This window comes from Cygnus olor, chromosome 2 (genome assembly GCF_009769625.2).
Source record: "Cygnus olor isolate bCygOlo1 chromosome 2, bCygOlo1.pri.v2, whole genome shotgun sequence".
Taxonomy (NCBI): domain Eukaryota; kingdom Metazoa; phylum Chordata; class Aves; order Anseriformes; family Anatidae; genus Cygnus; species Cygnus olor.
The window spans coordinates 135968790-136040878 of record NC_049170.1 but is presented as its reverse complement, the minus strand read 5'-3'; the positions used below and the strand labels follow the sequence as shown (position 1 = coordinate 136040878).

The window sequence follows — 72089 nt, the reverse complement described above, 5'->3', positions numbered from 1 at the left end:
AAATGTCATTTTCCTTAATATATTAATGCCAATACATACGTGATCAATAAAAGAACTGAGAAATTTGTTCATGGCATTGTAGGCCCTTGTGCTTTGTTCGAAAGTATTTGCAGATGAGTCCAAAAACCTAGCAGGACCACGTCTCTGAAAAATAATATGACCACGATTTCAGTGGAAAAAAAATACATATTTTAAATAACATTTAGAGAATAAAAATGTCTCACTTACTCTTGTTAGGGTTTCATGAATCCTGTCATACTGCAGTCTCATTTTTCTTGAGATGGAAATCTGAAATGTCTGGCCATCTGTGTTTGGTAACAAACCTCTCTGACTACACAGGTTTTCCTACACAATTAAAACAATAATTAATGTCATACATAGACCAAAAAAAGTCAAAGGCTTTTCTTTTCCTCTCTTTCATGTATATAAAGTACTTGATATCTCTAAATATTTGAATCCATTGCATCTTGGCTCTATTATAGCAAGATTTTCTTAGGACATGAAATCCTGACCCCTGCTGTCACGAAGTCATTCCTCTTTTTACTGATGTTCTTTTCATTACCTTCTAAAACACCTTTTAATGTTCATTCTGAAGCCTTTTGTTTCATGTTTATCATTTATTCTGTATTTTTCTGCTTTTTCTTGTGCTTTGGATTCCTGACTTTTCCATATCTTTACCAGGTAATTCTTAATAGATCTCAGAAATACGAAGAACATAGAAAATTCAACATCTCCATAGGGGAAAAAAAAACCCACCTTTTTCCAAAATTATAATAAACTAAACAATTTAAAAAAATAGGAACACATTCAAGTCAAAAATTATATTTAAAAGATTCCTCGACATTTGAATGTTAATTTTCACACGGTTAGCTTTTTTTTTTTCAGTTATCAGTAATAATCACATCCTTTGCCTAAAGTAATTTCTTCCTACTTGTCCATACAAAAATGCAAGATGTCACGAAATTTAGTGCAAAGTGCTCCCATTATGCACCAATCATATTAGACATTTGCCTGATCTTGCTAAAAAGATGCAACATACAACAACAGAGAAAAAATATTCAAATTAATTTCTGTAAAGGTCAGGTTATGTCATCAGAAGAGGACAGATAGAACAAAATAATTCACTGGAAGAACAGATGATTCTTTACTAGGAGTTTTTTAGATTTGTCTCTTTATGAAATCTTCTTAGTACACATCTTTTTGCATGCAGCCATGAGCTTATGAAAGGCTTCAAGACTAAAAAGCTCATGTATAAATATATGAAAAAAAAAGTTAGAAAAACAGGAATTTTATGTCTAAGAATAGTGAAGGAGAGAGAGAGAGTAGTGAAGAAAGGTGAAGAGCGAGTTATAAAAGAACTATTGAGTCACTTATTTGCTGGCCAACAGCTGATATCTTTTAAGTATAACTTGGTATAATGTAATGCAAGAAGAGTTGACCCATAATGGAAACCTTTTTTTAAATTATTTTTTAATTATAGTTAAAATTAATTTAATTATAGTTAAAATTAATTAAAATTAAAATTAATTATAGTTAAAATTAAATTAGAAAAACAAGTGTAAAATTTTACTGCTTTTACTTACTGCTTCTCTCTTTAGGTTCATATTCATTTCCTCCATATTGGTATCTGCATGTCCATGCACAGAGCGACCATGGATGTAATAACCAAAGCAGCTGTGTGACAAGAGAAACACTGAAATCTAAAAGAGGTGGTGGAAGAGAAGAATACTGTCATTAAATATTATTTTTTCACAGAGATTGGTAATATCAGCCCTTCTAGAATACAAAATAACTAGGTACCAAAATACACATCGCAGAAAAATATTTAGCACCTTGTTTATCTATGTTTAACCAGAGACAGACAACAGCTCCAAACTTAGTTTATCAACAGCAAGGATCAGCATCTAATTCCACAGAACCAAAAACCAAACAAACAAATATATTACCTTTTATTTCGATTCTGTGATACATAATACATATGCATGATCTCAGTTAAGCTCCTAGGAGGTTGTATATAATAGAATTTCATTCAGTGTGATATATTGCTTATATATCACGTAAGATACAAAATTGGCTATTTATACAACCCATGCACTACATAGACTTTCCATGGGAAAAAGTGGCTGAAAATTTTTTTTCATGGCTGAAAAGGCTGATAAAAGGGGTTAAATCCTGTATTTTTAATAAGTTCTGGCCAAATGAACTAATTCAACCTGTTCTAACTGTACTCTTCCTGCAGTACAAAGCTCCAAGACTCATATTGAAACTAATGGAAGTAGTTCAGCTGTAAATGAAAGTGTTTGAGAAAGGTGGTAACTATTCAGGAGGCATAACCATGAAGTTCAGCATTTGAGGGACAACCAGAAGCTAAGAGCAGAAACCGAACATACACATATTAAACAAAGCCAATGCAGTCGTGCCTAGGAGACAAGTACTAAAATGCATACCAGTAGAAAGAACGACACTAAATGGTTCCATGCCAAATTTCTGTCGCAATTTGTTACTTTTTAATTCTGTATGAGCATATATAACCAATATAATTTGAAATAGCAACCTAAAAATCATGTCTAGAAGTACATATTGATACTTAAGATTCCAGAATCTTTTTTCAACTAAGATTTAAATGAAATTTTCTTGTAGATTGCACCAATATAAAGTGAGCTGAAAGAAATACCACCTTTGGCTGTTAGCTAGTGATCTCTGAATAAATTACACGAATAGATATTATTTAATATTCTTTAAACTATCTTACGCTTTATTGTATTCAAAACATCACTGTACAAATAAAACAAAGAAATACTTACATTGCTCACACAACACAAATCAACAAATTGATTTAACTTGTCTTCAACAAATCTTTCATAAAACACAGCAAAAAATATAATCTGAAATAAACCAATCAGATTTTATTTTATTAGTTCATTGGATTTGACTTTATTTTATGAATTGTAAAGCAATTAACTTCAAAGTTTAATACCCATAATTTAAAGACTTCTGTCGTGGCCATCATTGCATGGGGGTCTATGAAATGGGATTGACATCCTTCCCCTGTGAAATCAAATCGTAGCAATAACCTGATTTTTATTTCAAACGTGGGAGATGTTCTAAAGTTGCTTAAAACCATACAAAGTAGTTGCATAAATTCTCCCCTTTGGGAGATGAAAATTGTGACTAACAAAGCAACCTCTCATAGCTCAGAAGATTCATTTTTGGTTCTAATGTTGTACTACACTAGAGAAGCTCAAAGTCTACATAAAGAAAAAAAGTTAAGAATATACTCAACACTACAGTGAGTAGCATGGATGGCCTAGTGATACATTCTAGTTTCCGAGAAGCAGTCTGAAAAACTGTTACTTCTGTATGTCATACCTGGAGGAAGGCAATGGCTAACCATAGTGCAGCAGACACACCAAATCTTAAAATGCGGCTCCAAGGTGCTATGTAACTATCACTGCTTCTTGTAAGACTGGAGGAAGAATCCATTAAAGCCAGGTTTGAAAATCCCACCACCTGAAGAGATAAGAAGGTCAATACAAGAGCGTGAGGCAATGAATAGCATTAGTTACAACTTAGTTGTTTCTATCATAGCAGGAAATAAAAAGATAAAATATCAAGAAAAACAGAGCTGGGAATAGCAGCATGTTCATTCTGATACAGCCCAGTTGTGGGATCCAGTATTATTACTGAGAAACATAATTAAAAACAAATTATATATACATAAGTTGATGTATAACTATACAAACATACACAGCTAAATCTCATGACAAGTCACCACTGACTTTTGCTGAAACAGTCCAGAAGATTCTATTGATAAGACTGCAAAGGGATCTTATTTCAGCCAAACTTCAGCCTTCTGGTCCTAGATATTCCAGAGTTAATATATTTTTTGTTTTCAGATGGAAGAAATTGAGGTGTTTTTTTTGTTTGTTTGTTTTTGTTTTTCATTGAACAGAAATACATTTCCCTCTACTGTCCTTATAGCTGAATCTATTTTAAATAAACTATCTAGAAGAAGTTCCCCAATCAAAATGATGAGAGAAAAATTAGGCATTGAAACACTTAAGAGGTGAAAATTTGTGAAAATCATTCAGAACTGAAGCTGCAATAGATATTTGTGGTGGGGTGACCCCACCACATCAGGATGAGGCAGATAATAGGATGAACAAAAGCAAGACAACTTGTGGGTCAAAATAAAGATTTAATAAGGAAAGAAATTGGAAGGAGAAAGGAAAAAAAAAACACACACATACAAAAGAAAAAAAAAAAGTGATGCAAAGCCAGTCACTAAGTACCTCCCACAAGTAGACAAATGCCCAGCCAGTCCCCAAGCAATGGCTACGTACCCAAAACACCTACCCTAATCATTTTTATTTTTATTTTTTTTGCTGAGCATGATGTTATATGGTCCCTTTGGTCAGACTGGGTCTGCTATTCTGGTTGTCCCCTCTTCCCTACTTGCTGCGGGGGGCACAGTGAGAGACAGAGGAGTCCTTGATGAGACCTTGATACTGTGCAAGTGGTCTTCAGGAACAGCTAAAACATTCCTGTGCTATCGCTGTCGCAAAAAATCCAAAACACAGCTCCACATGGGTTGCTATGAGGAAATTTAACTCCATTCCAGCCACACACAGTGCAATGTTCAAAACCTTAGTTTTGCTGCTAGTGCTATCTCCTCTATCCATGCAGTCAACACTGCAATGATGACCAGTGCCAGCCAGAGGCTGCTTTGGTGCCAGACATACAGCCTAAGGCAAGGGAGACTCCCTCTACACTTTCCTACTTCCTCCAACTGATAATTTTCCAGGCTTCTTTTCTACTACTGTACAGCCTGTCACCATGATGAATGAGAGCTGAACTGTTACTTTATCAAAACTGGTAACTGGAGTATTTTTAGCCTACTGTTTAGGTTAAAATCTTTCATGACTTCCTCCACTATCAGTGACAAGAAAGGGACTTTTCCAGAGGTAAATTCATAGCAGGAATTACCAAGCAAGATGTAAAAACGAGTCTCTCCCTGCTTGTAATAACAGGAGCCTAAGAAGATTAATGAGGATGCCAGTTAAGTTTTGGGAATACTTGCTCTTTTCTCACATTCTTTCCTTGTATCATGGCACTGAAGTTGGTTCTGGCCTGTATTTACCAAAAATACTGAAGTATTTAAAGAAAAATTTATATTTTTAACTCTTTAATTTAAATGAAAATAGGAAATTCAAAACCAGAAATATTAAAATGAATTAAGGTATTTAAGAATATGTCAGAGAACTTCACATGAACAACTATATGCTTTAAGAGTGCTTGCCAAAATAAAAGTGCTTACCAAACAGTCCAGAAGAAATAAACCAAAATGATTTTGAAAAGCTAAAGCACAATTTCTCACGTATCCTTGAGTTGTAACTAAGGCACACTGCCTTATGTTATGACATCAGAAACAGAACTGGTACATTTCATTTCCTGCTTTATAAAAGGTCACTACAGCAAATTAGCAGGAAGGAAGCTCCTGTCCAGATAAATATGGAAGCAGAAATAAAGCTGCAGACTGTGGCAGGAGGGAGCAAGTAGGCAAATACAGAAGTGAGTGTGTACACAAATTTATCAGCCTCTTAAGCCATTTAGGGTAACTCATTAGCTTAAAAAAAAATAAAACCAACAAAGGTCTATAAGGTAATTAAAGTTGTGGGTTTTTTTAATCTTCCTTAATGAACTAGTGCAATGACACATACATACATACACATAAAAAAGGTATCAAAATAGTTACATATCTTTTCAAGCGAACTTGAAGGTCACCCACTATTACCACAAAAACTGCAAGAATTAAAATACAGACCATTATGTTAAACTTTGGATGTGAATCATAAAAAATAATAAAAATACAATTATAAGTGTAAGTAATACCTCCAGAAAAAAAAGAACTGCAAGCACTTGAAAGAGGGGATTTATCTTCCTCACTGTCTGAATTTCGTTCCATTCGTTGGCTATAAAGTATGTTCTCCATATGCTCACAGGTGCAGCAGCACTTTTTACTACACCTTCACCTAAGAATAATAAACACATAATAAAGCTCTGAAATTTAACACTTGAGAGCAATATGAGAATTTAACCAAAGTTGTTTATACAAACAAGCGTAGCTGGAGTTACCTTCAACTGCTTTAAAAACTTTGCCCTTAGGTCTTTCCCAATCAATAAAGAAAATATCTATAGTAAGTTGTGAAACCAGTAATTGTAAAAATTGCAGAGCCTATGGAAAAAACAGGGATAGAACTCAAAATAGGAACAGCAAAAGCATAAAGGCAAAAATGAAGTAATTGTCATTGCACGTTATTCATTAAATATAACAAGTAATACACTTGACTACACTTGAAATTGCAACTTCATTACTAAGATTTGATAGATAAATATATATACATTTTAATTAAAGGCCTGGAATAATGGTAAATCATGTGACAATGTCTAGAATTATTAACAAAATATATATAAATTCCTATGGAGAAAATGACTTAATTGTCTAACTGTTCCCATTTATGCGCTAATGAAATGTACTGTTCAAGATGCTTAAGAAGCCTACTGAAAATATACAGAAGCATATGCTAACATTTCTTTAATGCCTGAGGAAAAAATACTTACCTTCAGACTAAAAGCACATGCTATGTATGTAACAAAAGCTTTTTCTTGAGAAGGAAGTGGTAAGAGGACAGAGACAAACTGCTGAGCCTGTAATTGAGAAGCTACATTGAAACACTATGGAAAGCATATGTAACAACACAGTACGTGCTTAAAAGTGAATACCTTTTTCAGAAAAAGATCAGTATTTAATGTGCAACTGTTTCAAATTATAAAATATTTTAACTAACTATTAATGTTACTGCAAGCACAATGAAACCTAAGGGAAAGAAACAGGTGATCACAAAAATTTAAGCACACAAAACAGAATATTGTATATAACTTGCCTCAATAGTCTGATCAGAAAGGCAAAGAAAAAAAAAAAAGAGAAAGAAAAAACAGAAATGAATTTTTGTGCAAAAATGAATGCAGTATTAATAGGTATTTGTAACAGCAAAATCTGGTAAAACACTTACTTTGAAGAACACAAGCCAATAAATTCCTGTGCCCACTGTGATGATAAAGAAAACGTTGGCAAGGTCTCCAGCATAAAATAGTAAGAACTTCAAAACTGTCTGCAATTATAAAAGCACACTGTACAAATCAGTTAAGTAACATATATACACACCTCTATAAAATATGATGCAGCTCATACTACAGGAGCCTCTAGTACTGAAAAGTAGTCCCTGACAGCATTTCTCTACTGTGGCCATATATTTATGGTACATTCAGTATCTGAAACTTTTATGTGCTAGTCTTTGTTCAGAGAAGAATGAGTAAGAATGAATATGAAAACTAAAACTCTATTTATAAATACCCTTCCTTGTGAGCTTTTTTTTTCCCTTTTCTTTTAAAGCAAAGCTATTTCCTGAATGACAACATCAGAATCCAAAAAAATGCAAAAAGCCTACTTCCTCAAGTGACCCCAACTCCAAGTCACAGTTCTATGCAGCTAAGCTAGAAACTACTTCAATTACCATAAGAAACAGAACAGTTATATCACAGGGAATGACAGCAAAGGTCTCCTTTAAAGAGAGGAAAACATGACTCTCTTTGGTTTACCAGCTATTTATACCTGCAAGTCAATTACAGAGCTTCCTGTACGCCTCTTCCAGCCCGCAGTCTTGAGAAGGGACCATAACACTGCGAGCCCACCTAACACACCCAATGTGATCTGAAGAGAATGAAAAATTATTTGTAGATATTTTTATAAAGACAAGATACAAGCAAATCTTTGTATCAACAATTAAGGAGCAACGCAACTTACATCAGTCTGAATCTGAGCCTCCGACTGATTCATCTCATAACTGACCGAGAAGGAAACCTGAATATTAAAATACAAAAAGTAAATATTAACAAAAATTCTTAAATGCTACAACCATTATAATTAGTAGTGGTTTTCACAGTTTTCAGTTGGTGGGGATTCCCATTTCGGGCTACTATACAGGTGCAACATACGTTTTTTACTGTATACCTCCTCACCTGGTGTGCTACAGTAAGTGCAGTACTAGCACGTGTTCTGCTACATTTAGTGCTGATTTTACCAATGGCAACCCAGGGGATGGACCCAACCCACCTCCAAATTAAGAGCTGCATCTGATTATAATCTTTTCAACCATGCATACATTTTTTTCCTTCTGAAAGGAGACACCACAGGTTTGATACTTTCCTTTTGTCAGTGTTGATTAAAAGTAAGTTTAATGCAATTGCACCAATATACAAAATCATAAAGTGAGTTCTTACATAGCTCAGACACCATTTTTTTCCAACTTGAATGAAATAAAAATCGTCATATGGGATCTAAATTGTTCTCTCTAGCTATTTACCCTAAGACCTAATTGGTTTTGGTCTAAAGGTTTTGTACAAGGAAGAGAAAATCTTTGTCTTGGTTTTACAGCACTCTGGCTTGAGTCTGTTGCTGCAAGGCTAAAGTTAACACCTGTATGATAATGAATAGTATTTTTATTTATTCTATGTATTTTGATTTAAAGATGACTCAGGACAAATTAAAAATAAAATACTGTGAACTGTTTTGTCCTAAAGGCTTTAAGTTTTAGTGAAAAAATACAACTTCAAAACTGAGCTGAACTATAAACTGCTTAGTTTTTTTTACAGCCTCCAATGTGTTCACTCAAGTGAAATTCCAACAAAACGAAAAGTACGATTAACAAATCAGATCAATTAAGATCGCACAAAGATCTCACCATCACACTCTGGGTGTCAGGGTTTTGGACAAGCACATCTGTGTAAGCAATAGTAATTAGAGGCGGGTAGATAGTTCCTCTCTGAGTATGGGATACCAAACGAATGCTGCAGAAATACAAACAATATTATTTAAAAACAGAAAATGGATGAGCTGCTTGGAAGGTATTGACTGAAACTTGTACTAATAGGAAAATACTAAACAAAGAGAACAATCTGATCAATAAAATGTGCGTTTCAAACTCGGAGACATGGTAATTCACATTTTAAAAGCAACTCAAAAGGCACGTACACAAACGGACAAAACGAAAAGCTCGGGAGAATTGTTCATTTGTAAGAAAATGCCTGAATCAATCTTCACCTACTATTCACATTAAAACAGTTGCAACCGAAGTCAATTCCAAAAGGTGACTTTTTCCAAAACATTACAGAATGACCTTTTCTATATTTATTTTGAATTTCTGTTATTGTTTTTTTCAGGGGGGATGACAGATGATGACACAGAGGATGACACAGCTCTCCTAAGGTATATAAACTAATACTTATTTTTTGAAATAGTGTAATATGTAACTCATGGCAAACGGGAGTTAGTACATTAAATTAACCTTCAAGATGTTTACCTGTATGGATAAGCACGCATTGCTAGACAGCAATCTTTTAAAACTATAACTTCACAATAAATTGTGAAGAAGTGCTGATGGACAAGAGAAATCTCAATTTTGTTTAGACAGTGATCTCAGAGGAAGACGTTATATAGAGAAGGAAAAAAGATGTTCTAAAACATATTCCACTTCAGATTAACAAGTAGTAATGACCCTAAAAAGGTAGTCTCACACTTTCAGCTGAATGACTACAAAACCCTTCTGGATTGTATGACAGCACCTATAGGCAACAGCTATAAAAAATACTGCAAAAAAAGAATATGGAATATGAAGAGCGTCCTTGAACAATCAGCAATATACACATTGAAAAACAATTAGCAGAGGAGTTGTTAGGTCTTCCCAGATGACAACTGCCAATAAGAGTTTACTGAACGCTTGCAAACTTGCATTACGCATGCATTGTCTGATCCATCTGAACTGAGAAGTAACCACAGCAACCTTAACCCTCACAAGTCAGTGTTAGGTGTTCTTACTTATCAGAACAACCTATGGAAACTCTTGCTATTTCCAATTAAACAATGGAAAAAGCAGCATGGGACATACTAGAAACAACATAAAAAAAAACAACTTTCATTTAAGAGACCATAAAATGCCAATTGCACAAGATTGACTTTATTTTCTACGTGCAATATATTTTATATGGATTTACTTACCTTATTGCTATTTTGCTAGCAATTCGAACTACTCTTGGTAGTTTTCCCAAGTCATTCTCTTTTCCACTTAGTGCATCCACCAAAAAAAAATCGACGAGTCAAAAGCCAGTTGTTCATATTGCTGCCTTTGAAAAAACATGACAGAGCCACGTAATATTTTAAAAATTAATTCAATACATAAAAGGAATGAAATCTACTAAAAGCAATATGTATTCATGTATTCAGGATGTAAAATTATTTATTTTCAACTTAAAGAAATATATAATAAAATTAGATAACCTTTTTGTGCATAGTATTGATTGGGCCAGTGTATTCAACCAAAGCTTGCACATAACACTATCAGAACCTGCCCACAAAATGATAAATTCTTAAAGCAGAAACAAGCTATGGTGAACTGAGTTATCTCAAAAAACAACTAGGTGTCTGTAATTAATACAAATTCTTTGTACCTGAAGTTATTCAGATTATTTAAATTCAAAGAAATGTTACTGTGATATTCTTACCTTGATTCACATACATTTCCCTGTACTGAAGATTCAAGTTTAAAACTGGCACAGCCCAAAGATATTGTTGTCCATTGTCACCATTATATTCAAGGAATAGGTCATAAAAGATGGGATTAGCAAAATCCAGTAAAATCTTGGAAACAGAAATCTTGCACTATGTGAAAAAAAAAAAAAAAGTTAGAATAAGACCACTTTCTGCCATTTAATCATTTTATCAACTTGTGGGTTTTATCAACTTGTGGGTTCTTCCCCTTATTTTTTTTAAATTACTGTGAAACTTGTCCTATGCCCTTTGCAAAAGACAAGGCATTCCAGCTATTTGCAAGTGATTGTGAAGTACTAATGATTTTATACAAACCTCTTAAAAATGACTGCAATTGACCAGAATGACTAATGAGGAGAATGAAGCTCTGCTAACATTCCTTCTCTTATTTTTCAACACATTCGGAAAAAATATCCTAGCAGCTTTCACAGACATAAAATTTGAAACAGCATGAACACTTAATTCATGGAGCATTGTGTCTGGTGCTGAGCTCATCAGTGCAAGAGAGATATGGAGCTACTTGATATAGTCCAGTGCAGGGCCACAAAGATGATGAAGGGACACTTACACCTCACCTATGAGGAAAGGCTGAAAGAGCTGGGACTGTACAGCCTGGAGAAAAGAAGGCTGAGGGGGGATCTTATCAATATCTACAAATACCTGATGGGAGGGAGCAAAAAGGACTCTCTTCAGTGGCGCCTGGTGAGGCAACGAGAGGAGGTTCTGTCTGAACACCAGGAAGCAATTCTTTACTGTGCTGGTGACCGAGCACTGGCACAAGTTTCCCAGAGAGGCTGTGCAGGCTCTGTGCTTCAGCTTATGGCTAAACTCCAGAGGTCCTTCAATGTGCACTGACTTACTGGTGACACATAAAACAACTTAATTCAAATACTCAGAAAAGCATTTGATCTCTTACTTACACTTTGTTCGTAAGTTGTTCCAAATGTATAAGCTGCATTCAGTTTAGTCTGGGTATCAGGACAAAGCTGAACAAAACGTAATAATGATTAGGGTAATTCAAAGCTATCATTTTCTCACATGAAATATTCACGGGTACCCCAAGCAGTTGATGTATTCACAGTTCTCATAAAAGATACGCTGAGCTTTATTCTATACTATTTTTTAAGAAGAGAGGGATTAATTTTGAAGAGTAAACTGCATTATTTATAGTAGCAATATAGGTGTTCTTAAAATGCTGTTTTAACTTATTCATGCTTGCATAGTATTTTCCAGTTTCATCACTAGCTTAAGTAACCTGTTTTCTCAGACACTAGTTTCCTCAGAATTTAGGAGGTGAAGCAAAGGAGTTCATTCTGAGACAAAAGAAATAACAAAAGAAATAGCAGTCACTATCTAAACCCTGAATGCCAACTGTTCTTCTGTAAATACTGGAGCATTTGAAGTGACATACTCCAAGGGTGACATGAACAGCCTAGAAAAGTGGATGGACTATTCCCAATTGTTTTTGCCAGTGTTCATATTGTTGCCTGCCTAGGGAATTGCTGAGAGTGCCTAGATTATCACTGGTCTGCTAAACAAATTCTGCCCTGTAGCAGTTCACAGCAACCAGTCTCTGCTAACTGTTAGGCTAATTACTATTGCGCTTTCCACTTGCTTCTTCCTTGCATTTTTCACACCCTCTACAGCATGGTACTGCTGAAGTGGAATGTGTGTGTGCGCTACTGAAATCTGAGGGTAGAGTGGCCAAGGGTACTCTGAATCTTCTAACCAGTGCTCCCTATTTCCTTGTGAAGTCTCCCAGAGACTTGTTACAACTTCATGTTATAAAAAAGGCAGGTAGACAGTGGCCAATATGTATGCTCTATATTTCAAACAAACAAAAGTCAGCCAAAAGAATACCGGGTGCTAGATTTGTTTTCCCACGTCTCTTGGCAACAATGTAACCACTGATTTGCTTTGCATTCCCATAATGTGTGAAAACAGTAGCAGCATCCAACAGGGACATGCACAGAGAATATGCCATAAATATATGTGGACTTACAGCTAATGAATACACATCTCTCACCAAGAAAAATAAGGCTAATAATAAATATGCACACAGATAACAGTATGATGCTGAACGCAAGAAAGAGACAGTTGGTTCTAAATGACTACTGCCGTTTCTCCGAACTTTCTGATATTCCAAATTGATATTGGTCCAATGGATGAGGACAACGTTGCTGAGCTTATACTCTTCAATTTAGAGAGATCACCTTGAGCATGAATCAAGGGCTATGTTCCCTGATCTAACTGTATGATTATCTTATGAACTGTCACTACTGTAGGAATGAAACACTTGGCTTTTGTTTTAAGGCTTTGGCTAAAGGCATTCAGAATATTACACTATCAAAAAAGGCAATTAAAATCAAACCTACCTGTAGGATGCCTCCTTCCAAACTTTGCCACTGAAGGAAGTTTCCTGCTGCATCATATGAGGCTGCAATAAATTGCAGTTTTACATCCTAATGACGAAAACAAAAAGACAAAGAAACAACAAAACCAACACATAGTGGGCATACACATTTTAGGTACTGCATCTTCATTGCCTGATGCTTCCCTGACACTTTCACTATAATGCTTCATTTTCTCCCCTTTGATTTTTTATTTTTAATATTGCTTTTGGTATTTTACTTTTACTTTTTAACCTAATTTTCCATTCTTCTACAGTCTCACTTTTTACTTGGATTTTTTTTTTGTCCCCAGAATGACAGATTCTAAGAGGATGACTTAGTTTCACTTGAGTCCATATGCACAATTGCAGACAATCAGACATTTGTTCTACTCAAATTCAAAGTCAAAACAAATTATCTACAACCTCAAAGCCACATAACTGTAGTACTGCTGTACTACCACCTGACCTATATTAATTCAACTACTTCAGCATTTGGTGTTGATTACACTGAGCTTTTTTAATTTTACAGAAAATTTTATATTTGAACATACTGCTTGACACAAATGAACAGTGGCATATACACTAATTATTAAAAGCCACCCTAACACCCAGAAAATTGGTTCTGCTACTGATTAAGAGGAAACAAAAAGAGGAAATAAAGGTCAGCATGGCTTGCTCACTTTTTTTTTTTTTTTTGAGTACGGAAATGTTGCTACAAAATGGAATAAGAAATCTGGAACAATATCATAATAAAGGATGACAATTTTGACAAATGGGATGCCTATTGTCAGTATGAGATATATCAGTATGAACTATACATTAAAGTGTTTGCGTGTTTAAGAGATGCTTAAAAACTAGACACATAAAGTAAGGTGTTGAAAGAGATAAAGATTCAGAGTTCCAGGTGTGTCATTTTTGGCTCACAAGGGATCCTGCTTTTGTAGCCAAGTGAGTGTAAAAAACACTGTTTTAAACTTAGTGAAAAAGAACAAGAATCCTACTTCTTGATTTCTGCTAAGAGAGGCCTGTGACGACCTATATTTATCTCAGTGTTGGTACTCAAGGGCAAACCTACCAAAACTAACAAATACCTAGACATTTTGTTTGACAGTGACGAGACAGCTCAGTCCTAACAGTAACAGGCCTTTTTCTGGGTCTTTTTCTGGGTGGATTTAGTCCATCACACCAACCTCAAATTTTCATTTCCTGCAGGTATGTAAAAAGTGTTTTATTTTACAGGCCTTTGTTATTAGAATTACTAGGACCAGAAGAATCTATTCAAATTAAGTATATCTACACTGATAGACATGCCCTACATTAATCAGGAATCTATGCAGATTTCTGATTAATGTGTGCCTTGGACCTTCAGCATTAGGGAGAATAATATTTTTTTTAGTTGTTAAAGCAGAAGCTGCACTGCAACACTGCAACTTATTTTAATTTAAAACACAAACTTTTATAGCTTGTCTGAAAAAATGCTTATTTTCTGAGCCAATAGGAAGAAAAGCTACGTTTTGCAATATAACTGACAAACGGGTTATCATCAGTACTACCTACTTTGTGTGATTAACTTAATTTGAGTGAACTATTCCAGTTCTACTAATTTTAAAATGAATCTGTAAAATAAAATGAAAATTTTGGACAGGAGCTATAGACTGAATCCATCTCTGATGTAATTCAGCTTGCTGAGATCTGTAACAGCAATATTAAAGTTGTACAAACAGAAATGTGTGTGTAAGCACCAGAAACAAGAGAAGGAAAGTGTTAAATAGTGTGTAGCAAGAATGAAGCATACTGTTCCCAGCAGTGAAACTGAGGAATGAGTTGTGATAAAACCACAGATCAGACAACTTGTCAGCAATAACTCTGCATCCTGGCACCAGGAAAATGGCAGAAAAGTTATGGCACATCCTGTTTACCCTTCTTTTTCCAATTAGCTCACCAGGAAAACTGAGAAAAGCTGTAAGGATGTATATATTTTGAACAAGGGAAAGATACACAAAACCTCTTTGCCTCAGATTTATGGAAACCGAAGTAAACAATACCCTGAAGCAAAGGACAATGCCAAAACAACTATTAACTTCTAAGGAGCATAAAAGATGAATATTAGTTCATCACTGACAATCCAGAAGAATCCTATGGACATAACAAAGACTTAATAGCTGGCATCCCTTGTTCCCTGTGTCACACACGATTGGTCCTGGTCAGATCACACAGGCACACACATCCTTGCCGTATAAGAAGTGGGTATAAAAGTGTGAACAAAGGAAATGTGTGTGCGAGTGAGTGTGAATCAGTAAAATCACCCTACTTAAGAGATTTTTTTTTTTACATAAATACACCTTCCTCTTCCATTAGATCTCTGAGTTTTGTTACACTAGCTGCCTAAAAATGATCTTTGGTGGACCTACATCTGCAACAAATCTGAACCTTTTTATGTGATTATGTCCTCTTCCTGATGTCTGCTTCCCCATGTCTAATACCCAACACTTACCCTACTTTTTCCTTTAAAACTGAAGACTGTAGGGAAATGATTTGTCTCGAGCACTTGGGATGCTAAACCTGGTTGATCACCGTAATATAGCCATGGAAGATTGTGTCTCCTGAAAAAAATGACAATGCTGTCTCTAAAGAAACATAATGTTTTAAATCAAAGAACACTTAGAATAATAAATTCCATAAACACTATTACAGAGTGTACATAATGGAAAAGGTTAACTTACCAGTAGGCTATTGAATGAACGATGCCTAGCCTTGCTGTATTGGCATAAATATACTGAAATAAACCGCAGGCATCCGTACTTGAAGAACTCAGTGAGTTCATATTCATCACACACATATTTCCAAGAGCTTGGCATGCGGTTAGATTAGAGTACAACTGTAGTGGAGAAACACAGGAACACAGAAAAGTATTTATGAGCCTCAGTTCATAAAATAAAAAAATAAAAGTCATAAAATTGATGTTATCTTTAACAAGCAATTCCTGAACCCTCATTTTTACTTGAAAGAGATTTTGTTTTGCCAACATCTAATATTTTCTTCCAGTTGTTCAGGTTCTACATTTTTAAAGGTCTGCAGATGGCAGCATGGAAAGAGAAACTTTTTCAGAGTTTATTTTCACTACATCAGCTAGATGATACGATGTGACAAAAATGTCAAAATCTGCATTTGAAAAATACAGTTAGAATCAAAATGTTTAAAACCTCTTAGGCTGTATGACAAAGATGACTCCATCAAAGACCTAAGACTGGCAACATATTATAGTCATATGTATCATAAATATTCTCTTTTCAGTTTTAGTACTTACTCTAGCCTCCTCTTCCTAAACTAGGTTGTATTTATACCATTGTTCAGGTTTGGCAAACAAGCTGCTGCCATGTGAAACACATCTGTATGCAGATGGATTGTGGCACTAGTATTAACTAGTATTAACCAGTATTATCACCTACTGCCTTTGTGTGGGTCAGATGAGCAGCTGCACAGACATTCACAGAGCACCTCACAGGAGCTCAGCAGGCTGAAGCAGACAAGCAGGATAAACTTAGGTAAGCAATGAGGATATTCTCAGCTCTTGAGAATGAAGGGAATGAGTAGAATACATCTCGGAGATGTGGGTATGAGATGGGAAGAAAAGGTGGGTCATGAGAAGTCAAAGAGTGATTTTCAGGAGAGGAATAAGGAAGAGGAAAGAGGATGTGTTATAGGAGAGTTGGTAAAAATGAGGCAGAGGCTTATCTGCTTCAAAATTGTGCGTGATTCTGTTGCTGAAACCACACTTCCATGACAGCTACAGCTACCCAGAGCAACATAATGTTAAATAACATTTGCATACATAAAACAAAGCAAACCTAAAAAAGACAGTTCTGTGGTTATTCTTCTCCATCACGTAACAGAATTATCAACTGAAAGCCGATTAAGAGATAAGACAAGCTGCCAATCAGTACTAGATATGTAAGAGTAATTTTTGAGTGTCCCTTATGCAATATACTCAATAGTTCATGTAACTATGACTACTGCAGGATATTTTTTAAACACAAGGTATATACAAGGTAAATATCGTTGTGTAGATTCCACCCACAGAGACTTGCATTACCATTGACTACTGCTCAGTACTCTTTCTAAGCATTCTGTATATATATTACTTTCTTATCTACTGTCATCTCAAAATAAGGTTCTTTAAAAATAAGCACAACTAACTTCCACAAATTAAAGCCTCATGTTTAAGGGACTTTTATACAAAGTACTGCTTCTGAATAAAAAAGCAAACTGGAAACATTAATGAAACTCACCCAACAGGCAGAGGCTGAGGCCTGCAGGTTTTTCAGAAACCAGGCTGATGTCAATGTTACACCCTGTAAGTAAGGAACTGTTTCACTGTCTTTGTTCAGAACAATTAACCCAACACAAAACAATCTGAAAAACCGTCAACTAAGAGATGCTACTTATTTTTTCTAAGAGATTTCAGTCCTTTGTAAGTGTCTAAAACAAACCATCTAATTTCAAAACCCAACCATTATGAAATGATTTGTTTCACTTCATCAAGTTAGACAGCATACACAGAACAAGAATGGAAATACCTAAATTTTTAAAATAGAATCTGTGACAAAGGAGTCTTCTTTAATGCACAAGGGAAGTACTAATGATTTTAAGAGTAAAAAGCTGACTCGGTGGTAAATTTAACTCAGAACCAAAATTGCCAAATTCATTATTTCAAAACTTGCCTTCTATAATTCCTCATTTTTGTTGAAAACATAGTTTTCATACGTACTGTAAGCAACTGAAAAGACATGCTTTCAATAAGATATTACTTAGAATACTGCGTTTTCAGAAAGCACAACTAGTATGTGCTGTCAGGAAAACTGAAGATTGTTTTTTCTTGTTTTCTTTCAGGCAGTAGACTTTAATTTTATTCATCTAAGAACAAATTACACTTGTTAGCTACTTAGCATTTCAAAATTCCAAGTGCAACTACATTGAAAATGGTCCTAACTGAGCAGATTTTCACAACTAATACGAGTTCACTAGCTAAAAAAAAATGAAAACACCTTACAATTTTCTCAATATAAATTGTAGGAATATATTTTTATTCAACAGCTAATTTGAGGAGTTCAACAACTTCATGCACAATCTCAGTGTGTCCATTTTCTTCCATCGGCACTAATTTTCTGACAGTAGATATAATGAAAAATGTCCCCTCGGTCTTTTAGAACCCCTTTAAAATATTTTATATGAACATTCATTTGATATTAAAAAAATCCCAGAGGCCCTCATGAACTATTAAGCTTTTTTTTTTGTGATATAAGGATGTGTTTTATATGCATACAATAAATACAATAGGCCACATACTATTTGTTTTGATACTAAATCCATGTGAATTACCTCTGTTTTTCGGTTTCCAAGAGGGCACGGATTTTCTTAAGCCTATTCCATTACAGCAATGCCTGCCTGGTCTCCATGTCTACACTCTCTGTGTTGATGCTAATTACCTTGCAATCACAATGATTAGATAGCAAACCACCACCTTCGGTTTTCAGCAACAGAATTAAAAGACTTACTGAAAATAAGTAATGAAATATCTTGAAAATGTTTCAGAATAAGCATACATACTATTTGTCCAAACCGAACGGTTGCTATTGCCTTTGGAGGTAAGCTTTCAGTAGCACTGAAACATAATCCCCCAGTCTGAAAAAGACGGAATTATTTTTTTTATTTTTCAACATAACTTTTCTTTTTTATTCTGAACTTCATTGAAATAAGCATTCTTCTACTTACTAAAATGTTTGGGCTGCTACAGTCACAAGACTTGCTTACATTGATGAAAGTTTGTTCACATCTTACACACCTATGAATCACAAACATGAAGAAAACACTTAAAGTGTAGCTAAGTATGAGATTAAGTATATAGTGGAAATTGATTATATAGTATGTCCTTTAAAGAGGTAAGGACTCATAACACTGTGAGCATCTTCAAGAGTTCAAACTGAAATCCAAAACCCATTACCAATCTTTCTTCTGTCAGTGAAGTTGTAAAGAAATTAAATAGGTGATTGTCAAAATAAGAATTATGTTTCTGCTTCCAGTCCAAATCCTGCTTGTAGTCACACTGAAGCAAAACAAACAATTAAAAAACAAAAGAGCAATGCTAATCATATGACTTCAATGAATACAGTACACATTGAATTTGATATGGACTTGAGGATTTCCAACTCACTGCTTTTAAAACTGTCACTAAGCTTTCAAGATGTATACAAATGAAGCAAAAGAGAAAGCTTCTATTATCCAAAAATATTTATAGCCCACAGATGTGGACTTTACCTCAAGAATATTCCATTTAAGCAGAATATGACCCTCTCAAAATTATCAACACATAACGAAAAAAATACTTACCTATTTCCTAACACATCTGAAGCGGAGAATGACGGCTCACTTCCATTACAACGTATGCACAAAGCTTCATTTAGCAAAACACCATCAACACTTCTTTCCACTAAGTGGAAAAGAAAAGCAACTGTAGCATAATAGCATGATGCACAGTATGCCATGGAGGTTAAAATAGTGTTAAAAATGAAACCATCTATGCAGATCTCCGAAATAAATGCAAAGATTTTATTTCCCAAAGATCAAGAGCACAACTTGCAAAAACCATCCCTATAATGCACATATATATATGCATGTGCTGTTTATAGCTGTGCACATGCAATATTTCATGTCCAGTATTGCTGTTCCTTTGCTATTTATTCAGAACCAAATTTCAAACCAAGGCTTCATTGCAAATATAAAACTCAAAACATCAAGTTTACAAATTACTGGAAAAAATAATAATTATTAATTTTCATCTGAAATGAGTTACGCAAAAGTCACAAATGTGAAGTTTCAAAACTGCCTCTTCCAGCATGCAAATCATTTGGCAAGAGGTTTTAAGTCTAACTATGGAAAAAAAAAAAAGGCATTAAAAATTTCAGCACTGATGCTTTGCAGGTTAAATTACAGAAGGAGCTTAACTCTCAATATTTCACCGAAATGGTTCAGAATATATATTTTTTCAATTCTCACAAAGCTTGTGGGAGATGATGTGGTATTAACTTTTTTACAGATTCCTAGAAAATTTTTAAATTAGTCACCTGGAAAAGAGTGACTCTCCAGCACACTCAGTTAGATAGATACCTAAACAGGACATTAGCAAATACTTAATCAAAGAATTACAGGCACATGGAAAACCTTTTCCATCCTGTGTCTTTGCAAATGAAGAAAATCAGAGCTCCAAGGAGATAATTTTACATCCTTGATGAAAATTATTCTTTGCTCTTAGTTTTTTACTGTGCAAGATAAGCAAAAATATACTTAATATATACACTAAAATTAACAGCAAAATTCCTTTCTTGTGTTTACTGAAATGAGTCTGCAGCTTTCACAGGGCATCAAGTAAGCACTGCAGATACAGGGAAGCGTGTCTCAGGGAATCAGAGATACAGTCGTGTTTAAGGGAAGCATGAAATCCACAGACCTTAATGCACAGTAGCTTGCTTGGCTTGCTCAGGCTATTCTGTTCCACCTGCTTATGAATGTATAATTCCTGTACTGAGAAGTACTTACACTTTATAACCTTCAAAACTTTCAAATGTGTTTTTCTTAGTCTATATTGATACTGTTTTATGCCCATTTCAACACTCACTCACCAATGCCAACCAGCTTAAAGGAAATGATGTAGCAGTATTCATTTCTAGAATGTTTGTGTAATATTTATCATTGCAATGAGCAGTGGCACAGATTTACCTGCTCTCTTTGAGGAATGAGGTTTAAAATCAACAGCAATGTTGAAATGTTATGTTACAAATGTAACCATGCTTTAAATTTCCTTTCTCATTTAACAGAAGTGCCTGGCTTACTAATCTCTAATACCTAAAATAAGCACCACTATCTCACAACTTGCACATGTTTCTTACCTAGTATTTCATTAATGAGGCATTTACATTTTCCTTCGGAAGTTAGGCCCATAGGGCAAGTAATACAATTCCATCCATCTTGAGTAACTCCACTCTAAAATAAAATGTAAAGCTATTATAATTTTTTAAAATATCAAAATCACCAAACATCTGTGAAGAATTACTGAGCCAGATGTTATTTATTAGAAAATGTGTTCATGTATAACAACATGGACAGAATTCATGAAGCTGTTAAAGAAAAAAAAAAAAGCTAAACGATCTAAACAATCTGGCAAAAATGATTCCTATGCAGAGATAGACTAAAAAAGGGTTCTTCAGTTTTTCTGAAACATTAATACCTGCAGTGAAGATAAGAGTTTGCTGGAAGTGCTAGGTTTAAAAAAGATAGAGGCTTTATGCTTAAAACAAACAAAAACAAACAAAAAACCAATAATCATAGCAATGCATAAATCATCATCTTTACATATAGATATTCAGAAACAATGGAAATGGAAGAGTCTGACATCAAGCAGTTTGCATAACTGCGTGCAATTTTGCATGTATCCAAACCAGTCACATGCATGCTTCTGTTATATCATGAAGTAGTTGTTCTACAGATCAAAACCAATGAGGAAAATGAAGATAAATGTTCATCCTCAGGTTATACGGATGTTATTCCCTTCTCTGCTTCCACGGGATCGAACACAAATGCCACCATTACAAGAAAAAGAAACAGTGGAATGACCAAAATACCAATGGATATCTGTCAAAAGCTTTGTCTAGTGTAACAAGAAGATGAAAAGAAGAGGGAAATTACTTGCATTACCCAGTTAGCCACTACACATGTAACTGGTGCAACTAAGCTGGCCTCTTGAGAGTTTTTCTACAATTATTGGAGAGAAGGAAATATTCCAGAAGGCTCTTTCACAAGTTGTTTTTGCTGGAGAAATGTTATTTTTCTATTTACTGTAGAGGGAGAAAGCTAGTCGGTTAAGTCTGGTGTCTCTGGTTCAGTGCTGCAAATATGGCTCAAAAACATAGCTTAATTTGCCAAGACAGACAGAAATAATTGACCAAATTGCAAAGGTACATGGACGTAATTAAAGTAACATAAAAGCAGAAGTTAATTTAAAAGTAAAAAGATGAAGTATCAGGGAGTAGGATGATACAGGTTAAGTATTACAATAATAGAAATTATATAACTAATCAAACAAGATACTTATGAGCTGCATTTCTACTTTGGCATTCCATAAAAGAGTGGGCAAGAGTAACATAACATGAGGCAGAATAGAAGAGCAGTAGAAGGAAATTGAATATTTAAAATACTCTTACTTTGTCTGTGAGGTCAAATTTATTATGAAAAAATGTCTGCAAAATAATAGTAATAAACAGCTCTAAAGAGAAAAAAAAAAAAACTACGGATAAACATGATCTTAAATTAAAAAAATCCCAAGCAAAGACTATTTTGGAAAAATTAGTTAAAAAAATAAAAGAAAATCAGTTTGCATTTAGATGGAAATTTAAATTTGAAAAAAGCATTATTATTGCAAAGTATTGAAAGTTCAATACTTACCATATTTTCTGGGCATTTCTCACAAACAACAGAGGACCCACCATTATTAGAAACCATCCTGTATCCTGGCTGACATTCACATGAACTACCTGAAAACAAGAACAAAAACAGTTTTAATCTATGTAAAAACTGATTTTTTTCACAGTACGAACAACTGCTATTGTTCTCAAGAGATCCATATATTTTTTTAAATATACAACTAAAAGACCTGAGTAAGATCGGCATGAAAATCAGCTAGCTTTTTAAAAAATGTTCATGTTACCGTTTGTAGGAAGGTTTTCACAAAATGTCACTGGGTTGACTGATACACCAAGGGCATCAAGGGTGAAACCACAGACCTTGTGTTTTTGTATTTTTTCTTAAGCTCTACCAGTTGGTCTAATAACAGATAGAATCTATGCGTATAAATCTTGCCACAATGCCATTCTCAGGCCATTCTCTTTACACCAGCAGCATTAAAATCTGTATTCATTTTTTATCCCTTGAATAAGAAGTCAGTTTTAAAAACATGTTTATATGTAATAAATTTTTTCAAAATAAAAATGTAGTTTTAATGATATTTTAAACTCAACACCTTTAAATTTTGCATGAGGATCAAGCTTTCTGTTGAAAGTTTTTCAATGGATAACAGAACATACCTAATATTTGCTATTAAATTAAACTCAACACTACTTTCACTGCACCTATAACTTTTTTTTTCCTAAGAGTTTTCAGTCTCGCTATCATGGACTGTATGTTTAAAAATATACTACAAAATAAAATTGATGCTAAGTACTAATGAACTATATTTGTTATTACTTAAGCTCATAGAACTGTGCATGTAAAAATCATGTAGAACTTTTCAAAGTTCTATAACCTTAACACACCTTAAAGCTTCCTCACCAGACCAGTTTTACAGAAATGGCATTTCTGAAAATGATCAGGGATTGAGTCAGAGGACACCAAACTTGTTCTTAAAGATATCAAAAGAAAAGCCCAGTAGGATCAGATCAAGGAAGAGATGTGAGGAGCTGTGATGTTCACTGTGTGAACAATAACTAATTTTTTAGGCGTGTTGCTTGAGGGCAGAACCCACAGCTATGCGCTTGTCATGAAGTGCATGGCCAGAGAGGCTGAGGGAGCTGGGGTTGTTCAGTCTGGAGAAGAGGCAGCTCAGGGGAGTCCTTATTGCTCTCTACAACTGCCTGAAAGGAGGTGTGGGGAGCTGGGGTCGGCCTCTTCTCATAGATAATGCCATAGAACTAGAGGGAATGGCCTCAAGTTGCTCCAGGGGAGGTTTAGGTTGGAAATTAGGAGACATTTCTTCTCAGAGAGAGCAGTCAGGCTCTCTTTGTCAGGCTCTGGGACGGGTTGCCCAGGGAGGTGGTGGAGTCACCGTCCCTGGGGGTGTTCAGGGAAAGGTTGGATATGGTGCTTAGGGACATGGTTTAGTGGGTGACATTGGTGGTAGGGGATGGTTGGATCAGATGATCTTGGAGGTCTTTGCCAACTGTAATGACTCTGTGACTTGTACAGTCCCAAACAGATTTCAGACAAGATTCAAGGAGCAGGCTGAGTGGCATCTACCTGCACTGCTCCAGTCATGTGCTGTGGAAAAGCTCAAATCCTTGACTTCCTTTCCTTTGAGCCTTGGAGTTAAAGGAAGAGTCAAAGCTAAAAGAGCATTATGGATTTAGCTACCTACATTACCAGGGCTTTGAAAACTATTAGAGCGCATTTTTTCAGCAAGTAAAGTATGGAGTTACTTTTGTAAGATACCATGCCGGTGATGAGCAGCAGTTACATACGAAGCTATCTGCATCTGACCACTGCCAGTTCTAAAGAGAGATGCTGTCAGGTATTAGTGTTGGATCTATCAGCCTTCCAGTACCTAAAGGGGGCTACAGGAAAGCTGGGGAGGGACTCTTGTGTTAGGGGGCGTAGGGACAGGAAAAGGGGCAATGTTTTTAAACTAAAAGGGGAGATCTAGGTTGGATATAAGGGGGAAAGTCTTTACTATGCGGGAGGTGAGGCCCTGGCACAGGCTGCCCAGAGAAGCTGCGGCTGCCCCACCCCTGGAGGTGCTCAGGGCCAGGCAGGATGGGGCTCTGGGCCGCCTGTGCCAGGGGGGCGATGTCCCTGCCCGGACTCCCCACGTCCCGCTGCCGGGGCCGCCGCCGCCCCCCGCCTCGCTCACCGCCGGCGCTCGGCGTCTGGTTGGCCCCGCAGGGCCCGCAGGCCAGGCGAGAGACGTCGAAGTACCGGGCACGGCCGCACTCGGCGGGACGCTGCAGGGGCAGCGAGAAGCCGCGGCCGGGCGGCGGCCCCGCCACCAGCAGCAGCAGCAGCAGCAGCAGCAGCGGCGGCGGCGGCGGCGGCGGCAGCAGCGCCATGGGCACCAGCGGCCGCGCAGCCTCACGGCGGGGCCGCCCCCGTACGGCGGGCGGGAGGGACCGAGAGCGGGGCTGGGAAATAACAGCGGGATTTAGCGGTCCTCAGGCACTGCCAGGGCTGCTCACGGCACGCTGGGGAGTCTGATTGTGCCTCGTGGGCGACCTGCTGGTGGCTGTGTGTTGGTGTTGCTTGGAAGCCTGTTACTGTACTCTGCGGGCCTGCGCTGCTGGGGTGTGCCTTGTGAGCAGGCTGTCCCCCTGCAGCCCACGGGTCCCACACGGAGCAGATCTCCACGCTGCAGCCCGTGGAGGAGCCCCCGCTGGAGCAGGTGGATGTGGCCTGGAGGAGGCTGCGGCCCATGGAGAGCCCCCGCAGGAGCAGGCCCCGGGCCGGAGCTGCAGCCCGTGGAGAGGAGCCCACGCAGGAGCAGGGGCCTGGGGGGAGCTGCCGCCCGTGGGGGACCCGTGCTGGAGCAGTTTGCTCCTGGGGGGATGGACCCCGTGGTACGGAGCCGTGTGGGAGCAGTTCTTGAAGAGCTGCTGCCTGTGGGCAGCCCCCGCAGGCTCAGTTGGGGAAGGACGGCATCCCGTGGGAGGGACCCCATATTGGAGCAGGGGCAGACATCAACCATAAAGAAGCTGTGGAGATGAAGCGTCAGGGACTGACTGCAGCCCTCGTTCCCCCTTCCCCTGCACTGCTCGGGGGGAGGAGATGGAAGAGGGTAGATGGGGCAAACGTGGTTTTAGTTCGCTTTTAGTTCTCACTGCCCTAGTCTTGTTAATTGGCAACAAATTACATTGATCTTCCCCATCTTGAATCATGTTGCCCCTGGTGGTAAATGGTGAGCAACCTCCCTGTCCTTACCTCAACCCATGAGGTTTTTCAAAGGGAGTGAGAGAGCACCTGTGTGGTGCTTGGCTACCTGCTGGGGTTAAACCACAACAGAAACATGTTATGTTTTGGTCTCTGTTTCTAACACCCCTCCCAGTGATAGCAAACACTTGTCATAGGTATTTCCCGTTGCAATGTTGCATGTTTTTTTTTTTTTTAAACATCTCCAGTGTTTTTAATCAGGACAGACAACTTCCTCTATCAAGACATGCCTGGGCAATGGCACCATGAAAGTTAGTTTTAGAAAAAAAAAAAAAAATCGAGAAAAAGCAGTTTCTTCCTGTGCAAAAATTATTACTCAGGTATCTCAATCCTTTTTTTAATTATTATTTTTGATGTACAACTACTGCATCTAAGCCCTTTAATCCAAAGGGTTAATGATTTCACAAAAGTCCAACTACCAGCAAGCTGCTGGGTCCTAAGGAGAAGGCAGCTTCACAACTTGTGGCCAACCACCAGTTGTTTTCCAGGGATTTTCTAACACGGAATGGATACCTGCTTCCCAAAACTCAAACCCAAAGGACAGGAGGACCTCATTATACTAGTTGCTCAACTACATCTCACTGATGTCTCAGTTACACTGTGTATTTTTACTATCAGGAAATTTATTTCTGGAAGAGAACAGGCAATCTGCTTTCAACACTGCTCTGGGGATGGCTCTGTCAAAAACACTGGCACAAATTCAACTTCTTAAGCTCAAATTAATCTTAGAAAAGATAGATAAGGACTGCTCGGATGATCGGGAGGGTGAATCTGCCATATATGATGATTTCTGTCCATCCAAAGCGTTGTTTTTTATCCTGTGTAAAGAGCTGATTGATAGTCTTTTTTTTTTTTTTTGTATCTGTGCAGAGGTGGGTGATAGGTGGTAGCTCCACAATGCTAGCACACCTCTTGATGCTGAAAATTCATTTTTATATTTATCAGTTATACAGAAAATTACTACAATTGGGTTAAGTGAGCAGAACAATTTGTTGTCAGCTAATTCCCTTTCTTGCTTCTCTTTAAAGGCACTGTGACCCTTTAACTCCTTGTGCATGCTCCAAGAGCATTGGGCTTAAAGCCCAATGGAGGAGGGGGCTATTGCTGACCACGAGGTGTGATTTTCAGATCTAAACGACGATTGTTCACCTGAAGTTCAGCCAACAGGCTGTTATATTTCCTCAGCTATTCCTTATCTTTTGTTTTTGACAATTATTGATGCATTTGTTTTGCTAGAGCTCCTTTAATTCATAGAATCATTGAAGTTGGAAAAGACCTCCAGGATCACCTGGTCCAACCACCCCCCTGCCACCAATGTCACCCACTGAACCACGTCCCCAAGCACCACGTCCAACCTTTCCTTGAACACCTCCAGGGACGGTGACTCCACCACCTCCCTGGGCAACCCGTCCCAGTGCCTGACTGCTCTCTCTGAGAAGAAATGTCTCCTCATTTCCAGCCTGAGCCTCCCCTGGAGCAACCTGAGGCCATTCCCTCTAGTCCTATGGCATTATCTGTGAGAAGAGGCCGACCCCCAGCGCCCCACACCTTCCTTTCAGGTACTTGTAGGGAGCAAGGAAGACTCCCCTCAGCCCCCCCTTCCCCAGAAGACAAGAGGGACGCGCATGCGCAGCCCGCAGCGCGGCTCCCCTCAGCACCGCCCGCTCCCGGCCGCGCGCGCCAAAGCGGCGGAAGGTCCCGCGGGGGTCGCGCACGCGCACTCGGCCTCCCCCGCCGCGGGCTGCCGAGGGGGGGGGAAGCGGCGGCGGGCGCCATCTTGGCGGAGCCGTGCCGGGAGCTGCGGGCGGCGGGGCTGGGCGCGGAGCCTGTCCTAGCGGCGCGGCCGGTGGGTGATGGCTGGCGTGAGGGGCGGCGAGCGGCTTCCCAGGCAGCCTCCGCTCCCCGAGGGTCGCCGGGCTTCCCTACCACCGCCTCTCGGGAGCCCGGCCCTCGTGGAGTGGTGCGCGGCGGCTGCCCGGGCCCGCGGCCCTGTCACGGCGCCCGGCGCCTCCCTTCCTCCTTCCCTCCCTCCTCTCCTTCCCTCCCCGCTGCTGCCGGCAGCCCCGCTCTGCCCCGCAGACGGAAGGACAAATCGTGCTGGGAACCACCGGTTGTTCTTTAACCCTCGTGCTTGTCCGCTTTTACGGTCGGGGTGTTTCCGTGGCTGCTCCTCCTGGCTCGCACGTTTGCTGCATGCGAACTGTTGTAATCTCTTTGCGTTGTGCTAAAAATGCTAGTTTAGTGCAGGCTTAGCTTCCATAAAGTGTTTTATTTATTTATTTATTTACTTATTTATTTTTGAGGGAGGTGTTTCTTGAGTGAAGCTCTAATGGCATTCAGAGTTCACGGTGCTGTGGAGGCATAGGTGTAGTACTGCTTTCCGGTTAACTAAGGCAAATACAGAATTTCTTAAAGCATTGACGTGCATACCTCTGCTTTTAAACTTGCCATGAGGTTGCCAGTCTGTTCATTACGTAAACCTTTGTTCTCTGAAGTCCTTGCTCAGTTTGTGAACGTGCATCGTAAAAGTCACTCATTCTGGTCATTCATTTAACGGTTGGATGGCTTAAATACAGTTCCTACCACTTCTTGGTTGTTTAATATATGGCTACTGAAAGCTTGCTATCTGATCTTACGCTTCTGTTTGTGGATTTCTTGAGTATCACGTTAAGATCTGGAATCAGTGTGTCTGATTTTAAACACTGGAGGTTGTATGTTGGTCCATCAAGGAGAACTTGCCGTTTGTCACCGAAGAAATACTGAGGAGATCTGTTCTGAATGCTGTTTAAAAATGAGGATGAGAATGCAGAATTGCGAAATTCAGAACAACTACAGATAAAGTGCATCATCAAGTAGCAGGGCAGCGGATTTCACTTTGCAAGACACGAAGGCCCTGTAAGAAAATCCTGCCCTTGAATTCTCTCCTTGCTTTTTTGGCATGGCCATCACATCTGTTGAGAAGATAGATTAAAAAGTGCAGAGGGTCTGGCTGGGATGGAGCTAACTTTCTTCGTAGCAGCCGCTGTGGTGCTGTGTTTTGGATTGGTGGCTGGACAGTGTTGACAACACACCAGTGTTTTGGCTATTGCTGTGCAGCCCTTGCCCAGCGTCAAGGCTCTCTCTTTTCCCCACTCAGCCACTGCAGCCAGCAGGCAGGGAGTAGGCAAGAGGTTGTGAGGGGACGCAGCCGGGGCAGCTGACCCAGACTGACCAAAGAAATGTTCCGTGCCATGTAACGTCATGCTCAGCAACACGAACTGAGGTAGAGGAAGAAGAAGGTTTTTTGTTTGGTTTCTGTGGAGGGGAAGAGTCTTTTTGGCTTCTAAGGTGGCCATTGTTTGGAGGCAGGCTGGGAATCAGTCCACCTGTGGGAGGTGGTGAGTGATTTCCTTTGTTTTGCTTTTTTTTCTTCAGTTATTAAAGTTTCTTTACCTTGACCCACAAGTCTTCTTGCCTTTCCTCTGATTTTCTTCCCCATCCTGCTGGTGAGGATGGGGTAAACAATCAACTGTGTGGGTGCTGGCTGGGGTCAACACTCCCCAAAAACACACGGAGAGCTGATGGTCTTCAGTGCGGGTATTAAACAGGCAGTTGGTTTGGGTTTGTTGTGTTTACAAAGTGCTGACGGAGAAGTGACCTAGAACGTGGTAGTTACAGAATTTGGTCTTTGCTCTCGTTTTGCTAGGCTTAAGTGGAGTGACTAGTTACTGTGATCAGTAGATAACTTGGCATCAGGATCTAGTGCTTTACGGTTATTGAGCAAGGGTTTTGTACAGGGCATATTCACAAATGCTTGTCATCGGGGCCTTGGACTCTTGTGTTGTTTTAGAGGGACGTAGTTAGTTGTTCTGGGAGCTTGTCTTTGTTCTGAGAGAGTGCTGTGCTCTGTGTTGTGTGACGTTAGACGATAATGTTGAAAATCTGGATGTGGTCAAGTCAGTGGATTAAGTGGTACTTGTTCTTACTTGTGAAAGGCAGTTAATGGTTAGGGAGAATACTGAATTCTGCTTTGTGAATTGAAGCACTTGCTGAAGTTTCTCCTTGCTGCCTAATTTTGTTCTTTTGATAGTCTTCACTGTGGACATTAAGTACAGTGCTGGACTGGTGAGTAGCGTACTCTTGTGAGCTTTGAAAGCAGGTGGATTTTGGAAGAACGGACGCTTCGTAATCTTGAGATCGACTTGCGCATCTTTCAAGGACTCAGAGAATTGAGGGTTTTCCCCTCAATTCGCTGTCAGTTTGATTTCAACAGTTCGGTATGGCACAATCGATGACCAAATAACCTCATCGTGTTTTCATCATTTGCAGAAGTCAACTTAACTTTTGAATTTCCTTTGCTTCTAAAATGGCAACACAAAGATGCAGTGCATAACGTGTGGGAACGTGGAAGGAGTTCTTCATTTTATCCCAGATTGTGGTTTCGTTACATGCCTGGCTTTAATATTAGCCACTGCTATGGATGAGCTGCAGCAATGTAGCACAGTTTGTAAACCAAAGTACAGATATCAGCCATTAATTGTGTTTCATTTTCTTTCCACAGTTAAGTTGATTTTACAGAATTTATCAGGTCTTCCAAGCAGAAACAGGTAAGCTGCCCGAAGCTTAACACTTCTCACTGAGTATTGTGACGAGATCGTACACAGCCTTTTTTTCTCACAGTCTTGTGGCTGGGAACTAGGATATGCTCTCCTGAGTGCATGTGGCTGCTGCAATTAATACTCTGACTACATGAAAGAGACAACAGTTTTGAACGCTGAGAAAACGTACGGTATTGAACAGAACCGATCACTGGTTAGAGCAACTTGTCAAAGCAGTAAAGTCATCAGTGTTGGTGAATTACTTCATTTCCCAGTGTCGCAATTATTCTTTTTCCTTTCTCCTTTTATCATCTAGCATTTTCGGTGTTTATGTTCCCAGATGTCCTGTTCAAAAGCAAACAGGATTATTTTTTTTTGTTCCTTGGGACTGGGCAGAGATCTCTGGCATACAGCAACAATGCCACGAAAGACTGTAGGTGTTCTTCAGGTATCGTGGATGGTGAGGAGTGACTGAGGTGGATTTTGTTGCCCTTAGGATAGGGAATACTGATAGACTTGTGCCCGTGTGCAGGTGGAGTAGCTTAATTGTTCTGACTAATCAACTTTCAGCGAATCTTGTTTTAATCCCATTCTTTTGAACGTGTGAGTTTTTTCGTGCCTTCTCTCTTGATTGAGACAAGGGCATTCATTAAAAAGGCTTAAGTGTTAAGATACTGTAATAGCTGAGTACTAAAGACGTGCTATCATGTGTACCTTTTTGTCTGCAGGTGATTTTTGCTGTGGGTTGAGCTCAGCATGGCTGTAGTCATCCGTTTACAGGGGCTTCCTGTTGTTGCGGGTCCTGCAGATATTCGTCGTTTCTTCTTGGGATTGAATATTCCCGATGGAGGTGTGCATATTATTGGAGGAGAAATTGGGGAGGCTTTTATTATATTTGCAACAGACGAAGACGCACGGCGTGCCATGAGCTGTTCAGGAGGGTTTATCAAGGACTCCCGCGTAGAGCTCTTTCTCAGCAGCAAGGCGGAGATGCAGAACACCATAGAAATGAGCCGGAAACGATTTGACCGTGGGGGCCGAGAAACTCTGTCTGGGTCTAGACGAACAGGTGCTAATGGTTCTGGTGCATCGGGTGTCGGAGACATTTCGCATTTAGTCGCGGCTATTACGAAAGGAATAAATAAGTCTGGTTACGGTCCGCCAAATCACCCGGAGGCTGGTTTCCATGCCAATGGCACGAGACACGGTGATGTAGGCATGCCTAAATCAAGCTATCAGTCAAGAAAGGATTCTCATGCGTTTAACCCAGATGATCTGTACTTATTCCTGCGTGGCATACCGTACTCTGCGACAGAAGATGCAGTGCGCGCGTTCCTTTCCGGAATACGCGTGGACGGGGTGATTCTGATAAAGCATCGTAACGGTTTAAACAATGGTGATTGCTTGGTAAAATTCGCTACGCCTGGTGATGCCTTAGAAGGACTTAAACGCCACAGACAGTACATGGGGCAGAGGTTCATAGAAATCAGTCCGACTACGGAGGAACGGTGGATTGAGTATGGCGGGAGGGTAGACGTGCCAAATGAGATGGATCACTTCTTCAAAGAACGTTCTCCAAGAAGTTCGGGCTACATGCATGCAAGGAAACATTCTCATTCGAGATCGCCAAGGAGACAAAGAACGCGTTCTCGTTCACCTCCCAGCCAGGAATATTACATACACTTAAGGAATCTTTCAACTAACGTGGAGAAGAGAGATTTGAGAGCTTTTTTCCCTGATCTGGATATATGCAGCAAACAAATCAAGCTTCTAACGGACAAGCATCAGAGGAGGACTAGAGACGCCTTTGTGATGTTAAGGAGTGAGAGAGATTATCAGGCTGCTTTGGAGTGCCATAGAAAGGTTCTTCTCAATCGTCCCGTTTACATTTTTCCAATTTCAAGGAAGTCTATGTTGAAAATAATTGATTCTTACGAGAGGAGAAGATCTCAGGAAAGAGATCTTCCTGGACAGGCCGTGACAGAAAAAAGTTACCGGGAAGGTCATTCTGGCCCTAAGGTGTGTGCTTATGTGAGGAATTTTCCATTCGATGTGACAAAAGTCGAAGTGCAAAAGTTCTTTGAGAGATTTGATATCGATGAAGATGACATTTACTTGCTCTATGACGACAAAGGAGCTGGGCTGGGAGAAGCCTTGGTGAAGTTTAAATCTGAAGAACAAGCCATGAAAGCAGAAAACTTAAATCGTCGAAGGTTCTTGGGAACGGAGGTGTTACTGAGACTGATATCTGAAGAGCAGATGCAGAAGTTTGGTGTAACTGTTCCGTTCTCTGCCCCAAATGAGATGCAGGGGCATTCACACGCGTATGACAGAGGTGAGCTTTCCCGTCCGGTTGGTTCACCGCCTGGTTCGCCACAAGGGCCACCCATGCACTCGTTTGGTCCCCCTGGGAACTTCAGGCATCCTTCTGAATTTAGGCACCCCCCTGAGAACTTCATGTGCCCTCCTAAGGATTTTAGAGGCCCGCCACCCCTCATGGATTTTGGTGGTGACAGCGAACACTTTGGCAGAATGGAGTTTGGGAATAATAAAATGGGGAATTTCCCAGAAGGAAGATTTATGCCGGACCCAAATTTCAGTGGTGGTGGTGGTTCTGACCGTGTTGTTCCTATTCGATTGAAAAATTTACCTTTTAAAGCGACTCCTAATGAGATTCTGGATTTTTTCTATGGCTACAGAGTCATACCGGAGTCGGTTTCCGTACAGTATAACGAACAAGGGTTGCCTTCGGGTGATGCCATTGTTGCTATGACAAACTATGAGGAAGCGATGGCTGCTATTAACGAATTGAATGATAGGCCAATTGGTCCCAGGAAAGTTAAGCTGAGCTTGCTGTAAAGGAGGAAAAGATGCTCTAGAATAAAACATTCTAGATTTGACAGTATTGACAGTTGTTTTTACGTTTTTAATTACTAGAAGTTGAAGAAGAAACGGTTTCCATCAACGGTTGTAAATAATACCTAGTTGGGGTGTTTAGCTCTGGGTTGAAATATCTGTATGGTTAAGATATGAGAAATGTATTGTGCCTACTTCTTGTGGCAGAGAGGAGCCCTGAAATTTTGGAGGACACTGAATATTTTACAGCAAGGTATAAAAGCATGGATTTCTAATGCTTTGTTTTTTCTTTTTTTTTTTTTTTTTTGTTTGCTTTAATTCGTGTCCCCTGACTTTGCATCAAATACAACTGTAAGTGCTGGTTGACTGACCACGCAAACGGTTCAAACAGAAAAACTTCAGTGCTGTCTGCATTAGTCAGTAACAGTTTTTATTGAGGTTAGCTTAATAAAATTAAAAAAGACTGATTTTTTTTTTTTTTTGTGTAAGCTGTTCAGGTTTTGTTCGGTTTCATGTGTTTGCAGGCATCCCTATTAGAAGAAAAAAGATCTGTTCACATTAGCTGGCTTTGCTGGCTTTGCAACTTTTTTAAATAAAAAAGAAATTGTTATTAAGTGTGTGTCTTATAATTAAAACTTGTCTAGTTACTCACCTCAACTATTATTTTCAGCATACCTGGGTCTTAGTGAGAATGATGCTGGCTGCTTTCAGTGGAAAGATTGAACTGTTCAGAGTTTTTCGACGTAGCAATGAACACACAGCTCACAAAGGCTCCAAGATCTCCATGAATCGGGTGGATAGGCTTTCTTGCTCTCTTCACTCAATGTAGTACCTTTGAGGCAGAAAATGAATGCTAAAATTACAGCAAGGATTTTGGTTTCAGCCTGAACATTTGGTGGTCTTTAGTTCATCTCCACGTGCTTGTTGTATGAATATCAACTTGCCAATGATGGCTGGATGCATTCCGGGTCAATACGTAATCAGTTTTAACTAATGTGTCACTGGCAACCATGCTCACGAGCTGTTTTATTCTTTCTTGTATAACAAAATAAACTGTCAGTGTTCGGAATGCTTTGACAAGTTTGGTACCAGCGTACACAAACTTTAGTAAGAAATAAAAACTATCCCGATTGAGGAAAAACCTCTGCATCTTCAAAATTCAGGCTTAGTAACTGGTGCGAATACACCGTGGCAATCACAACTGTAATGAGATAGTACTTGGATTACTAAAGAATTTTAGGAAGTTTTTGTAGTTGCCTCTGAAACAAAGACAGCACGCTTGCTACTCGATGATGAAAACTAGTTTTAACCTTTGCTCAGGCAATACCAAAAAAAGCATAGATTCATAGAGCAGTTGAGGTTGAGAAGGGACATGGAAGTCTCCCATTCAACCCCAGTGCTCAAAGCAGGGTCAACTAGAGCATGTTAGTCAAAGCCTCGTGCCTTGGATTTCCAGTATCTCCAAGGACAGAGACCACCACTGCCTCTTGGAGGAGCCTGTTCCAGTGCCTGATCACCCTTGCTGGAGGTCAAACCTTAATTAAAAGTCGTCATTGTTACTAAATTTCATGTAAGCTCTTTAGAAATTAACGAGACAACCCCCTTTTTCATCTATAATTTTTAAAAGGCTAATGTAGCTTCATTTATTGTGCATATTACTTGTCTTCTCTTTTAAGTGCTCAGAAAAAAGCATTTTAAATGAGAATGGTAATGCCAAGTTCGTAGGTGTGGATTCCTCAGCAGAACTTTGATACGGCCAAATTTTAAAGCCTGGATACTTTTTTGCTGACTGGTAGGAACTTTAGAAGTGTGCTGTCCTGAATGCTCCTCTGAATTTAAATGGAATAAAAAAAAACCCTGCTGCTTTTACTTCAGAGTTTCTGTAAAAGTGATCGAAAAGCCAACAGACTGCAGGGAAAATAATAGCATGCCAAAGGGAGCCTCAAAATAAAGTTGCATGTTCTAATCGCGCCATTGAAAACTTTGTTATTTCTGTAAGGTAACATTTTCACTACTAATTCTTGCCTCTATTACCTGCTGTTGTTTTGTAAAGAACGAAAGTGACTATTTTCTCTTCCAGGTAATGTGTAGCAGCTGGAAGAATTTAAAAACACTAAAATAGGGGTTGTCAAATACTGAATATAATTTGGTAAATTTTTTACCGTGCCTCTAGAGTAGCGTTGCTCCATGCACAGGTGCACATAACACGCATTTTTGTAAGAAACAGGATTTGGGGACTGGAAGGATAAGGTAATTTAGAGGGTCATTCGTTGGTCATGTGTGAGATTGTTTTGGAAAAAGCCTACTCCAATGGCATTATCTGCTCAAGAAATTTTGAGTAACTGCTGACAAGTAACTGCTGAAAAGGAATTAATTTGGGGAACGGTAAATTTGTCTTTTACCCTAGTGAATACATGAAAAGGGTCCCAAAGCTTATAATGGCAGAGATCATAATTAAGGCATTTTAAAGCGTTGCTTGTTTGCCCTGTAGCTACTTAATCTTAAATTATAGATGAGAGTTTATGACTGCTCTAGGTTAATCTATGAAATGTCTAATTGATAGACCAGATTAATTTTTTTTGTGAGTTACATAAAGCTCTGCTTCAAAGGATGTACAGATCTGAAGCACAGGGAAATTAGGGAAGGATGCCAATACATCAGTTAATAAGGTTAATAGGATAGTTGATTCTTAATTTTTACCTGTTTTCCAGTTAATATTTTTAATTGGGACGTGTATATATAGTTTGCATTCAATTCTGATTCTGCTTGAATAGGCTGGTACAAGTGCATGGTGTGGTGATAGCGTTCCCTGCTACAAATACTTCAGATGTTTAAGCTTTGGAGGCACTCAGTTTTCAGAGTAAAGGACACATCAATGACAGCAGCCTGTAATTACATGGCGTGAATTGTTGCTCTTCCTTTTTAAGCACCACGCATACAGTAAAAGAGCAACAAAGGAAACGCTGCAATTTGTGCTGTTGATCTGGAATCCATCTGGTTGCCTTAGTTACGCTTAATTGGCAGTTGCTTTTGCTACCATTGTCCAAAAGTTATGATTTAAAGGAGAACAGTCTCTGGATTCAAAAACTAGTAATAGTGATCACACAGGAAGCAGCTTGAGGCATTCAGGAAAGCCGTAACGTATGACAGTCTGGAAAAAAAACTCTTCACAAGAGCTGATACAAGTCTGCATCATCTAGGTGTCGGGACAAAAATGTGCATGAACAAAGGGAGTACTGTCAGTCTTGAAGTAAGCACTTAATCCATCAGAATAATCTTTGCTAAAGTATCTTTAGGTAATGTTTCATTCTGTAACTACATCCTGAATTCTTCTGGTTTTAACATACATTAACTCGTGTATTGGCTTTTTTGTCCCTAGTTTCTAGCTCACAAAATTTCTGTCCAACATTCAAACTTAAGACATATATGCAGGACAAAAAGGTTGCCCAACGCTGTTATTTCTCCCTTTCTGTAAGTCTTAAACTTTTTATGAGGTAGAGAAGCTGCTCAGGAAAAAAAATCCTTTCTGTACCCTAATAATTGATCTTTTAGTTGGGAGTTGACGTGAACACTATTTCATTCCTTATTAAGAATCCCTTTTTCACGACATGGTACAGAAATAATTCCTATTTGCACATACCTAGAGCATACTGATATAGGCATCGAATTAACCAGCTGTTTAGGAAATGGACTACATGACTTGACAATATGAAAGCGAAAAGTGGTGATGATCAGCGATGATACCAATATCTATCTAAGTACCCTACTTGCTGAAATAGAGGGGAATTAGTTACCTAGATACATTCTAGCATTCTGCTAAATTCTGGTCATTACCAGTTCTGGTCGTTTGCTATTTCTGGTCATTAGAATTCTGCTCCTTGTCAACAGTAGGTAAATGATGACAGTCTGTAATTCAGCTGTAAAGCTATTTTCTGGGTTTAAACCAGAACCCTCTATACTGACATTCTCACTTCTGTTTTCCTCACGTTAATTTTTGGCTATACCTGCTTTCTCACCTGTCAAAACAATCGTGTTGCATGCTTTGCATCAGTGAACACACACAGCATCAATATTAAAAAAAGTTATTTCATGGTTTATTTCCTTAACTGAGAGTACTTGGTAACTTGTACTTGAAACTGTGTTCCCAGTTACAGGTTTAAATTCTGGCTTTATACATGTGCTTAACATCTTAAAAACCTTTAAAAATGTTCATTTTTTGTAGTAATGAAAATCTTACACATTTAGCAGATACTAAATCTGGAAATTACACTCAAAATGTGTAATTTCTTGTGTGTTGGATGGAAATGGTAACTGAATCAACTGAAACACAGGAAACAAACTATATATACAGAATATCAATTCATAATAAATGTCAACTATATAAAATATCACCTAATTTTAGTATGAAGGCACTTTTATTAAAAAGCAATACAGTATTAAAACAAGATCCTGGGCTAGGCCCTTAATGCTTCATTGTGTATGTGTAAAGGAATCAAAAGTCATCTTAGACAAGTCTCAGGAAAATAATGAGAGAACAATATGCCCCACTCTGCTTTCTGTAATCCAGGGTGTGTAACGGAATGAAATGTAACAGGAGTGTTACTTTAGGATGGATAAAACCAGTTAGGACAGGTACCACTAGGGGATTTACTAAACCCAAGAGGCGTGTAGCTAGAGAATGTGGTAATATATTGGCAAAGTAACAAGCAAAACCCTTATGTTCATAACTGCTTGTCAGCTTCATGCAGTTTTTCAATGTCACTTGTCATGTAAGTTTAAGCAAATGTGACTGCAGTATAGCACCTATGCGTATCTAATACAGGATACTATTTACATTTTTCATTTTCTAGCTACTGAAATTGTTCACTTGCAGCAAATTTAATTCCATTTCTTTGAAACTGGTCAGTTGTTGTCTGTAGAATACACTCCTATTAGTAGCAATTCTTGCTCCTGTTGGAATTTTAAAAAAATACAACCTCAGGGAAGTTTTTAATATTATAATTAATACATAAAAGCCTTTAGGTAAAGGGAAGTCTTTTCTGTTTTCCAGTCAGTTGAGAAAAAAGACATTCAGAACAGTTTTGTTACGTCTCTTAGTAGCATCTAAAATTCTTCCTCCTCCTCCTCCTCATCTTCGTCGTCATCTTCCTCCTCTTCCTCCTCCTCTTTCCTTGGTGTGCTGTTGGAAATCTAAAATTAAAATTCAACAAAAGTAAATCAAGTATGTGTTTCATCCTGGAGGGAAAACTTCTCTGTTGGCATTTCAAGTCTTGTAGGTTGTGTGTTTGGTGGTGGTGGTCTTTATCCCTTAATCCTGCAATTTACGGTAAAGTGCACCATGCCGACAGAAAGGTAACAGAGCACAAACTAGAAAAACAGTAAATGAATCTGGAAAGCAAAAAATCCCTGTAGTTCTAAAAGCTATTATATGACAGGGAAAGCTATGTAGTAATTGAATTAATGTTGAAAAGCAACAGGGCGTTAGGTTTTTGCTGGGTTGGCTCCCTAGACAGCAGGTTGAAGGTGAGTGTTAATGCATAATCGTATCTCGAAGACATCAAACCTCTTCAGTTAAATGAAAAGCTCAACACTATGCTGCTCTAAACTGTTCCTGAGAATAAATTAGAGAGACTTTACCAGAAGCCTTGGTTCATATATGAACTTGTTTCCCTGACCATCAGTGCTTGCCCTTCAGAGTGGTAACTTAAGTCCTTTTTTGGTTCATCAAATATTAAAAAATATATTAAAAAAGCCAGCTTGCAAGCTTTCATCTGATCTGAAAGGCTCTGCCATCAATACTTTCTTCTAATGAGAGCTCTAATTCCTATTGAAGAGAGATTATTCATAGAAGATAGAACATTTACAATTTAAAGTAGAATACCTTTTTTCCCCTCTGAAAAAAAGGAACATTAAACTCAAGAAAGATAACTATCTAAATCATCTGGAATGCTTTTCAAAAATGATTTTAGGTTCAGCAATTCTTTGAGGGCATCTGCAGCTCTGATGTTTCCTGAGTTTTCTCACATGCAGCTACATATACGAACTTCAGTACTGAAGACAAAACTTGCCCTTTTATTTTCAACCCCTGATTTTAAGGGTTCTTAAAAGCTGGTTATTAAATTCTGACTTGTGAGATCTCTTAATTTATACAGCTATGTATATAACAAAAAAATTTGGTGTGTGCATAAAGCAAACTGTAATTAGTGAACTAATGAAAGCAGAAGAATCCTTAGTGGTGATGATGCTCACAAAATACATGATTTAGCTTTAAGCAAATACTTGGTTGTAAATTTTTGAACTTAACAGAAAATGGAGTTAATCATTAGATGGAACTGGGTTAACTTGAGTGTAAATGCCTAATGCAGCAATTTGTTCTGTGAAAGAAGATAGAGACAATGACACTGATTTGGAATACGAGAGAGAGGAGTGCAGCAAATTGAGCCTGGTAAGGTAGCTTCATTTCAACAGACTCATCTTCCAAGTTCCCTTTTTTTTTTTTTCCCTTCCCCCTCTTTTTTTTTCCTCCTCTATTTAAGAACATCTGAAGTTCTTAAGAGCTTAAATCATATTTCTGAATAAAAGGTGCTACTCTTCTGGAATAAGAGGTGCTAATTTGGGGTTTAAGGCTCTTTCTACTCGCTAGTCAAGTATCTCTGACCACTCTGTAATTAAATAAATAGTAAACTAAATACTTTCACTGATGGAGGTAAGCTGGTGGCTAACCTAAGAAACAAAATGGATCAGAGTAAGGAAAATAAAAAAAACAGGCAGTTTAAATGCATGTCATTTTTGCCATAAAGCTTGAACATACCAGTACCTGAAAATTTAATTTGGATGGCATGTGCTAAATCCTCTGAAAGACAAATACTGTATTATGTAATTCATCCTATCTAATTTGCAGTGTTTTTTCCCCTCTACAGGTTGTTTTTTCTCCCCTTCCCGCAGCCTTACTCTGTGTGGTTTTGCAGACTGCTTACCAGTACTACTTATACTGCTTTAAATTGAAAATTCCAAACTACTGCTTTATGTAGTCAGTAAAACATTGTTAGGATGCATGAAATCAAATAAATATGAAAACTTTGGGAATGAAAGATCCCCAGAAAGATAAAACCAGTCACCCGAAGGCTCTGCTGAAAGCAGCGTTTTTTGCTAGTGAATGTTTGGTGAGTTTCAGAGATTGCAGCCCCTAGTGTAATTCAAGGTGCTGGTTCTGGTGCAAACAGACTATTTGCAGAATCAGAAAGGGCAACGTGTGCGTGTGCGTGCTGAACAAGACGTCTGCATCTTTTTACTGCCCTCTAGTGACTGCATTAAGTAAGGCATTCCACCCTTCTGCTCTCTGTGGATACGTTGCATATAGCACAGTAAGATGACAATATTTTGAAATGTACAGCAGTTTCCCTCTAGGTCTACAAGACCATTTCTCTCAGCTATTTCAGTAAAAGGTTAAGAGAACATGAACACCTAAAATATATAGCTAAAAGAGAGGTCTAGGAGAAAAAGGAAACTTGCAAGTTAGTCAAAATGGAGTCCACACCATCTCTGAGTGCACATACATTCACTGAAGACAGTCACAAAATACAGCTATCTGTGGCACCTCAAAGTAATTACAAATACTTCTATAACACTGATACAATTTTATGGTACTACAGGGAATTCTCAAGGAACGTGGCAACGGATTTCTGACAGCTTTCTCTGGTCTTCAGAAAATGAATGGTTAAATATTTTCTGAAAAAAAAATATATAAACTTGAAATTTGATTGTTTGGTAAAGAGGCAGGGCGTCTTAATCAAAGCCAAAATTGGTCTCCATGCCCTGAAATACAGGATTCTTTTATCTTTTCAGATGGCATGACACACTTTCATCAACAGAGTAACTCAACTGTAATGATCCTTTAAGTGTCGAGAGCAGAGAAGGGGTAATGCAGTGTACAGTGAAGAAACTTTCTACTGTTACAATACCAATGCATCCAAAGAAGGAAGATGGGATGCGTACATTTTACATATGGCCATCTCTGTAACTGAAACACTACCAAGAATCACCTTAGTTACATGACTAAAGCTGCAATAAAAAAATTGATGTCTGTAAGCTTACTGCTGCAAACAACAGTCAAAGATTTTTGCAAGGCAGCTAGGTCAAAAGCAGTGACTCTTCCTCCAGCTGTTTCACTATTTTTTATCATCTTCCTTTTCCTCACCTGCTCTGAATTTTCAGAGCATGGAAAGAAAGGTGTGTAGGTCATTGTTTTGCTTTGCTCTAGGAGGTATCGCTAATCTGAGTCACCATGGGGTAGAGAATCCACAGGTTGGGATCTAGATACTGTGACTAAGAATGTGCAAACGTTACTTAAAGAACAGCACTTCTGTTCCCAAGAAGCTCCTACATCTTTGCTGTACAAGATGCCACAGTCTAATGAAAGAAATGGTATCACTGGAAATGGCAGTTTCAAAAGTGAAAAACATTGCTTAAAAAGGTGTTTTTTTTTTCCCCTCAAAAATAATTAGAAGCTGCATTATTTAAAGTTTAATATTATCATATTATCTTTATGCCTTTGGAATTCTAACTTTGTCCTGAATTCACTGAAGAGAGCAGACTCATTTACATTAGCTAAGGTTCCCCTTAAGACATTCTTTTAATATAGCGACCTGGCATTTAGTTTTTCTTTCTTACCTGTACTGTCTTCAATGAAGATTTTAAGGAGCCAGTTCTTTGCAAGGGGGACTTTGAATTTGCACGAACTATGTCTAAGCGAGACTGATAGTCTGGTGGATAAAGTGAACTCCGAAAAACCTGTTCAAATGAAGAAAGCTGTTACTTTGGTGCCATGATATAGCTTGCAAGTTAACCGTCACCAAGACTGAAGCTAACAAAAATGCAGCATTGGACAATTAGCCCTGCTCTAGATAGATGCATCAGTTGTAGTTTGGAGCGATTGCTTTTAGCTGAAATAACATCCTTGCTCAACCTAAGACATTATCAAAACATTTATGTGCTCCAAGTAAACATTCCTCAGATATGTGAGGGGATTTACAAGTGAAAACTGCAATGGTTTCCCATCAAAATACGGAGCTGAGTTTCAGGCTAACCTAGAGCTATAAACCCCGGCAGCTCCCCTCAGGCTCTCCAGTTCTTGGGAAGATGAACTCTTGCCCCCTTCACAAGCAAATCCTCGCTGCCAGTCACAGCTATATCAGGAATTTTGTCTGAAATGTTCAAGTGATCTGCAGCTCAAGAACTATTTTGGAAACCCTTAGAACACAGGGGAGAATGTGGTATCCATTATACTGACAAGTTCTTTCCATCAACCAAAAAGAGTAAATCATAGGACTAACAGCCTGATACTAAAAATAATAGGACTATTCATGCAAGACCTCATTAATAACATGAAGGAGGAGAGCAGAATTATATTAAGTCAGTATTTTTATGGAAAGTGTATCTTGTCAAATCAACAAGAACTCTAAAATGAGATCAGTAACCTGGCTGTGAAAGGTAAAATACTGACTTAAAGGATATTTTTGAAGTGGCGTCACATGCCCTTTTAATTGTGAAACTACAGCAGTACAAGATTGCCGTGACATACAGCGTTAATAAAAAACAGTGACTGAAAGATTAAAAAAAGAAAACAATTCAGAACAGAAAGATAGAGATTTTTAATGGAGTAATTAGTCTTTAGATGATCTTATCAGAGTAGTGTAACATTCTGTCGTACTGTGCCATCTTTACAGCAAGATTCACTGCAGAGGTGTTCTTTAAGTACTGCGATTAGCTGACCTTGGAATGGCAATTAATTTAGGAGAATTCTGTTATCTATTGTTGTGAGAAAGATTAGATGAGCACTGTGGTTCCTGTCTGCTTCTAAAATCTCAGAGTTTATAAACCTGTAGACCTTTATTTTATTGGATAAATACAAAAAAGGCCTTAGTGTAAATGAGAAGTTTGTTCTGGGAACCTGAAGAATAACGTTGCATGGGACATGTATACCACCGAAGTATGAGAAGTGTCTTTATGTAGTAAGTAAACTGAAAAGCAAATCTTAAATTACTCTTACCTCTAAATCTTCGTTTTCATCAATATTTTGGATATTTTGGTAGGCAGCAGTATAAATCTCTAAAGCTTTCCCATGGAATAACATTTCAATGGTTATAAACTCAGAAAATATGTTCTAAAAACAAATAAGAACAAAGTTTTCTTAATGCTATAGAGTATATTCTACTTGAAATGCCAGGGACTTTTTCTGTATTGATAAGTATCTTTTTAACTTATGGGGGAGAGATTAACTGTAAACTTTTTACATACTTATAATTTACAGATAATTATGTGTTTTTTGTAATAAAATATATATATGTAAAAGCTCTTATTGATATGTTCAGAACTCACACAATCTTTTTTGTATTAATCTAACATCAGATACTGGCTGATTTGGTGTTTTTTTTTTTTTTCTTCAACCATCTCTCCTATTCCCATTCACCATTCCTTCCAATTTATTTATCGTTTTTTATTAAAAAATAAATCTCATTTTTATAATTAAATTTGAGGTCACATAATTTAAATGTTTTTCAATTACTGTAGTTTTTGGGACTTGAGCCACTTCACGTTTGAGATAAAGAAAGAAATGAAAGCTTTGATTATTTGTTGTCACTAAGCATTTGGTGGTTTCTGCACTGCAGCAATCTACACAAATTCTAGCATGTAAAATATATTATTTACTTATCACTGTTTCTGTTAATTTTGCTGATATTAATCCACACATCATTCTACTACTAAATGCAGCTACCAGTGAAGTAGAATACAGCAACTGTCAGAAACTGCAGATACTACACCATCTAATATAAGAAAATTTGGAATTCAAGAACCTGTAAAAAATAATGAACTGATTTTCAAATTGCAAAGCTCAGGATGTTTGGATTACAAAATAGTCAATATCACAAGCTTTGTATTTATGTAGGCATAAATTAATACTAACTGTTGCTTAATCTTGCCAAAGAGTAACTATAATAAACGTTATGCAAGATGAAGTGTGATGTTATATACTGGAATGTGAGCAGACCTACTTTTATGTCCTTTATTTTCTGTTTCTCAAAATTATCAATTGTTTCCTCTAACTGCCGGGTTGTTCGAGTTGCGTCCAGTGAAGCTCTCTGTAGTTCACTTTCAGCCTGGTAAAGGAACACAAAGGTGAAATTAGTTCTGTATTTGATACAAAGTCATTTGCTATATAATTGCTCTGAAACCTTTGAATCTGGATTTTCAAAATACTACATTTCTGGATTACTGTGTCTGTAAATGTGTTTGTAGCTTAATAAAGATGTCTCCTATGGTGTTGCAGTTTTGATCTGAAACATGAGAAATGACTAGCTCCAGGCAATCAGGAAAGTCTCATTGCCCTACCCATTTTCTAAATGCTTATCTGCTAATTCTGCAGATCCAGCCCAGACACGATCTGACCACACAGTGACTGGGCTCAGGGAATTAGCCCAGATGGGTAAACCCACAAGGGATTACACTTCACAAAAAGATAATTTTTTAGAGCTAATAATAAGGGAGAAGGCAGGAATGCACAGGGCAGAGTGCTGGAAAAGCTGACAGTGTTACCCTTTATTTTTCAGTGCAGACCAACCTGTTGTGTCTAGAACAGATCTTTTCCAGTGCCACACACTGAACCTTGTCTAAGGTTTTATACAGTCTTTAGACAGTAAAGCAGCAGCTGGAACAAATGCACTTCTACCATAAGTATCTCAATCCGTAGACTAGAGCCAATGTAATTTTTAGATCAAAAAGCGTTTCGTGTAATTTATATTTTTAATATTTTATATAAAATGTAACTTATATAATTATTTTATAAAAATATACTCAACAGGGCATTTGAAAAAGATCACACAAGCCAAGTACTAATGCATAAATACAGCTTCTCTTACTGTGCTACTACAAAAAGCATTTAGGATGTGTATTTTAATTAGATATAAGTGAACTTCATAAAATGCACAGTACCATTTAAATAATGATATTTTAAACTATTCTGGATAAGTAATCTCAAGTCTCAGAACTGTGTAATATTACAAAAAAATGATGTAAAGATCTAAAAGCTTGCACTTAAACTGCAACATTTGGGTCTAAAATTACTTTATTTTCCATAAATTACTGGTCAAACATCATGGACTAGTCAAGACAGTCTTTACTTACAGTCTTTACTTTCCTGAGAGTATCATCAGGAATCTATTCTGCCCAGGGATTTGGAAATGGTATATGGATTAACCACTTGTGTCCTATCATCAAGATGGAGGACTCTTCCCATTTCTCCAACACTGTATCTTGGGAGGAACTTTTTTTTTTTTTAATTGAGTGCTACAGCATGGAAATAGACATCACAGGCCCAGTTCCCACAATCTAGTTTTACTGTTACGAATGTATCAAAAACACATGCATGTTCTGTCACTTTTTTCTTTAAAATCTGCAAATCTCTTATTACAGGTTTACCTACCTGAAACAAGTACCAAAAGTCTGCATACGCACAATTCTACCATTACTTGGCAAATAAAATTGGTAGCGATCATAAAATGGATTGGGTTGGGACCTTAAAAACCTCCTAGTTCCAGCCCCACCCCCCTGCCATGGGCAGGGATGCCACCTGTGAGATCAGGTTGCCCAAAGCCCCATCCAGCCTGGCCCTGAACACTTCCAGGGAGTGTTCAACAACCACAACTTCTCCGGGCAACCTGTTCCAGTGCCTTACCACCCTCAGAGTAAAGAATTTTTTCCTAATATCTAATAGAAATCTCCCCTTTTTTAGTTTAAAACCATTTCCCCCTTGTCCTATCATTACACCTCCTGATAAAATGTCCCTCCCCAGCTTTCCTGTAGGCCCCCTTGAGGTACTGGAAGGCTGCATGAGGTCTGCTTGGAGCCTGCCAGGCTGAACAACCCCAGTTCCCTCAGCCTGTCTTCACAGGAGAGGTGCTCCAGCCCTCTCAGCATCTTCGTGGCCCTCCTCTGGACCTGCTTTAACAGGTCCCCATCTTTCTTATGCTGGGGGTCTCAGGGCTGAACGCAGCGCTCCAGCTGGGGTCACATCACAGCAGAGAATCCCCTCCCGTGACGTGCTGGCCATGCTTCTTTTGATGTAGCCCAGGACAGTATTGCATTGTATGTATTCCATCAGGTCACGTGCTCATCTCCTTTCCTTGATTTTGTCCAAAGCACAGGAGGGAAATAGAGTAAGAGACGACATTTTGTGTTTTCTCAATTACTACAATCACTCACTCTCAGTAAAGGAAGGCAGCTGCTATGCATAAGCAGCCATTACATATGCAAACACAGTATGTTATTTCTATGATAATCAAATGTATCTTCTTGATCCATCTTAAATAGAGTGGCCAGATGCGCGCAGATGATTTGGGAAAGGAATTTTGTTTGTTGTAGAGTGAAATGTTTGAACTTGCAGAACCTGCATAGTTTGCACAGCAGCAGTTTAGTATTTTCTCTTCTGAAGCACTCACCTGTGACTGGAAATATTAGTAAAGGAAACAAATGGCAAAATTATCAATATTCATAAAAGTAGCTGTTTCTACTTGCAATTGTTATATATTCTGAAGTATTTACCTGAGGTATTTGAAACTTCTGTATACTTGGAGGATGTTACTATTATGTTGTCTGAAGCCTCCTGTTACAAGTCATACAATTTGTTATGGCTTTTGTATAAACAGGGCAGCTGTTTGTCTTGGACTGACATTTTGGTTATTTACTTTTTTTTTTTTTTTTAATTCAAACAACCTAGGTAGACCATTTCAGAAAAAAAAATCTGATTTTAAAAAATCATTTTTATATTAAAATATAGACATACACATCTGACAAGGTTTACTTTACAAAGCTGTACTACCCCTATGCTTTTTAAGACAGGCTTGAAATCTGGAAGTGAGAACAGATCCTTTGCTATCTGTGGCCGAAGCTGTTAGCTACTGGAATATCATCATTGCGCATGAAGAACAGAACCACTGCTGGAGCCTAACACCTGTGCTATCATCAGTGAACGTGGTGAAGCCTCACAGATCTAAAAGGTGGCCTGCAAACATCCCCAAAAGCACACAAACCTATTCCAGTCACACTCGAATTGTATGTTCCCTCTTTGGGAACAGGGGCAGGGACTGGATCTAAGCTGGTGCAATATTAGATATTGCGTTAGATAGGAGCTGGGCAGTGTGGCAGAGAAATGATTGAGAAGTGATTGTGGCAGAGAAATCACTTGATTTAACTAATTTGATTAGTAATAAATAGAAATTCTTTGGCAGAGGGAAAAACAGAATGCAATTCTCCTGGGTGGCGTTTGACCATCACAATCATTTCTCTTTTTCTGCTGTCCCATGCCCCACTCGCTAGAAAGATCATCATTTCTGAAATAAAGGTGATGAAATCCTGCAAAGAATAGCACTGCTTCACTATGCAATCCTGAGTCCAATGCTCGGGGTGTAAGAAAAAATAAACAGCACATGGTCATGAACTTAAATGCTGTATCATAATATAGAGGCACCAAGGGACTGAACCAGGATTGCCCCAAAGACCTTTATTCTGTCATTCCCTAGAATCTGACTGACTCAGAATTTAAAACTTCAATGACATTTTAATGAAAATTTTGTAGAGGCTTAATTTTTCCCTCTGTGATACAGAATAATATACTGGGGAGGGTCACTGGTCTCTTCAGAGGAAGAGTAGTCTGGTAGAGTATTCTACTAGCAGAATTACAGCTTTTCCCATCACACAAATTCACACCCTGTCTAGGTACAAGGAAGCACAACCACCAAAAGGGCAAATGTAAATATAAAAATAAAAATCCACAGAAGTTAAAAAAGAGTGTCCGATTCCACTTACTTTCAAAACCTGCCAATATCTTAGATGGAATCTATGCCTACCTCTCCGGAATAAACGTATCAAATACTTCACAGTTTCTTTTCAGTCAAAAAGGGATTGTGTAACAAAGCAGCTATTAAAAGCTATACCTCATTATCACAAAGTTTAAGAAAAGTTACTTGGATTCAAAATCAACATAGTCCTGTAAAATTATTTAAATAGTCCCTCTGAAAAAGCAATTTTCTACTGCTTTCTAAATACAATTGCTGTAACATTTTAGAAATATTTCTTATAGTCACTAGAAGTGCAGGATACAATAATGTGTCGATCTGACGGGTTCCGCTGACGTGTCTTTTCCAGTTGAGATAACTGCTTGGCTTCTCGATTCTTTGCTGTTAAAGTTGCTTTAAGATCATCCTGGAAATAAAATGGTTTAGATATTTTCTTACATTTTCTATTTCAAACATATGAAATGCATTTTTCGTCATACAGGGATTGCCTAGAAAACATGAACAAAACATCTGCTTTAAACAAAACCAGATTTTACTGATCTTACCCTTAAATGATCCCCTAAAAGATAAGGCAGCGGAGACCAAGAGAGTTTAGCGCCTTGCATAACTCTCTGTAGAACACACTACAATTTAAAAAGTGAAGAAAGAATTTTGCAGCTTTTCAGGAAAAGTACAGTAGACAGTCACAAGCTGAGGCCCCCAAAGGTGTAAGAAGACAGGGCTATTCTAGTTCAGCAATGGAATAAAGTTGGCATCTAGAACTAAAAAGCAACATCTAACAAATCGGTAAGGAAAAAAAAAAAACCAGCAGTCAATACAAAGAAGAAATTATGAAGAACAGAAAACTTCTACAAAGAGCTTAAGATACCATAGAAAATCCATGGCTGAAGCAGTTACATATGCAGCGAGCAAGGTGTTTAAATACATGTGGAACAAAATACATCCAAGTAATGATGTGGCTGGAGAAGAAACTTATTGATATAGAAACACACTGCTGATAAAGGTTTCCGCTCTTCATTTCTGAGGGAGAAACAGGCTATATGATGATTTCAGAATGCTTATATACAGCTTTCAAGTTCTTGTTCATGCTATAAAACTCTGTTTTGCAGTGTGGCATACATGGAAACTACAATTTTCAGTCAGATATGCATCCTTCCATTGCCCCGGTAGGAGAGATGTCACTAATTTTGATGACCCTAATTTAAAGGAGCAGTACCTTACGACAAGCAGACAACCCAGAGGAATCAGTTTAACCAAATCTACCCGAGGCAGCCAGTGGATGGACATTTCAGGCCATCAGTCCCTCTAAAAAGAACTCTTCCCATTCATCTATAACTCTGGAATGGAGTAGATTGAAGTGTCCTAATGCTCTTAAAACTATCATCTCAGGAAGTTGTCTGTGCTCCTTCCTGGGATTCCAGAATTTTATCATGGTTGCAGATCTCCTTCTCCTGGCCTGGAAAGACCTGCAACCAGGAACGTCTCTCTTCCAAAGTTCTGGGATCCTGTGACCAGATCACAGATGTCAATGACAAACACAAGCCTGCCAAGTTTCGAAGTGCTGTGTGTTTCTTCAACAACGAGTCTGCACTGAGGTCAGCATCACAATAAGGAGTTTCTTCTTAGTTTCTGTCCTTCCTGCCTGTTCATATGTCCTCATGTATAGGACTGTTATTTTGCTTTGACTTTAGGGACACAGAGCTGGTCTGTGGTAATAAAACACAACCACAACTTTAGACTATCAAAACTAATTTTGCTTCTCTTCTTGCAAAAAGGAAGTTACAGCACCTTTTGGGTCATCTGAAAGACTGCTGGAGAGGGCTTTCTCCTTTATGAAAGCCATGCAGCTGCAAGAACAGCAATAATAAATATATTTTTAAAGGTCTACATTTCAAATTAAAGGTACAGAAAGAGAACAGGCAAAAAAAAAAAGTATATTTTTGCCACAGAACACAGCTGTTTTGTATCTAATAGTCACAGCTGAATGCTTGGTGTTACGTAACGAGTGGACCCCATTACCAGCACCAACTGCCTCAGCCCATTTACAACAGCCACTCCGAATTAACACTTGGCTCAAAGGGCTCTGACCTCGCTCCAAAGTGGACTTGAGAATGGTGACGAAACCATTAGTTACCATTATAAAATTCAGTATTTTTTTCTAGCACATAGTAGCTTTGGAAATGCCTACAGGACTGCACTGTTCCCTTCTCTACTTCTGTTCTTTGCAGCAACAACAGCTACCAAATATGCTTCTCTGTGCTTGCCAGAGACTGACAAAGATGTGGTGCTACTGTGGTGCAGCTTTACAGATATTTTGGATGTACAAAAGTAGGGCACAGTTACATACATATTTTATCCTGGATGTAGGAAAATTGAAAAGGGTGCAGAAAGAGCCATAGAAATATTCAAAAGCTAGGGAAGATGTCATCATGGTGAAAGGATTAGGAGTTGAGATATTTAGCTAACTGAAAAGAATGAAAAAATGGTTTTACTAGCATCTAAATACCTTCACCCAGAAGAAAATAAGGTATCATAGAGCTCTTTAATCTTAGTGGAACATAAACACCAAAGATTATGAGAAATCCTTCATTTAAAACAAAACACCACAAACATCAAGGAACCACTAGCTAAATACCACAAACAGTGGTAATACCACAAACAGTGGACTCCTCCAGTGTCTTCAGACCAAGACTGGATGTGCTTTTGGAAAACATGCTTTAATTACATCCAAGGAGAAATGGGATGGAATGTAATTGCCAGGGAAATAAGGGTTAGATACAGAGAATATTAAATTGCTCATAGTTCCACTGGCTTTAAACTATGCATTTAAGTCACATCGAAGAACTCTGTTCAGCCATCTCATTTCAAACCATACAGAAGTACAGCTACAGCCACCAGATGATGAGCTGGCAGATCCTCGCCACTGTACTGTTACCTGCTTTAGTCACTGAGGTTATTAAAGCAAACCAGTCCTTCCTTCTGCAGGTGGATCACCTTGATTTTATGATGTCCTGTTTTACACAGAGAAAAGGAACCAGGAACAGAATTGCCAAAAAGCAGAAAATGAAGATTGATGTGTAGAACAACGAAACAGAAACAAATCCTAAAATCCTATACTGAAGCTGTATTACAGGCCAAGAATACTACACTTGCTTCCACTGAGGCTGCCAAAACCTTCCCCAAAGAGATACTCAACGTAATAAACGCATAAACATACGATTCAAACAATTTTACTGCTTTAGCAGATAAAGGATAAATGCATTCTGATTGACCTGGACCTCTTTAAAGCAAATAGCACCTCAGGAAACAGCAACACTTCTTTTTAGATACAGCATGAAAGCAGTTTGTGTATACCATGGAACAGATCCAGCAAGAACATCCCCTTTGTAAAAAGTGCCACAATGATTTGTTGTACCTGGTTTACTTGAGCAGTGAATGTAAAGCAGTCCTGCAGCTAGCACCCTGTGCTAGTTTTATGTAACAAAACTTCCTTTTGTCACTAAAAACATCCAACTGTTGGATGATAAAAGACCAGCCAGCTGAGGTTTTAACCAAAGTTTATAGTAATGGGCAGGAAAAAAAAAAAAAAGCATGGCCTACATCTTTAGGAAAGTCTCTCTTAGTTCAAAGGTGTGTTGTTGTAATTGTTAACCCCACTTACAGCTCAGGAATGCTCTTGGACTCCTCACTGTAGCTAAGACAAACATCATGTAATACTTTCTAGCGTTCCAAATGGCAAAGACAACAGGAAATGCCACTCATTGTTCCAAGGCATGACCTGGCTTCAGTTGGTGCTGTCCTCAGCATTTACAGGCTACCAGTGGCAATGCAGGACACCTGAGGGCACGATTTCACTGCTTCCAATGCAACAAGCACCCCTGTGGCGTTCTGCAGGTCTCGTTAGCCCTCATCACATGGAACTTGTCTCCCACTGGCAGTATTTACGATGTACAGAATACTCGGGCCCAAGTTCTAGGTCTCTCCAACTGGGTCTCAGAGTGACTATTAAGATATTACGTTCTACAATCCAGACCCTATAGTCTACAGCTTTCCTACAGACCACAAGCGGTTCCGCGCAAGTGCGGGAAGTATCCTTCACAACTGCTTCTCTACCAACCAAGCTGGATAGCTAGGCAGCGAAGCAAACACTGTGCTCACTTCTTCACCATACAAAAAAGAACGAAAACAGGAAAAATACTACAGTTTGAGATGCAATGCCACAGTGTGCTCAGATTAAATATGACGAGCACACTAGGATTTCTGTATGTAAAATGCCATCAAAAGTTGATCCTTTTACTTTTCTATTTATAGAGACTATGATAAAGACATACATGTCAATTAGAGATTGTTTGCAGGATGAAGGCAACCTCTACGTAATATACCTAGTATACAAATATTACAGGGAACTTGCTTTCATCCCATAAGCTAGTATCTGCTTACGAAAATTTGCTTGTTCAAGGAAAACTAGCTGTCCTTCCCAGAGGAAAGAACTTTGCAGCCATTTTGTGGCTACATACACTACTTCCAGAATATAATAAAGAGAATTCACTTATTTTTGTATCTTCAGGTCATCCCGATGACTCCGCAGGATGGCGACAAGATTCACGCCACTACCTATTTTCTATTTTTATTATTTATTCAGTTTCAAAAGGAGTCTTCTACGTAACAGACTTCAGTGTAGAATGCAATTCTAAGTTAGAAAAGCTGTCAAGGGCAGCATACAGATGACTATGGGCCAAAAGCGTTACATGTAATCCATCTTTTGGAACTATGAATAAAAATAGTACGATTTTAAAAAAAGAATGACAATATTTATAAAGAAAACATCTTCCACCTGAATTTCCACTATCCAGGAAGCTTCATTCACACTATCCATATTTTTTTTTCCCAAAGCTTTTGCTTGGGCTCCAATAATCTGAATATCCTTGACCTCACATCAAAGCTTTTTCCTCCAGCACATATACAGCTTCAATCCAGATGTATCCTCATATAATTTTTTATTTACACTGGTTAATGCAATATGAAAAATCACAACCACTCCCCCACTGCAAAGTAGAAATTTGAACTGAGTGGCCGGAGCACAACAGTGTACTTTGAGAGAAAACACACGTTCAACCTACCCTTTTAAGTTTCACTATGGTCCCATAACTTTTCAGAGGTTCAACAACTTTGGCTTCAAGCCTGTCAACCTACAAAAGAAAACACAAGGTCACTAAAATCATCTGCATTGTTTGATATGCAGAAACAGGAGGTGGTTCATTTACTAGTCACTAGACTTATTAGGAATGTTGTCAGCCAAAATCTACGTTGGCTGTGCAAACATTCCTCCTTTACTCCACTCTACCTATGCACTGTCAAACAATGTAATTTAAACTACCAATGGGATAGAGTGGAATAGCAGAAGAGTCTTTAAATGAAGCACACGACATAGACATACCAAACAATCTGCCCGTCTCACTTATGCTTCCACCTGTTGTTTAAGAATCTCACGCCTCAGCATTTACGTACCTAGCACTGCAGCTGAAAACCAGAAATGGATAATCCTTAGAAGCTGATTTTCTCTTTCTTACATTGTTAATACATATGAAAAGCGTTACTGTGACGCACAAAAGAAACAGGACAAAGATTACTGAGTTGGTTTCCATGAGCAAATGAGAACTTGATTTAACGGCTAGAAGCTCTCATTTCCCTTGCTTCCTCTGCCTTTTTTCATTTGAAGTGCGGTGGTGGTTTGAGGACAGGCACGGTAGGAGGATTTAGGCCAACTACCAGTTTGTAAAAACACACTTAGAAATGTAAAGATGCAAACTCAAGTTGTTGCATGGGTACCTAACATTGACTGAAATTACAGTCATCATTTAAAGGTGAAAACAGATTATGAGATCATGCTTTATAACTTTGTATATATCCTCAGCCATAATATAAATTTACCCTGTTAATAGATGGATAAATTACTATCATATCAATTAAAGCATAATGGCTTCCTTGTGGCTCAGCTGGAGCCAGAAGCATAAAAGCTTATGAAAAAAACAACAAAAAACTCACACTATCCACATCCTTGGATTTCATATTACTTCCTAAGAATCCATCCCTAAGTACATTGTAAAAGACATATGGTTATTTTCTAAAAATGTTCTCTTTAGTAGACTAGATAGTTCATAGATTAACTTAATTTACAAGTCTTAATTAATCTTTGTTAATATAGAAAGAGTTGGACTGTTTCCTTTTTTGAAAAAAAAGTGAAAACATCAAGAATGTCAAACACTTCAGTTTCTTTTCCTTTTGTATACATAATTATAATGCTTCTTAGCTTCTCAAAGCTATGAATGGTCCTGTTGACACACATCCACATCAAGTTTGTGCTTCAAGTGTTGAAATGCAACCTCACAGAAATTGACCATGGTCCCTGACAGCACCTGAAACTGGCTCTCAGAGTGCCCTGTGAAGGATTCTCTTCCACACAGCTTCTGATAACAGATTCAGCAAAAGGAAAATGTTGCTACACAACTCAAGTCACGAAAACTAAAACCAAAACACTTTATTAACCGTAAATTGTAATCCAGAATGTGAGACTGATAAAAGGCTTGCCCTGTCTCAAACTCTGAGCATTCATGTGCATACTTTCACTGACTTCAACAGGATTAATTGCAGGCAGTTTTCACTAAAGTTATTAGCAGAGCAAACTACGAATTATTTGGCAACCTATCCTGCTCTACCACTGATATATTTGAAAGTGGTTTCTTCCATGCTTCTCTTAAGATTACAGAGTGTATTTTACCCCTTTTAATCACAGATAAGTAACTGAAAAGTTCAGATGGCAAACACAACATGTACAGCTTTAATTTTGTACCTCTGCCTGGCGATAATCCTGAAGTCTGGAAAATTCATCTGCAAAGTTTTTCAGTCCAACTTTTAAGTTTGGTGTCTCTGTGGCTGCATATGCATATATTTCATTTACTAGAAGATCTGCTTTGTCTCGTAGTCTGGCAGTTTTACGTACATATCCAGCAAATATTTGGCACAATTCACCAAAATGTTTTTCCACATTTGAAACGGCATCTTGTATTTGTCTAGTCTGATTGTCCCTAGATACCAAAGAAAATGAAAAATTAGAAGGGGAAAAATGTTTACAACACATACATCATAAAAACTGTATAATTACATTGTGAATAATTTGTAAGTGATTTGAACATCTCATTTTAGTGTAAAACAAACCTACTTTTAAAAAGATAACATCCTAACAGTCTAATGTAGCATGCGCTTATGTAAGTAACAGCAACAACAAAGTAGGATTTATACTTAAAGATCCAATAGGGGAAAACACAAATCACAAAAATCACCTCAGAAGTCTTCATATTGTGGTTTAGCAAAAGCTCATCATTACCGTCAGAGTTAATTACTAACATAACAGTGCCAACATCTGCAGGTCTCAAAGAAGACAGGATTAGATAGCTTCCTGCAAGTGTCTGTAATCTACAGAAACAAGTCAGTGGTTGGAGAAATCAGGCAACAGAAGGGAAATCAGTAAAGGTATTACAGAATCTTTGTATCGCAACGCATGAAAATCAGAAGAATGGGAAGAAATGTAATACTTTAAGACTTAACAATGCAGTCAAACGAACACCATTCCTCAGGAATTCTTCAGGAAAAAAAAAATCAGAAAAAAGTTCTGCTACAGGCAAAGACCCAGTTATGTTATTTCAGAGCAAGCAGTCTAACAGACCGCTCAGAAGAGGGCTTGTTCTTTCACACTAAGACAAAAATCTCCAAATTATTCAGTCCTCCGACCTGAACCCCAGCGACCAGGGCTCCGGGAGGCGACTGAGGGCAGCACGGCAGAAGCCGACCCCCTCTTGCCGTTTGGGGGATCGGGCCGGCCCCACGGACCCCCAGTCCCGCACCCTGGCACCGGGATCCGCCCGCTTAGGCCCAGCCAGGCCTTCTCCTCCTTCTCCTTCTCCTCCTCCTCCTCCTCCTCCTCGCCACAGGAACCCCAGAGCCGCCCCCTGCCTCCCCTCACGCCGCCGTTACCTGGCGTCCAGGCCACGGCCCAGCATCATCATGGCGGCGGCGGCCCGGCGGGAAGGAGGGCGGGCAGCGGGCGGGCTCGGCGTGCGCTCGGTCTCCTTGGACACCAACCTCCGCCCGCCCCGGCCCCGCCTCGGCGCCCGCAGCGGGGCCTTGAGGCTTTGAGGCCGTTCGGGGTGTCCTCGGGAACCTTGGGGTGCCTCTGGGATCAGGCTCCAGCCGGCGGAACGACCCCCGCAGTGCCCCGGGGGTCCTGAGGCCCGAGCCCGCCGGCCCAGCTGGCCCTCAGGAAGGTGCAGCGCTGCGGCTCGGCCTGTGCATGGGCAGAGCATGAAGGGTCGGGGCTTTCTCTTAAAAATAAAATTTAATGAAATAAACTCATTTGTGTGCAGACCATTGTCTCTTTCTCTCCTTCTCTCTCTCTCTCTCTCTCTTCTCTTCTCTCTCCCCTTCTCTCTCTCTCTCTCCTTTCTTTCCTTCTTTCCTTTCTCTCTCTCCTTCTCTCATTATTTCTCTCCCTCCTCCTTTCCTTCTCTCTCTCCTTTCTCTCTTTTTTTGAACATCTAGGCTTGGCAGTCACCAGCAGTAGCAGGGAAAGAGCCCACCTGCCTGCAGCCTTGCAGGGAGTGCTGCCTATGACAGGCAGGCATGGGGAGAAATGGTGTGGGTCACCAAGAATGGTCTAAAAAACTCCACAAAACAGCAACAAAAATCCTCTCTGTAAAGCTGCTGTATTGGGAGTGTGACTCAGAGGGACTGTGTGGGCATTGCTGGAGAAACGAGACAGACAGCAAAGGCCCAACAGGTATTACGCTAGACAAGTGCAGAAGAGGCTCTAAAAGAAGAAAGTCAGGAATCATGCTGTATCAAGTGTAAATCCACTCCAAAACAAAGCAATGCATGAGTGTTAAGTATTTACACATGTTCTCATATATGAGAAAATTCTACAGGTTTACCTGAGTCCATGCATGAATTGAAAGTGAGCTCGTTAAAGATTTGGCTACTTCATCAATTTAAAGCTGTTAAAAGTATTTTATTTTATTTTATTTTATTTTATTTTATTTTATTTTATTTTATTTTATTTATTATTTTCTAATTTTTATTTTAAGATCAAGCCAGTTAAACTGAAGCTTCAATTCAGCTAAAGCAAGCCACTCATTAAACAATGAGGATGCAAGTAGTGGTTCGAACAACTAAGCTAGAACAAAATGGTGCAGTTTTATCCTGAGGAAAATTTGTGAAATCAGTAATAAAACTCACTGCCAAAGTTTGTAGCCCTTATGGACTAAAACATGTAATCTTAAAATGTCCTTCAGAGCACTCAGGGGTGAGAGATCAGCTGTTACCTAAAGGTCTGACTGTTCTCCTTTTGACTGCAGATGTGACATGAGAGGCTATAAAATTTATTAGTTAATCATCGCACTATTAATAATCTAATAAATCCATTAAGTGACTAATAATTACATTACTATTATTAATGTGTACAATTCCATGATTTCTCACCCTATGGCAATTTCTGAGTTTATCACTCTTAAGTCTTATTAATTGCACACAATTACAATGCTATCACCCCGCTTATTATTGGGGTGCAATTCTATCTGTCATTGTTCTGCTCTCTCATACCAAGTCTTCTTGAAATCACGTGTGCTTCCCTTTCTCTGCCCAATCCCCTCCAAAATAAATGATCAACCCTTAATTATTTTTTCTTTATTGGTCCTGATTTTGCTACATCTGCACACAAATTTGGTGGTTTTGATACTATTACTAGGGCAATCTGAGTTTTTATATGGGAATACTGATATGATTACCTAGGTACTAGTGGCCTTGTAAAGTTTCTTCCCCAAATTCTCCTTCATTTATCTGGTTCATACTGTCTATGTCTTGTTTACCTTGCACACCTTCTACAACTTTTCCCGCCACTTCAGTCCTCATTCCTCTATGTAGCTCCAGTTATATATGACCACTATCCTATATGCATACAATATACCATAGCAAGGCTTATCCTGTTTTGTTTTGTTTTTCCCCCCACAGTTTTTGTACTCACACAGCTTCCTGTTTTTAAGTGCATTATTGCAAATCATTGTCCTTGACATCTTTGGACAATCTCCTGGTTTCCTGCAGACGTCCTGTCTTTTCATGAGCACTTATACTCCAGCTGGATCTCTAGCTCACAAATTCTCACCTAGTTCTGTTGCATTAAGAGCTCTGAAAGTTGTAAACATCTATTCTGCTACCTGAAGCCTATTTAAACATGGTTACCCAGGAAGACTAAAGCAAAGCAAGTACCAGAATACCCCCAAATTCTTATTAAAGACAGAATGGTGTTGTATAAAGTGATATTGACTTTTGCATGATAAACAGAAGTACAAAGTTACTTGCTTCAAATTACTAGCCAATGAGAGGCAGAGACTGGCACTTAATCAGCGGGTAAAATACTTTGAAAATAAGGAAAACTTAATTGTGACTAAAACCAAAGAAGTGGTTGTTACTGGAACAAGACACAAAAGAGGAATGACAGCTAATCTTCAACTATTGCAAATTAAATCTACTTCAATCCTAAAGTATAGGACTTGGCATAGACATATAAAAACTTAATTTGTATATGCTGATTTTGCACGTGATTTGACTTAATGGTTATTAATATGATGCTACAGATATTCCTGGTATGTATGGCCCAGCAGCTTCAGCTGCACATAAAACATTGAAAAAAAATAATGTCATGAGGGTCTGTTGAAATTTTGAGTCATCAGAGTATGCACAAGAGCACAAGCTGCACAAATCATGGAGTGGAAAAATATTTTTGTACTATGACTTAGAAATAATTACGGAGGATGATGTTGAAAATAATGCCAAATTTCCTGCTTATTACCTCTAAGTAAGTTTCCAGAATAACATACTAAAGATGATGATATCTTATTAATGGCAAATTCTGAAGATAAGAAAGCTCTGGAATATCCAGTTGACAGTGTTTTATAATATTTCTCCTGGGTATAATCAAATAGCGGGGTTTATGATGATGTCTGTTTATCTCGTGATATCTTGTGTCTGTCTTAACTTGTTTAGAAATGTTCTCACCCAGAAATCTCCCTGGAACTTTCTCCTCTCAAAAGGAGTCCTCATGACTTAAAAGAACTTGACTAATAAAACTCCAGCTGTTTGCAGCAATGGTGAAAAATTCTCTATCATTGCTGGGTAGAAAAAACACACTATACGGTAGTCTGTGGAAACTGCAAGCACACAGATTGGGATAGAATTTATTCTGTAATATTTAAGGAACACCACAGCCATTGATAAAGTAAAGCCATTTTTCTGGGTTGGATTTTCATCAATGAGTTTATCCTAGGTATATGTGTCAAATACCAGCAGAATATTCAGCCACTTTTATTTGAATTAACTGATGTCTCCTATATTGTTTAGTAATTACAAGCTGATCCACACGAGTTCAGAGGTTCATCTGTGCTGAGTATGTTTGTGTGATTAGTTCTTTTCTTCTAGCACATTTTGTTACTTTATAGTCCTTTTTTGCAATCTTTTTTTTTTTTTTTTTAATGACTTTCCATTTTCACTTCCACCTATGCCATCCAGCCCTATTATTAGAAGGGCAGTCACTGTAGTCCTTGGATGTCAAACATTAATTTTAGCATATGAGTTTAGCTCATAGTGGATTGGGGATTGTTCTTTGAGATTTAATAATTTCAAGAGCTTTCTTCTGCTGGAACATTTCCTCTTTTCCTGTAATTTCACTGCTTTGGGTCTGCAGTTCCCTTACTTAATCCAGGAACTAGGCCACCTCTTATTCTGTTTTTTCTCAAGAACAAGAGGCAGTTTCTGGGAACCATTGTTCCCTAATGCACAACTCTCCAATACCAAGTTCCGGATATCTTAATTAAAAATCAGTTAGTTAGAGAAAAAAATGACAACATAATTAAAAAAACAGTAAAACATCATTTCCTCAGGCTAATACCCGTAGGCAGGTATAAAATTCTGTCATCCATTTCGTCAGTACTGGTTAGAGTGTATAAGCCTCTTGACGATTTATGCATTTGCCTTGCCTTCGTTCTTTAAAAGAGCTTTGGCCACTGTCAGAGGTAGCAGGCTAGCAGGATCTTTGATCTCATTCATTACAGAGACTCGCGCTTTTATGAAGTTATAGGTTTTATAAGCTGAGAGGAGTTCTTTTGTTTGCTTCCTTGCTTACCTTTGGGTAAGTATTTTTGCTTCTGTGCTTCTCTGTATGCAAACTGAGTTCAAAGGTGAAATGCAAACTATGTTTGGAACATGCTGCTATACAAGTTTTGTTGATGTCTCCTGTTTTCCGTGATCTGTAAGAAAGTGAGGTGTTATCTAAGTCTTACTGACACATTTTAATATCATGTACACGAGTTTCAAGACTTGTTTCTCATAAATTATCATTTATGTTGAAGGAATGTAATACTGTGGGTTGTTTCTCCAGCCTAGCTTATCCACATTTTTTTTCTGATTTATCACTGATTTATTTCTGATTTCTGATTTATCACTAAGACCTACTGCTTAGATATTGATGGATGAAGGCGTTCTATATTGACACTGTTTTATGATGTCTGATAGTCTGTTTAAAATCATCATCTGTGGCAAGTGATTGTGATGCAGATCACAATCTCAGTTACATGTAGTGAGTATTGGCTCAGGTAAAGGAAGATGTAAAATATCTGTTTTCTGGAGCCATGGTCTAGATTATTCTGAATGTTCTTATTCATTATTATCAGTAGTTATTGTTACTGCTGTAGCACTGTAGAAATCCTAGATTAGGCAGTCAAATTGCTTTACCAGAGCCTGTTCAAGTTTCCCGAGCAGTTCGATGTTGAAGATGAAGAGCCTATTCCAATCTACTTGTGTTGCTCGAAAGACAAGGGAGAGGGGAACCTTGGAAGGAGACTAGTATTGCATCTCTCCATGGGGATCTTTATTAAGAAGCAAAAGATTTATTTGAAATGAAGGTTTGGAGGGTGAGGAAAAGAAGCCCTAGAAAGCTAGCACACTGCTCATTCTGCCACATCTTCCCTTGTTCCTTCAGTGGCAGTGGCACCGAAGCAACCCCCCTTGGCTTTGCAGGGCTCTGAGCTATGAAGTTAGGCAGTGAAGTCAGGCTGTTTTGCCATTCCCCTTAGGCTGGTGCCAGAAACAATTTGAACTGTCTTTTGCCTTCAGATAACTGTGATAATACATTAATTAGGCACTTGTATTATTTACATGGGGCATAACCGTAATTAATAAGTAGTTGTTTTACAAAAATTTTATTATTGAAATGAGTGTGAGTCAACAAGCAACTCAGAATTCTTCCTTCTCGATTTCACATTTATTATAATATGAAACTTGTGGCAAGTCCCTTTGTTGCCTGAGAAACAGATTGGAGAGTAGAGGGCTCTTTGTTGCCCCATTCAGCAGGTAAGACATTTGTCCTAGATCCTTTGAAACTGAACTGAGTGAGGTTGGAAGAATTGTGAGATCAGCATAACTCACCTGAATGGACCAGACATCTCTAACACTTCCCAGGTGCAATACCTTTGGTGGAGGTTTCTTCACATTTTCTCTGCAAGACTCATGCTGGTATGTGTGGCAGGATTCCTGTATGATGTCTGTGCTGCTCTTTAGGAATGTGATTGTACTCAGGGCATGTTTCTAAATCACTTCTCATATAAGCAACTGCTTCCCAGAGATCCCAACAGCAAGTGGCAGGGGTTGTCTCATGCCCTCAGTGTAATTACTTGCACAGTTCTGGTATTAGAGCAGGCTGGCTGCATCCGTACTGTATGTCTGGATGTCTCCTCTGGGCCTCTTGCGGCGCCACTGTGGCTGAAATAATGCAAAGGCATGAAATAGCCCTCCTGAGTGTTTTTATAGCACGGAACCGAGGCTATAGTTGTCCCGGGATGTGGTTTATGAGATATTGGAGGGGCAAAATTTGCTGCAATAAAGTTGAAGGATTGTAAAGAACAAAGGGAGTCAACTGGAGAGTGGAAGAAGCAAACCTGATGCAGTTCCAACCACAACGACTTTTGTGATCATTCTCTGGAGAATATTGTTCCCAGAATTGTGCCCATACTTTGTCGGAGAGAGAACAATTTGGAACTGCCCGGAGTAAGGGAGTGATGAAATAATTCAGCAATCCTTGGTTCCGTCTCATGGCCTTATATCATTTAGCAGTGCAGATATACCCAAATAATCTTTCACACTCAGAAGGGACTCCTCCAGATACACCTGAGGGACTCTTTTGTGGGTTTGCTGTCTACACGGACTGCAGATCTGTTTTTCTGAGTGTCCTTGTGTTGTTCACAGAATACTATAAACATAAGGCTTTGAAAGGAAGTTGACACCAGTTTCATTTAAGTCTCTGCCAGTTTTGTCATTAGTGGTAGGTATTAAATGTTATCCTCAGCAAACTGTTTTTCTCTTTTTACAGTTGTTTCTGTTTCCAACAAAGTGCTGCATCAGGAATATTTTCCTGCGGCTGAAGTGGCAGCCCACAGTGAGATAATGCTGAACATACTGGTGTGTGATAACAGCCACCGCTTGGTGGCATCCACTCCATGCTTTATTTAGCTGACAGCCCTACAAGCAATAAGCTCAGAAAACTTTCTAAATTCCTGGCTTGGCATTCTTTGTGAGGATTTAAAATAGCCAGCCTTACGTTAGCCTTCATTGGTATGCCTAGGACTTGGCGTATGCACGACCCACCTTCTGCTTGTATTTAGTGTGGGAGTATGCACATTTACGGACATTGCAGCTGAATCAAATAATCGAAGTAGTTAACAAAGTCTATCTTTGTATTGTTCTTTGGAAGACAGCTATTTATTCACAGAAAACCTGCATAAACTCCTGGCCCTTTGCTCCTGTCCTTGTCATGTACCTCAGTTTAAAACAAGCTTTAATTTTAGATAAATTGATTAGAAACAAAAATAACATATATCTGGTTAGGAGGAGAGTGTATTTGAAATGAGCTCTTGAATCTTTGATTTGCACTTTTCAAAGGAAGAATATTCAGGCTTATTCTGAAGTGTGTAACATTAACATTACTAATAAGGTTTAGGAGGAGATAAAGTATAAGCAGCTACAGATTCAATTTAACATGACTTTTGGCATTTAATTGACACATCAAAATCCAAAACATATTTCATTAACCAAAATCTTAACTGTAGAGGTCTCCCTCTCTAAAATTATATGTGGCATCAGAATCTCGTTGAGCTTAATTCTCAGAAATACTCTCAGAAAAGTACTTTGTTGTCAAAGTGCTGTGAAAGCAGGCAAGGCAAGATTTTTTAATGTGGTTGGTAAATTATGAATCTGTCAGATTTTCAGTAGCATGGTGGAGGTATCCTTGAGTGCAGGTTGCCTGGTGGTGTTGTCTGATGTATGGAGAATGAAAAAACTTTTCAGCTGTTTGAGACTTGCTCTACAAGAAGAGAGACACCCACTGTCCTTGGTCAGTTTGGGAAACATAATAATGGACATGGTGCAAGATCTAAATAAATGGCAACTGGCAGTTTGTGGAATGGTGCCAGAAGAATCGTCCTACTTTTGGGTATTTCACCCATAAAATCCACTTGTGATGGTAGTGAAATAAGAAATAGTTACTCCACCTAAGAAAACTACACTTGTCATCTAATTGCATTATTCTGTGATAACTGAATGCTAGATGGGATTTGAATCTTATTCTTTGCTTTCACACCTAGGCTCTCCTTTAAATTCTTCTTGGAGCTGAGATTAAAAGACTTGAGGGTTGTGGTTTTTAATATTAATATTAATATTTAAATTTATATTTAAAAGGAAAATTTCATTAGCCATTCCTAGGTCATTGGAGAGTTGGTGGAAGCCAGACACTTCCCAGCACTTTTAGAACTTTATTTTAAACAAATAAAAACAAGGCAACAAACCTCCCAAAACCATAACAATTTCTAAAAATTTGATAATCAGATAGTCATTATTAACAAGTGAGATCCCTACAACTTTGGGAGGCAAGAAAAAATTAACTGTTAATACATTACATATAATTAAAACTAGCTGACATTTTGTGATGATTTCAGCATGTCCAAATGAATCTCTTATTCCTCTCTGGGCTCTGTATCAGTGTGGTGAGGGTTATGCTTAGAAAAATACAGTAATGATTCTCCTTTGCTAATTTTCAGTTTTATTAAACAGAGTAAAGAAATAATCTGAGTTAATTTCCTCTGGGAAGTTAACTCTATTTGATAATCCCAGGAACAATACACAGTGATATTCCAGGCTTCCAAAAGAATAATCAGACGTTATCAAAATACTCTGATATGAAAGAACACTTCAAAATTCTCAGTACCTCATAATTCATCACATTTCTGCATTCCTTCTATTTGAAAGCTGTTATCATAGTACTGAGTGAACTACAAAGTAGAAATACATGATCATTAAGTTAATCTGTTGTATTTATATAAAGTCATGTATTTTAACATTTATGCAGGGGCAGTAAAACGTTTCAACATTTCTTTGCATTGTTTACATATATATTTTTAAAAAGTGTGTCTAGGAACAGGCCTGTATCGGAGAATACTGAAGCATATGCAGTAGTCTGCTTCTAGAGGGCAGCAAATGACTGTGTTTTAGCCACAGAAGAAAATTCAAAATTCACATAGTTTTACCAGCAAACCAAAGGCACAATCCAGCATCTTGTAGTTAATGGCAAGCTTCCTATTTTCTTTGATGGGAACAGGATCAGGCCCCTGTTGCTTTCCTTGCTGTCTTTCCACCTCACTTTATAAGTGGATAAGTATGGTGTATAAGATCCATTGACTCCTGCTATCAGCCATTACTTTTTTTTTTTTTTTTTAAATACAGAGTAAAATGATCTATGGGTGCAAGCATTATGTTTTTTATTAACTTTCTGTGGCTACAATTCACCTGACATAAAAAAATACATGACATAATTGTAATATTATTTATCTAAATAATAGCTCACCATTTTTTAACCTGTTTTGTCTTATGGTGTATTTAGAGGAATGTGAATTTTTTTCTTCCTCTGCCCACACATGGTAAATGAGAATAGCATGAGGTGCTTTCCTCTTCTGGAAAAAAGAACAATGATAAATTCATGTGTTTCTTAATGCAATCAAAAAAAAAAAAAAAAGACCAAGTAAAAGTTTTATTTTAAATGTAATCCACTTTTGTTTATGCATCAGTTTTTCTATAGTCCCCCTTACATTAGCACATGTAAGCATCCATCTACCAGTAATGTAAAAAAGGGGATAAATTAGCTAAACATCTCATAACCATTTTATTTTTCTTGGCCAATGGTCTGTCTCTATAAAGGTTATTCTAACTTTGTAGCCCCCATGCTACCTTCAGCTAGACGTCCTCCTCTTCCTCTTCCTCTTCCTCTTCCTCTTCCTCTTCCTCTTCTCTCAGAAAACAAACAAATAAACAAACAAACAAAATCACAATTTCTTCTCAAAATTATACTAGTTGAATTTATGCTGGAGGAATGGGAACGGATTAGATAGCAGCTTCTTTAGGGTGTGAGTCTTGACTCTTTATCTCTTTTCCCCCTTGCTTAGGAATAATGTCCACATATCGGGAACAGCCTGGCTGCAGGTAGGAGCTGATGAGATTGTGGGGCTTCTCTAATGTTGATTTTATTCCTCGTGGCTACCTATGAAAGTAGAAGGCTGAAAACAACCATCGTTCAGTACGTGCCGATAATGCAAAATCTACATTGTTGGCTGGGAACACAGTTTATGTATCTTCTGGCCCAGAACGCATTTTTCCCAAATATCAGATTATCAGAAATAACAGTCAGTGTAACAGCATCAGGCCATGACTGTCATAATTTCAATCCTATGCAGGTCAAGAAACGGGATTGTTCAAATACAGACTGAGGAACTCTCTTTTAGCTGAGAAACATCCCAAAGCATCAGATCTGATGCTTGTGGTTATGGGAAATCCATTATGGATCACACCTGCAGCACCTTTGCCAGTGCTGGCCTGGCTATTGCTGAGCAAATTCACTCCTTTCCAGTGCTGGGGGTCCACGACCGCTGCGAGGAAGGAAGGTACGTATTGCGTGCCGTGGATGTTTTGGAGCCTGATGAAACCCACGGCTATTTTCTTTGTCTCGGAGATATGTTTACTTGTTTCACCACTGAATGATTCCACTAGCAACCCTGGTACAAATCAGTTCTCATTTCAATCACATTTTTAAAAATTGCACTGGAATTACTTTTTTCCAGTTGTGCATTAGAAAACCCTTGTTTTCAGTGCTAGTCCTGGGGAACCGTGTCTGAAAACGTTTACACTTCTGATTCAGTTTTCTAATAGAGACAAGTCTAAAGACTGACTTTTCTGATTTTTTTTTTCTTTTCAATGATTATGAATAAAACATAATGTAAGAAAAAAAAACACAAAACCTTTTGTTGTCTACTTCTGAAGTGTACAAGGGAACATAGAATATTCTGTGTGACTTAGTGCTTGAAAAAATCACAGCAAGGCTTCTAGAAAAGTCAAGAGGTGAAATACCTTAGCTAGATATCATATCTTTGAGATGGCTCAAACAGGGAAATACTGTAGAATTTTGCATCCATAAAAAGAGGATTTTTGTTCTTCCTTAAGGGTTATGTTTAGTTTTTGGCAATCTGTGTATCTAAAAATGGTGACGTTTGCAGTAGCATGGTAGTTTCTCAGAATAATTATTCATTTCTCATTTCTGAAATATTTGCACAGATACTGGCCCACAGCATGTTGCAGTTTAGGCTACTAAGTGTATTACTTCTTGGCTGCTTGTGTCTTCAGCATATGGTACTTTATTGTGTTGGCCACAGAAATGTTCTATAGTCTTGCAGTAGCGTTGAGTGTGGTTCTGTGGCTTTCAATTTTAATTATGCTTAATAACTGTTGCATATACAGCAAATAACATTTCCCATATTTAAACTCTGATTCCACTCTGAAAAGTGATGATTTTAAGGCGATAGTTACTAATTCAACAAATAAGTTCCTTGTGCTAGTTGAATCACAACTGACTGCTAACAAAAATAGATTTCGCTGTCCTCCTGTTAGCAGGGCAGAAGCAGCAGCCAGTGCCCATGCAAGCATGTGGTGTATTCGAGGGTGAGTGTACCGCCGTGTGACAAAGTGTTAAGGAGCTACATCTAAGGCTATCTGCCTCCGCTGAGGTTTCTATACAGTTATTATTTGTTAAACTATCAGTAAAGTTTTAAATAGATCTTGGTAGACCAACTCAGTCTTTTGTTTCCATTTCAGCAACACAATCCAAATGGATACTTTAAAATTGTGGGAATTGCAGCCATGTTTTTCTTTCTTCTGATAGAGAATGCATTTTCTTTATGATTATACTGAGGTAGGGTTTTTTGCTTTGTTTTGTTTTGCTTTGTTTCATGCAATTTATGGGATTTTGTTACCAGCCCTTCTAAACAAGCTGTGCTTTCGCTTTGACCTGAGCAGACAAGTAAATAAGCCAGCCTGACAGCCCCAACGCAAAGCAATCAGGAAGCTAAGGGCCGAGATAACCAAGCAAAATTTGAGTCCGAGTTCAGAGGTGTCAATACCTTCCCAGTTTACAGCTATATCAGGGCAGAGCTATGCTGTGGGCACAAAAGCTGATGAGATGGCTTATTGTGTGCTGCCTGCAGAGCCGAAGTGCAAGGAGAGGAGCAGGGCACGGTGCTGTCTCTGAGAGCTGCCCCAGATGTGGTGTGTCACAGCTGGGGATGCTGACAGATGTGAGCCGGCTGTACAGAGGTCAGCTCTCCTGCAAGGCTCTGAAACAGAGAAACATTCCTTAGGCAGGAGATCTCTTCATTTTCATATATGGAAATTTTTATGATCAGTTCCCAGTTTATTGCACAAAACTGAAAACAAGCAGGAAGCTGGTGCTTCTACTTTAATAAAACCAGCCATTTTTACAAGGCAATAAAAAAAAAAAAAAAAAAAAAGGAACAAACCTCTTTGGATTGACAAGAGTAGAATAAGTGAAATTAGACTTTGTTGCTGCTTTGAATTTGCTAAAATATCCATCCAGTTTCTCACTGAGAGCACATATGGAGGCGATCCTGCCGTAGTATAACATGAGCTGCAATAAACTCATCATAGTTAATGGTGCACAAACTCTCCACTTGTATGTGTTGAACTTTCACGCACACACACAGGCAGAATGCAGAACTATTACAGATAATTTCCAATTCAAGCAGACATTGGAAACTTATTAAAAGTAGACATTTTTACTCAATTACATTGAAAATAACATTGCTTTATACATTCTATGAGCTATCACTTCAAATTCTTCTTGAGATACCGTTATCAGATAAAGAATTCATACTGCACTTTCTTTTTCTGCAGGTTCCTTACTTTAACTCATTTTTCACATGAGTAATGTTTGAGTTGACTCAGTCAAGCAAACCTCTAAAGAACACTGCCAAGTGCTGTAACTGTTGGTTAAACCATGTTTTCAGTGACCAAGTCAGCCCAAAGAAACCAAATCTTTCAACAAAAGCCAACATAAAAGCTAGGAAGAAAATCACATACCCTACAGAAATTTAGTGGAAGATTTTCTTTGTGTCTTTAGCTAAGGTTACAATAAAGTTCACACCAAAAATGTAAATTATTGCTTATTTTTGCCCTTTAAAACACTGTATGTTTGGCCTCTGTGCTTTGTTTAACTTAGGTTGGGAATTGCATGGCTGCCAGCTACAGCCCTGCTCAAGCCACAGGGGGGGATGGAGGTGAGGGAGAGCTTGACAAAGTCAGGAGTGAATTGCTCGAGCATCAACCAAACCATGCACGCCAGTACTTTTGTCACCCGCACAGCTCACTTAGTAGTGACAAATGTTGTCAAATGACAAAGTGGTGTTGTTTTCCAAGATTATTTTAACTAAAATGATACTTAGTACATTAACAATCTATTTTTTTTTTCAATTGAGAAAACAAAAACTTTTGAAATAGGCAAGTTTTACACTTGCAACTGAAAACATGGAAATATGAAAATATTTCCCATGATTATTTTTAATTGCACCTTTTAAAGAAGAATCATACACCATACACATGATTATTTTCAAGACATTAATAATACTCCATTAGTCCTGTCTCCAACTCTAAGAGACATACTCCAGCTTTGAACTTTGATGATGTATCCTCGTGATAGTGTATCATTTGTAACAGATAACACTGAAGTAAAATGTATACAGATTTATGGAAAATTGGAAAGTTTATTTGTTTTCAACTAATTATTTAGTTCATGTACTACATGATACAGCAAATTCTTTGATAGCTGCATTATTACTTATTCTTGAGGTTGTGTAATTTAAGTTTTCATGTACTCTACTGCATCTGTCAAAGAGTTTAAGAGTTACAAGAGAGATTTAATTTTGTCAGCCAAGAAGATGAGGAAATAATGGAGCATATCCCCACAAGGTGGTTAATTCTGTATTCTGCAGTTGAAAGAAACTTAAAATGTTTTGCAGGTTATATAAATTACTGCTAGGTATGGACTGCAAAACTGAAATTTTATATTTTTTCCAGAAAAATGAACATAAAGAAATTGCAAAGATGTTTCTAGTGACAGTATAGTACTTATATTTCTTTCAAAATGTGCTAATGGATACAATTTTTATTTTAAACCTTTTTTTTTTTTTTTTTTTTTTTTTTTTTTTTTTTTAATATGTGCTGAAGCTTAAGACATAATTCATTATTTGAATGGTGAATTACAACAAAAAGCTTGTGACAAATTTTGGCCATAGGCATTCTTACATAAAGCACACTTCATAGAGAAAAAATGGAAAGTGGTTGCAAAAAAAAATGCTGATATTTTAGTAAATTATAAATATGTTTGCAGCAATGCTAATTCACAAAAGATGGAAGACTGATAGAACTGGGTTCTAGGAGATTCAGTTGAGTGTATGATTGTTTTTGGGAGCCAGTGAGTCCCTGCTTATCTCTAGTGCAGCAGCAGGAGGATACGTTCCTAGTGCAAACATACTTGGACACTTTACAGAAATCTGCTAAAGATTGATTCTATTAAAGCTGAGCTTCAATTAAGTTAATTTTGGTTGTATACATAAGGAGTTCTAAGAATTGATTAGAAAGCCAAAAGAGAATGAAATATATTACAACTGCAAAGTATCATTTAAATAATAAATTGATGCTTGTGTTAATTTAGCCTTATATCTGATAGAAACAGGAATGCATACTTAACAGAAAAATGCATGATGTGCTAAAATAAATCACATTTTCTGAAATGTTCTTTAAAATGAACCAGTCCTCCTTATTTTTTAAATGATTTTTTTTTGTTTTGTTTTGTTTTATTTGCACACACGAAGATGTTCATCTGAGGAGAATCTTCTCAGACCAGGACCTGTTGTATCTGGAACATATTAATGCCAGTGGGAGGTACTATCGTTTTTTTTACCACCTCAGCTCACAAGTTTGTGATTTTCCTTTTTTAAAAACCCAAGAAATTTTATTTGGATAGCATGAAATAAAAATAGAGAGGATAAGTCAACAAATAATTAAATGACAGAAAATGACTCTGCACTGGGTCTATTCTTCAGGTAGAGAAGAACTCCGGTTTTGCTCCTGCTCCAAATCCAATCAGTCATCAAGTTTCTGAGAAGGATAGTCGAAAAGCCTCCCTGAACTTTGTCTGTCAAGGCTGGTAGGCACAAGGCTGAAGCCCCAGATAGCCAGGGAGGTTAGAGGGAGAGCTGCCTGCAGCAGCTTATGGGGTCTTCTCTTGGTTTCTTCGAAGTCCCCAACCCTGAGAGTTTTACACCTGGTTTGTGTATACCTGTCTTTTCAGAGGAGAGGCATGGCTGTGAATATTTACCTCCCCAGTTATGGGTTGTCTGGGTTGGCACAAACTGAAGGCAAGACCTAGCTGGCAGCGATGTGGCTTTGCATCAGCTAAGTGCAGTAGGGGGAAGGCGTGCTGGGTCTCTAAAGGTGGGTGGTGGTTGAAATTATAGCTGAAGGCAGTCAGCTATACTACATCCAGCTCCAGGGAATTCTTTTGAAGGCAACAGGGTGTAGGATAACTTTGAAACTGAAAGTTGAGCTTTTGCTTTTTGTTGAGTTTGTGTCCTGTGGCTGGTGTCAGTCACAGTTCTGTAGCAGTGGGAGGGTGCAATTAGGGAGACTACACCTGAGCGTGGCTCCCTGAGGGGTCAGTGAGCCCACCAAGAGGCTTGGATCCTGTCATATGCAGACTGTGTAGTAGACTTGAAGGTTTGCAGGAAGCCCCCATGGCTTTTATGAGACTTAGGTACAGCAGTAAGTGTGGTGGCAACCAATGGCAGAACTAGGCCTCTAAGGTGGAAACACACTGCCTTTATGTGGTTACTAATATGCAATTTGTAGCTTTAGTAATCAGCTGAGAGATATTTTAGCTTCTTTAGAGAAGTCAAAGTGATCATTAGCTTGCTCCGAGCTGACACCAGAAATGAGTCAGAAGGATCTTGATCTGAAAGCGTTCCTGTAGGGCATGCATGTATGTGCATTCTCAAGCCTTTCTCTTCTCCTGGAAGGGCTTGCCCTAATCCAGTTCGTAACACTTTGACTTTCTGCCTGATGTTGGTAACTTTTGGAAAGTTACCAAGAGGCAGAATTGTCCGATTCCTGGGAATCTCTGTGCATACTCAATAAAAATTGTATGTTTCTCAATCAGAAGGATTTTGGAGAAGTTTTGTAGTACAGTGATCTTCCTTTCCTCCTCAGGCCATGGGGAAGGAGTCATTTTAAGCACTTCACTGATGTATAATCATTATTTGTCATGCTTTTCTTGAAGTGAATGAATAGAGCAATACCAAATAAAAATTTGAAGACATGGCTTTTAAAAGTTGATCAATCTAGTTACATTGCCACTTCATAGACTTTAACTGATATGCTAGGCTAACGTTGGCATCCCAGTGTTTCTCTTAGGATTGCTGTATGTTCAAAAAGACACAGGCACAGGGCTTAAAAAACAATGAAGCAAT

General features: G+C 38.4%; 3 protein-coding genes across 4 annotated transcripts in view; 1 reads left to right on the top strand and 2 right to left on the bottom strand.

The window, feature by feature from the left end:
• Nucleotides 1–25181, bottom strand: part of TMEM67 (transmembrane protein 67) — a 31629-nt gene extending 6448 nt beyond the window's left edge. Inside the window, 26 exon segments of the mRNA XM_040546469.1 lie at nt 40–144; nt 229–345; nt 1584–1700; nt 2805–2885; nt 3370–3510; nt 5893–6032; nt 6136–6235; nt 6622–6708; nt 7074–7172; nt 7673–7771; nt 7865–7921; nt 8802–8907; nt 10115–10203; nt 10205–10239; nt 10618–10774; nt 11584–11649; nt 13039–13125; nt 15550–15658; nt 15779–15933; nt 17345–17407; nt 18663–18737; nt 18828–18897; nt 19443–19542; nt 20999–21092; nt 22551–22639; nt 24727–25181. Of these exon segments, the coding sequence (XP_040402403.1) occupies nt 40–144; nt 229–345; nt 1584–1700; nt 2805–2885; nt 3370–3510; nt 5893–6032; nt 6136–6235; nt 6622–6708; nt 7074–7172; nt 7673–7771; nt 7865–7921; nt 8802–8907; nt 10115–10203; nt 10205–10239; nt 10618–10774; nt 11584–11649; nt 13039–13125; nt 15550–15658; nt 15779–15933; nt 17345–17407; nt 18663–18737; nt 18828–18897; nt 19443–19542; nt 20999–21092; nt 22551–22639; nt 24727–24922 (2634 nt within the window). The 5' untranslated portion in view covers nt 24923–25181.
• Nucleotides 25182–27498: 2317 nt separating this feature from the next.
• Nucleotides 27499–33843, top strand: RBM12B (RNA binding motif protein 12B). Of its 2 annotated transcripts, XM_040546466.1 has the most exons (3): nt 27499–27642; nt 30337–30382; nt 31102–33843. In XM_040546466.1, the coding sequence occupies exon 3, from the start codon at nt 31130–31132 to the stop codon at nt 33230–33232; it is 2103 nt and encodes a 700-aa protein (XP_040402400.1). In that variant the 5' UTR covers nt 27499–27642; nt 30337–30382; nt 31102–31129; the 3' UTR covers nt 33233–33843. The 2 variants fall into 2 exon arrangements, with proteins under 2 accessions (XP_040402400.1, XP_040402401.1); XM_040546467.1 differs by lacking the exon at nt 30337–30382 and having other exon boundaries at nt 27534–27642.
• Nucleotides 33844–37301: 3458 nt separating this feature from the next.
• On the bottom strand, nt 37302–56453 carry CIBAR1 (CBY1 interacting BAR domain containing 1). Its single transcript, XM_040546468.1, has 9 exons — nt 56110–56453; nt 54929–55163; nt 53199–53267; nt 48383–48484; nt 46723–46728; nt 44281–44385; nt 43278–43391; nt 41900–42019; nt 37302–38419 (listed from the first exon to the last, which is right to left on the bottom strand). The coding sequence occupies exons 1-9, from the start codon at nt 56436–56438 to the stop codon at nt 38333–38335; spliced, it is 1167 nt and encodes a 388-aa protein (XP_040402402.1). The 5' UTR covers nt 56439–56453; the 3' UTR covers nt 37302–38332.
• Nucleotides 56454–72089: the final 15636 nt, after the last annotated feature.

What these genes read in the sequence shown, in the direction of transcription:
- RBM12B (XM_040546466.1), top strand. Translation starts at nt 31,130, where the DNA reads ATGGCTGTAGTCATCCGTTTACAGGGGCTTCCTGTTGTTGCGGGTCCT.
- CIBAR1 (XM_040546468.1), bottom strand. Translation starts at nt 56,438, where the DNA reads ATGCTCTGCCCATGCACAGGCCGAGCCGCAGCGCTGCACCTTCCTGAG. An exon ending in GGCCGTGGCCTGGACGCCAG is followed by an intron (nt 55,164 to 56,109) that starts GTAACGGCGGCG and finishes TTTGGTATCTAG; the next exon opens with GGACAATCAGACTAGACAAA. An exon ending in CTTCATTGAAGACAGTACAG is followed by an intron (nt 38,420 to 41,899) that starts GTAAGAAAGAAA and finishes TTTTAATTTTAG; the next exon opens with ATTTCCAACAGCACACCAAG.